Genomic DNA, 72089 nt, shown 5'->3' with positions numbered 1-72089 from the left:
TCATTCCTAGGGGAACCTGAGCTAGTGGTCATTGCTTCATGTGCCATAAAATATGGTTTCAAGAGTACTTGTTCTTAAGGTCTCCACTGTGTTAATAGTGTCTAATATTTCTTTTCTTTGTAACCTCTCTCCAGAAATCTCTCCTTCATGTCCTCTATTCCTGAAACATAAGTTTCTTGTTGTGGATTCAATCTAGATACCCTCATAAATTGTCCTTTAAGGACGTTTTGAAATACATGGCGGGATGCATACTTTGTCTATGTAATATATTGTTTCTTTGGCAATCTTTTCTATAAATAGTTGTGTTGATCATACCATTGGTCATTCTAAATACTTCCACATCCAAAATGGAAGATTGCTAACTGAGAAGTTGGCAGTAAATTTTAAGAAGTCCGTGGTATTGTCCAAGTAAGAAACAAAGTTTAATAGGAGGGTTCATCTCCAAGCCATATAAAAAAAAGGTCGTCCACAAAACGACAGTACATTGCAGCATGTTCTATAAATGATAGATTATTGAAGAGAAAAGTATCTTCCCATCTGGCCATGACTAGGTTGGCGTAGCTATTTGCACATGATGTGCCCATAGCCACGCCATCCTTCTGTAAGTAAATGACTTCTTCAAATGCAAAGACATTATTAGTTAATATAGTCTCTAATAGCAGGGTCACAAGGTCAATCTTTCTATCAGTGAAGTCTGAATGTGCTTTCAAATATTCAGTGATCAGTCTTATTCCTACGTCATTGGGGATCACTGTGAATAAGCTAACCACATCAAGTGTCACAAAGAAAAATGTTGGTTCGTATCCAATGAGTGAGTTTGAGAATATAGGTCTAAAAGAAATTGCTTACTATCTTTCAGGATCTTCTTATTACCATTAACTAACGGTCTAAGTACACTCTCTAGATAAATAGATAGGGGTTCTGTTACCCACCCTTGACCTGCAACAATAGGTCTAAATGGTGGGTCTCTGCTGTTCTTATGGACTTTAGGAAGTCCCTGTATGATCGGTATAGTGGGATTGTTCACCTTTAGGTATCCATACAGCTCTTGTGTTATGTCATGCGATAGTACCAGGTCATCTAGGGTATTGTAAACACTAAAGACCATGTTATTTAAATTAGCCTTAGTTACTTTTGTATATGTAGTTGTATCTTCAAGCATCTGAAACATTTTATTTGCATAGTAAGTATAGTCCATAATGACAACCGGTCCTCCTTTATCTGCTGGTCTTATTACAATAGACCTGTCATCTCTCAATGAATTCAAAGCTTGCCTTTGTTTATAGTTTAAATTACGGCCATGTTTGGATGGTTTATTCTCTTGATGACTTCTATATATTTCATCTTCCACTACATTCCCAAATACCTCTATAGTCGGGTTCAGTTGTGGAACATATGTACTATTTGGACGATGCTTACTCATAACTTGGCTACTATCTGAGTTGCCAAAATCCAACCTTAATTGTAAATTCCGAACATACATTTTTGTTTCTATAATAGTATCTACTAGATCGTTAGGTTTTGTAGGAATAAAACCTAGGCCTTTACTTAAGACCTGTATTTCATATTCATTCAGTGCCCTACCAGATAAATTCATGATTAACGATTTTGTCTCCCCACATTTTCTTGATTGTGGGGCCTAGTTGTTCCTGTTCATCTATTGAGCCTTTCCTTTTCTGTCTCCCCTGCTTGTGGACCTTCTTTTGTCCAAAAATGGTTCTGGGCTATGGGGAGGGGGCCGACATCTATTTGAATTGAAAATGGCACTGTTTGCTTTTGGTCTAACTACTGCTGCACCTGATCTCTGTCGCCTGTGATACAACCTGTCAAACTCTCACCTAACTCACCTTGGTTCTCTCTCCCATTACTTAGTATCTGTGAGGGGCTGTGAGTCTCTGTCTCTATATGATTAGATTCTGTCAACTGTGGATCAGGTCCTGTGCTGTTTCCAATAAGTGGAACTTCAGGACCATCACTCTGTTTATTACGTGGGGTGAGTGTGTTGGACAATCTATTTTCTGTGTTAATATTTTGTTGATAACTATCTGGTTTGTTAACAGGTGTGGTTAAGGTAGTATTCCTGAAACTTTTACCTGTTACACCTGATGGTCTCTGAGATCCATTTAAATCAGAATTGAAGTGTGAGTTCGGTGTCATTTCCTGGGCCAAGTGAAAACATTATTATTTCTAAAATCTCGTAAATCCCTGGTAATTTTACTTTTTCTGGTCTAACATCCGTTTCTCTAAAATAACACATCTTCTATAACTTTTCTTAGTTTACTCATACATATTTCATTATTACTAAATTTGCATTCAAAATCTTTAAACAAATTGTTAACAACCAATCTCAATCTCTCCTCTTCAGGTAGGTGAAATTCAATCAAAAGTTTCATATAGCTAAAACTCAACTCAAGGTTGAGTTGCTGCCAACGATATAGAAGGTCTGGCAGTGAAGTACCAGAGGTGGGCATTTTTAGTACTCTTAGCCCACGAGGTATGATTTGCTTATTTAAACATACTTCAAAATAATGTCTCTGAACTTGTAGTTTGATTAATTTAGTAAACACAGTCTCTAATTCATGTAAGTCTTTGGAAACATCCAAGTTAGTCATACCTAACTGAGTATCAGTTCCTCCATCTACGACTGGATTAAAGTCCATGAGTAGGTTTGTACTCCCAGAGACACAAGTCTTAAATCTGTCCAGGACACTTGAAGTAGGTTCTAACACTCTCGGTACATAAGGCAGTTCAATATTCACATTACTTTCATTCGCCATCCTCACTCTCTGCAGCTCTGACAAAAGTAAAAAGTAAATGCACAAATCCAAAACTCAGAGCTGCTGTTAGTTGAGGTAGGATACTCACGCTAAAACACTAGTAAAACTCAGTCCAAAAAGATGCGAGACTTTCCAATGAGCAATAAAATGAAAGTAGAAATTCAAACAAATAAATCCATGTAAGTTAGCAAATTGTTTATTCCAAACGAGTAAGCTTTGCCAAAGGCTTCTTCAGACTCTTTACACAAACTAAAACTTTGAACATCACTTTTAAAACCAACAAAAGCTTGTGATAGGATCTCTATAATCACATGTTTCCTTCATTTAAAAATACAGTAACCCATTAAACTCAGTTCCATGAATGTTACCTTGTTCAGCTAAGAAAAATACTGGTATATTAAAAGTAAGAACTGAATAGTTCAAAATAAACATACATAAAAACATACATAAAAACATACATAAAAATGCATTGGTGCCCAAGCATACATTATATTATATTAAACAATTGAGTATATCTCAGAGCCTTGTCATATTTACTTATCATCTCATGGTGCTTTAGAAACATCTCGTACTGAACTTTCAGGCAGTATATATCAAAAAGCCATTTCAGACTTGGTTAGTATAACCCAAACTGCTTGTAATGCACATATTTACAAAGTGTGACATTAGATATTTCCGTGTTTTACTGGAAGTTCATATTATCCAGAGTAGACTCAGAAACAGTCAACAATTACAGGTGGTTAAAACTTGTATCACATTAGTTAGGCTATTCTCAGATAAATCAAAAGTTAAAACAGTTTTTCAAAATTACTTATTTTCTTTAGACTCTGAAACGCTTGTAAACTTCACTGCACAACAAAGTATTCCTTGCGTATGTGCCTGGTTAATTCTTGAATGCAAAACAAAGAACGCTACTGTATGCATTACGCACTATAGCGTTCATAAAAATAAACATTGTGTCTATTTAAAAAGCCGATTAGGCTTACAACAGGCATAAGTACATGACGAGCTTTTCAATAGCTGTCCATTAGTTCATGCCTTAGTCTCTTCAATCTCCGTTATTAAACAGGGACATTTGACATTTCAGGATGTGAACGTAACTTACAAAAATGTGGGTGGAAGAATGCTTCAACAATAAACGAAGCAACAAAACGCCTATATGGAAACAGAGCAATATCTTAATAATTAACTTGACTCGTACAGATCCACAATGGTGGAAATAAGCACACTGACTTAAGCAACCATTAATTGCACTTTATAATTGTTACATCCTTGATACCCAAGTTTAAAATATAGACATTGTGAAATGTTAAAACTCTTATGTGGTGAAGCGGAAAATATAGGGAAGGAATACATGAGGGCGAAAGGGGAAAATGGGAAGTATTTTGGCACATATAATCTGTTAATCCCGAATGGCATCCTGAGGTGTCTTACATTAGTTTTTATAAACAGTACTTTTCAATACTAAATATATGTGTGCAAAGATTCATTTCTTATGACAAATGTTGAAAGTGTATGAAATGCCTACAATATGTCTGAGTATATAGATGGGTCATCTACACCATGGTCATAATGTTGTGAGGAAAATGTACCTAACTAATGTGGAATTTAGAACAGTTAGTGGGAGATCTCTTTACCTGCGTAATCTTCTACTTTTCAAAAATGGCTTTATTTGGATTTTATCGTTAAGGCCTGGTGGTTTATCGGACCTTAATCTTATGATCCATCTTGTTTCTTGTTCTAAAGTTCTGTTAATTAGATCACCACCTCTGAATCCTTCATACACACATTGAATGGCACAGAACTTAAAGGAATGACTGGTACCAGTTGAACTTTTATGTCTAGCCAATGCATTGGTTTCTGTACCTACTCTAAGGTGGTACGTGTGTTCCCTAATCCTCTCCTTAAATGATCTATTTGTTTTCCCTATGTAGTAACTATTACATCCTAAACATTTAGCCATATATATGACATAAAAGTTCAACTGGTACCAGTCATTCCTTTAAGTTCTGTGCCATTCAATGTGTGTATGAAGGATTCAGAGGTGGTGATCTAATTAACAGAACTTTAGAACAAGAAACAAGATGGATCATAAGATTAAGGTCCGATAAACCACCAGGCCTTAACGATAAAATCCAAATAAAGCCATTTTTGAAAAGTAGAAGATTACGCAGGTAAAGAGATCTCCCACTAACTGTTCTAAATTCCACATTAGTTAGGTACATTTTCCTCACAACATTATGACCATGGTGTAGATGACCCATCTATATACTCAGACATATTGTAGGCATTTCATACACTTTCAACATTTGTCATAAGAAATGAATCTTTGCACACATATATTTAGTATTGAAAAGTACTGTTTATAAAACTAATGTAAGACACCTCAGGATGCCATTCGGGATTAACAGATTATATGTGCCAAAATACTTCCCATTTTCCCTTTCCCCCTCATGTATTCCTTCCCTATATTTTCCGCTTCACCACATAAGAGTTTTAACATTTCACAATGTCTATATTTTAAACTTGGGTATCAAGGATGTAACAATTATAAAGTGCAATTAATGGTTGCTTAAGTCAGTGTGCTTATTTCCACCATTGTGGATCTGTACGAGAGTCAAGTTAATTATTAAGATATTGCTCTGTTTCCATATAGACGCTTTGTTGCTTCGCTTATTGTTGAAGCATTCTTCCACCCACATTTTTGTAAGTTACGCTCACATCCTGAAATGTCAAATGTCCCTGTTTAATAACGGAGATTGAAGAGACTAAGGCATGAACTAATGGACAGCTATTGAAAAGCTCGTCATGTACTTATGCCTGTTGTAAGCCTAATCGGCTTTTTAAATAGACACAATGTTTATTTTTATGAACGCTATGGTACGTAAACGCACAGTAGCGTTCTTTGTTTTGCATTCAAGAATTAACCAGGCACATACGCTAAGGAATACTTTGTTGTGCTGTGAATTTTAAAAGCGTTTCAGAGTCTACAGAAAATAAGTAATTTTGAAAAACTGTTTTTAACTTTTGATTTATACGAGAATAGCCTAACTAATGTGATACAAGTTTTAACCACCTGTAATTGTTGACTGTTTTACGAGTCTACTCTGGATAATATGAACTTCCAGTAAAACACGGAAATATCTAATGTCACACTTTGTAAATATGTGCATTACAAGCAGTTTGGGTTATACTAACCAAGTCTGAAATGGCTTTTTGATATATACTGCCTGAAAGTTCAGTACGAGATGTTTCTAAAGCACCATGAGATGATAAGTAAATATGACAAGGCTCTGAGATATACTCAATTGTTTAATATAATATAATGTATGCTTGGGCACCAATGCATTTTTATGTATGTTTTTTATGTATGTTTTTATGTATGTTTATTTTGAACTATTCAGTTCTTACTTTTAATATACCAGTATTTTTCTTAGCTGAACAAGGTAACATTCATGGAACTGAGTTTAATGGGTTACTGTATTTTTAAATGAAGGAAACATGTGATTATAGAGATCCTATCACAAGCTTTTGTTGGTTTTAAAAGTGATGTTCAAAGTTTTAGTTTGTGTAAAGAGTCTGAAGAAGCCTTTGGCTAAGCGCTTACTCGCTTGGAATAAACAATTTGCTAACTTACATGAATTTATTTGTTTGAATTTCTACTTTCATTTTATTGCTCATTGGAAAGTCACGCATCTTTTGGACTGAGTTTTACTAGTGTTTTAGCGTGAGTATCCTACCTCAACTAACAGCAGCTCTGAGTTTTGGATTTGTGCATTTACTTTTTACTTTTGTCAGAGCTGCAGAGAGTGAGGATGGCGAATGAAAGTAATGTGAATATTGAACTGCCTTATGTACCGAGAGTGTTAGAACCTACTTCAAGTGTCCTGGACAGATTTAAGACTTGTGTCTCTGGGAGTACAAACCTACTCATGGACTTTAATCCAGTCGTAGATGGAGGAACTGATACTCAGTTAGGTATGACTAACTTGGATGTTTCCAAAGACTTACATGAATTAGAGACTGTGTTTACTAAATTAATCAAACTACAAGTTCAGAGACATTATTTTGAAGTATGTTTAAATAAGCAAATCATACCTCGTGGGCTAAGAGTACTAAAATGCCCACCTCTGGTACTTCACTGCCAGACCTTCTATATCGTTGGCAGCAACTCAACCTTGAGTTGAGTTTTAGCTATATGAAACTTTTGATTGAATTTCACCTACCTGAAGAGGAGAGATTGAGATTGGTTGTTAACAATTTGTTTAAAGATTTTGAATGCAAATTTAGTAATAATGAAATATGTATGAGTAAACTAAGAAAAGTTATAGAAGATGTGTTATTTTTAGAGAAACGGATGTTAGACCAGGAAAAAGTAAAAATTACCAGGGATTTACGAGATTTTAGAAATAATAATGTTTTCACTTGGCCCAGGGAAATGACACCGAACTCACACTTCAATTCTGATTTAAATGGATCTCAGAGACCATCAGGTGTAACAGGTAAAAGTTTCAGGAATACTACCTTAACCACACCTGTTAACAAACCAGATAGTTATCAACAAAATATTAACACAGAAAATAGATTGTCCAACACACTCACCCCACGTAATAAACAGAGTGATGGTCCTGAAGTTCCACTTATTGGAAACAGCACAGGACCTGATCCACAGTTGACAGAATCTAATCATATAGAGACAGAGACTCACAGCCCCTCACAGATACTAAGTAATGGGAGAGAGAACCAAGGTGAGTTAGGTGAGAGTTTGACAGGTTGTATCACAGACGCACAGAGATCAGGTGCAGCAGTAGTTAGACCAAAAGCAAACAGTGCCATTTTCAATTCAAATAGATGTCCGGCCCCTCCCCATAGCCCAGAACCATTTTTGGACAAAAGAAGGTCCACAAGCAGGGGAGACAGAAAAGGAAAGGCTCAATAGACGAACAGGAACAACTAGGCCCCACAATCAAGAAAATGTGGGGAGACAAAATCGTTAATCATGAATTTATCTGGTAGGGCACTGAATGAATATGAAATACAGGTCTTAAGTAAAGGCCTAGGTTTTATTCCTACAAAACCTAACGATCTAGTAGATACTATTATAGAAACAAAATGTATGTTCGGAATTTACAATTAATGTTGGATTTTGGCAACTCAGATAGTAGCCAAGTTATGAGTAAGCATCGTCCAAATAGTACATATGTTCCACAACTGAACCCGACTATAGAGGTATTTGGGAATGTAGTGGAAGATGAAATATATAGAAGTCATCAAGAGAATAAACCATCCAAACATGGACGTAATTTAAACTATAAACAAAGGCAAGCTTTGAATTCATTGAGAGATGACAGGTCTATTGTAATAAGACCAGCAGATAAAGGAGGACCGGTTGTCATTATGGACTATACTTACTATGCAAATAAAATGTTTCAGATGCTTGAAGATACAACTACATATACAAAAGTAACTAAGGCTAATTTAAATAACATGGTCTTTAGTGTTTACAATACCCTAGATGACCTGGTACTATCGCATGACATAACACAAGAGCTGTATGGATACCTAAAGGTGAACAATCCCACTATACCGATCATACAGGGACTTCCTAAAGTCCATAAGAACAGCAGAGACCCACCATTTAGACCTATTGTTGCAGGTCAAGGGTGGGTAACAGAACCCCTATCTATTTATCTAGAGAGTGTACTTAGACCGTTAGTTAATGGTAATAAGAAGATCCTGAAAGATAGTAAGCAATTTCTTTTAGACCTATATTCTCAAACTCACTCATTGGATACGAACCAACATTTTTCTTTGTGACACTTGATGTGGTTAGCTTATTCACAGTGATCCCCAATGACGAGGAATAAGACTGATCACTGAATATTTGAAAGCACATTCAGACTTCACTGATAGAAAGATTGACCTTGTGACCCTGCTATTAGAGACTATATTAACTAATAATGTCTTTGCATTTGAAGAAGTCATTTACTTACAGAAGGATGGCGTGGCTATGGGCACACCATGTGCAAATAGCTACGCCAACCTAGTCATGGCCAGATGGGAAGATACTTTTCTCTTCAATAATCTATCATTTATAGAACATGCTGCAATGTACTGTCGTTTTGTGGACGACCTTTTTTTTATATGGCTTGGAGATGAACCCTCCCTATTAAACTTTGTTTCTTACTTGGACAATACCACGGACTTCTTAAAATTTACTGCCAACTTCTCAGTTAGCAATCTTCCATTTTTGGATGTGGAAGTATTTAGAATGACCAATGGTATGATCAACACAACTATTTATAGAAAAGATTGCCAAAGAAACAATATATTACATAGACAAAGTATGCATCCCGCCATGTATTTCAAAACGTCCTTAAAGGACAATTTATGAGGGTATCTAGATTGAATCCACAACAAGAAACTTATGTTTCAGGAATAGAGGACATGAAGGAGAGATTTCTGGAGAGAGGTTACAAAGAAAAGAAATATTAGACACTATTAACACAGTGGAGACCTTAAGAACAAGTACTGCGAAACCATATTTTATGGCACATGAAGCAATGACCACTAGCTCAGGTTCCCCTAGGAATGAAGTTAGAGCTAACCTTACTTTTAGTAAAATGAGCCTGCAAGTGAAAAGCATTATGAAGAAACACTGGGGTATTTTGAATTCAGATATAGAAGTTAGTGAGATTGCTGGCCCCACACCTCGTGATAGCTTATAAAAACCTTCCCAATCTGAAGAGTATCCTATGTAGACCAAGACATCCACTAGTTAACAGGTTGACAGTGAATAGAAACACAGTACCCTGTGGTCATTGCAATCAATGTATTTATATTAATAAAGAAACTAGTTTTGAGCACCCTACTACAGGACGCATTTACAATTTTAACACTAACACCAACTGTGAAAGTAAAAATGTCATATATATGGCTAAATGTTTAGGATGTAATAGTTACTACATAGGGAAAACAAATAGATCATTTAAGGAGAGGATTAGGGAACACACGCACCACCTTAGAGTAGGTACAGAAACCAATGCATTGGCTAGACATAAAAGTTCAACTGGTACCAGTCATTCCTTTAAGTTCTGTGCCATTCAATGTGTGTATGAAGGATTCAGAGGTGGTGATCTAATTAACAGAACTTTAGAACAAGAAACAAGATGGATCATAAGATTAAGGTCCGATAAACCACCAGGCCTTAACGATAAAATCCAAATAAAGCCATTTTTGAAAAGTAGAAGATTACGAGGTAAAGAGATCTCCCACTAACTGTTCTAAATTCCACATTAGTTAGGTACATTTTCCTCACAACATTATGACCATGGTGTAGATGACCCATCTATATACTCAGACATATTGTAGGCATTTCATACACTTTCAACATTTGTCATAAGAAATGAATCTTTGCACACATATATTTAGTATTGAAAAGTACTGTTTATAAAAACTAATGTAAGACACCTCAGGATGCCATTCGGGATTAACAGATTATATGTGCCAAAATACTTCCCATTTTCCCCTTTCCCTCATGTATTCCTTCCCTATATTTTCCGCTTCACCACATAAGAGTTTTAACATTTCACAATGTCTATATTTTAAACTTGGGTATCAAGGATGTAACAATTATAAAGTGCAATTAATGGTTGCTTAAGTCAGTGTGCTTATTTCCACCATTGTGGATCTGTACGAGAGTCAAGTTAATTATTAAGATATTGCTCTGTTTCCATATAGACGCTTTGTTGCTTCGCTTATTGTTGAAGCATTCTTCCACCCACATTTTTGTAAGTTACGCTCACATCCTGAAATGTCAAATGTCCCTGTTTAATAACGGAGATTGAAGAGACTAAGGCATGAACTAATGGACAGCTATTGAAAAGCTCGTCATGTACTTATGCCTGTTGTAAGCCTAATCGGCTTTTTAAATAGACACAATGTTTATTTTATGAACGCTATGGTACGTAAGCACAGTAGCGTTCTTTGTTTTGCATTCAAGAATTAACCAGGCACATACGCAAGGAATACTTTGTTGTGCTGTGAATTTTAAAAGCGTTTCAGAGTCTACAGAAAATAAGTAATTTTGAAAACTGTTTTTAACTTTTGATTTATACGAGAATAGCCTAACTAATGTGATACAAGTTTTTAACCACCTGTAATTGTTGACTGTTTTACGAGTCTACTCTGGATAATATGAACTTCCAGTAAAACACGGAAATATCTAATGTCACACTTTGTAAATATGTGCATTACAAGCAGTTTGGGTTATACTAACCAAGTCTGAAATGGCTTTTTGATATATACTGCCTGAAAGTTCAGTACGAGATGTTTCTAAAGCACCATGAGATGATAAGTAAATATGACAAGGCTCTGAGATATACTCAATTGTTTAATATAATATAATGTATGCTTGGGCACCAATGCATTTTTATGTATGTTTTTATGTATGTTTTTATGTATGTTTATTTTGAACTATTCAGTTCTTACTTTTAATATACCAGTATTTTTCTTAGCTGAACAAGGTAACATTCATGGAACTGAGTTTAATGGGTTACTGTATTTTTAAATGAAGGAAACATGTGATTATAGAGATCCTATCACAAGCTTTTGTTGGTTTTAAAAGTGATGTTCAAAGTTTTAGTTTGTGTAAAGAGTCTGAAGAAGCCTTTGGCGAAAGCGCTTACTCGTTTGGAATAAACAATTTGCTAACTTACATGGATTTATTTGTTTGAATTTCTACTTTCATTTTATTGCTCATTGGAAAGTCACGCATCTTTTTGGACTGAGTTTTACTAGTGTTTTAGCGTGAGTATCCTACCTCAACTAACAGCAGCTCTGAGTTTTGGATTTGTGCATTATCTTATATTTAGTCTATTCACACATATCCTTAGCTGTCATAGCAGAAGCCTTTTTAATTCATACCCCTAAAATACTTAATTTTATTCTGCCCCCATAAATATGGGTATTGCTAAACCAATTCAAGTGTGAGTACATAATTTACAGCTATAGCCTTTGTTTTGTCTTCATTGCTTTTATATCCTGAAAAGACTTGAAACTGTCTCAAAATATCCTACAACACTGAGGTGTCCTTTCCTGGTATCAGGTACAAAATAATATTGTCTGCATATAAAGTCAGCTTTTCTTGATTACCATACCAATTATAAACTTGAATTTCGGAGTCTCTTATTTTATTTGCCAATGGCTCTAAATATAAAGCAAATAAAAAAGGGGAAAAATGATACCCCTGGCTTTTTCCTCTGTTCAGATGTAACTTATCAAAGAGGAGCCCTCCGACTTTAATTCTTGCCTCAGATTCTTCATATATCCTCCGGATTAAGCTTACTATTATTATATCAAAGAATCTACATGTTTCCATTGCCCTACACATACAACCCCATCTATCTCTGTCAAATGTTTCTTAACCATATTTCTTTTTCTTTTATATAGACCCTATTTTAAACTCCACTTTCCTTTTATTCCACTCACTAGCTATATCTTCAGAAGACATATCTATCTTCCCTAATAACTCTCAAATAATTTCCACTATCACTTCCTTTAATTCCTCTCTTTTTAACAGGTAGGTTGACAAGCACCAGTGTCTCATTTTTCTTCATTATCCTGAATTTTATGTTAGTGTTTATCAGTGCATGATCTGAAATAGTTATTGGGTGCATGTCAAAGCATTCAATTAAATGCACATGTTCACATGTAATATAATTTATGTGTAGACTAGCTTAATTATTGTACCTTGAGGAATATTATATAAATTCCCTCAGAATACCTACTACTGAATTCATGTCTTCCATATCAAATTATTTAATAAATGTCTTTAGAAATCTACCCTCCTTTGTTATATTTCCATTCTAGGCCCCCTAGATAAATTTTCACTGTTGAAAATCAAGTTCCACTTCCCATCTATAAGTAGTATCCCCTACTGAAAGCTGATTTTTATCTCTCAAAAATTTCTTAAGCTCCATAATAGCAGTTTTAGGTGAAATAAATCATGATAATGATCTCTTATCAAGATCAGTGAATCAATCATAGAAAACCTCGTCAGCTGGTCTTCCCACCATCTCCCCCAAGAAACTATCATCTTAGGTGATTTTAATATTGACTGGCAATCCTGTTCTGGCAACAATCCAACCCATCATGTACACCTTCATGGCTTCACCCAACTAGTCCAGTCACCAACAAGGATAAATAAAAACTCCAGCAAGCACACTACCCTGGATTGGATACTAGTCAGTAAGAACCCCCAGTCATATATAACAGGCTGCTTATCAGATAGTCTCAGTGATCACTCCCCAACATTCCTACTCAAAAAATACCTATACCAAGCTAAACCTGTCATCTATCGTCAAATACGTAAAAAAATAAACTTTAACCCACTCACATTCATTTCATCCCTCAAAGAATGTAACTGGCATGCTCTAAAGTACCTCAGTCTAGATGACGCAGTTGAATTTTTTATTACTACCTTCCTGAACATCCTTAATTACCATGCCCCCATAAGATTTTCCAGAACCAAAGCACAACCCTCCCCATGGCTACAGAAAACCACTAAGTCAGAAATGAAAACAGGGATAAAGCCTGGGAGCACTGGCAAAACCAAAACCCCGCAGCTAGACAAACATTCCTAGAACTACGCAATAGAGTCAAAAAGCTAATAAAACAGGACAAATTCCAATACTACCAGTCTGCCCTAGACTCCTCACAACACAGCCCCAAACAATTCTGGTCCTTCATAAACTCCATCCTCCACCCAGGTAAAGTCAGTACCCTCCTCCTAACATCCCTCACTCCTCAGAAAATATTGCTACCTCATTCAACACACACTTCACCCAAACCATACTATCACTAGCTAAACAACACAAGCACCCCTCCCTCCAACCCACACCTTCAACTAGTAATCTCCCCACTGCCTTCTCTTTTTCTCCTGTACCTACCTCCAACATAAAAAAACTCTTAACTAAACTTAAACCCACCAAATTAGCAGCAGACAACCTCCCAAGTGAATACCTACAAATCGCAGCTGATTCTCTGGCCTACCCAGTATCCATCTTGATTAACCGATCTTTGTCAGAAAGTTACATTCCCACATTGTGGAAAGTCTCACATATAATTCCCCTCCACAAAGGCAGACCCTCTGCAGAACTAACCACCCCATAGCTATTCTCTCTCCACTCTCCAAAATACTAGAGAGATGCATACACTCTCAGGTCTCAGACTACCTCTTTACTAACAACCTCCTTTCCAGTACTCAGCATGGTTTCTGATGAAACCATAGCACCACCACTGCCTTACTCTCCTTTACTAACACTATCCTTCAGCATAAAAACAATGGCTATCTCTCCTCTGCTACTTTCCTAGACCTATCTAAAGCATTTGACATGGTCCCACACAAACAACTTATCTCTGTCCTCAATAACCTATCCTTCTCACAATCAGTCACCAACTGGTTTCAGAGTTACCTGTCTGACCGCCAACAATCCGTTGTATGGCAGAATGACATATCTCCCCAACTACCTGTCTCCATAGGGGTTCCCCAAGGATCCATCCTTGGACCCCTACTTTCCTCTGTTTACACCAATAATCTAGCCTCTGCCACCAAACATGGCACACTCATCCAATATGCAGATGACTCAACCATCATCTGCTCAGCCCAGTCCCTACCCAAACTGCAAAAAGTCACACAGGAAGCCTTTTCCTCTGTTGAAACATGGTTATCCGATGCCCAATTAATACTCAACCCAAACAAAACTAAACTACTCATCTTCCAACCCACCAAACATACTCAAAACAACTCTCACTTTAACATCACAGCAAAAGACAACACCACTATATACCCAACTGAACACACCAAATTGCTATGAGTGGAAATAGACAAACTAAAATTTGATATTCACGTATCCATGACCATAACAAAAGTCCACAAAAAACTAGGAGCATTATACAGAAATAAACAATTTCTCACCAAAGCAGCAAAGATTTCAATAGCAAATTCCCACCTTATCTCCACCCTACTATATGCCTCTCCAGTATATACCAACCTAAGGCAATGTGATCTAAACAAGCTAGAGACCTGCTACAACAAAATCGCCAAATTCGCCACAGGGGCATCCTACCGTAGTCACCACTGTCTCTCACTTGCTGAACTGGGCTGGCTTGAACTCCCTCACCTCCTTCAGTGGTATCAACTCTCACTTGCCCACAAACTAGTAAACCATCCACTAAATGTCCCATCCCTCCAGAATCTACTCCAACCCTATCGCACCACCAGACCACTAAGATCCAGCAACAAAAATCACTTGCAGATCACTAAAGCCAATAACTCTGCTGGTGAAGCACTATTCTCTTGCGCCATAGCCAAATTATGGAACTCACTTCCACCCACAATTACCTCCATACCATTATGCATCAACGTCAAAACTTTATTAAAAGCGCACCTAAAAACATGCTGGCTATGCCCTTGCAACTCCCACTCTAATATCATCCACCCCATCCAACTACTACCTTTCTTTCACCTCCACTAACTACCTTGATGATAACAAGCTCAGATGCTCATAAGCCTAGTACTTATTATACAGCAGGAACTTCTCATTGTTACATTTGTTAATGCCTGTTATGTACTTCACAGATAAAGATTCTAGTTGTCTACTGATGTACTATGTTCTTCATCTGTAAATATGTTGTAAGTAATTTATATGTTAAATTGTTAATCGCTATGTAATCCAATGTAACTACTGTCTGTTTATTTTACTGTGGAGCTTTTCTCCCCGGGCCTCCGCTGAAAATGGACCCACGTCCAGTCGGACACTCCCGGTCATCAAATTTAAATAAATAAATAAATAAATAAAAATAAAATACATGCCAGCATAATACTCCCCCTTGACAGTAGCTCCTTACTGACACAAATCTACCATTATTTTCTTTTTTTCCCTCTTCTATCACTATTTGGAGCTCTTCTGGCAATTAGTATAATTACTCCCCTTTTCTTTTGTCCCTGATACTCTACTATCTAATCCTAAAATCTTTTTTTATCAAATTCACAAACTCATTTCTTTACATATTTGTCTCCTGCAGCATTGCTATTTGCATTCAGCATTTCTTAATATAATTAAATACTCTTGGCTTTTTGTCTATACCTGTGAGGCCATTTGCATTCCAAAATATCATGGATAGTGTAGTCATTATGATAAGAAGTTATTATTCCCAGATCCAAGATGGTGGAAGTCTGGCAAACACTCTACTCGGACTGCACCTCTCCTTTCAAGTTAAATTTATAAAAATTGACATACCAAAACTTGTCAATGACTTCTATTTCATCAATATCAAGATCTGTGAATCAAATCAATTCTTAATGATTGTGAGATAAAAGAGTTCTGTTCAGTTATTACTCTACAAATGTCTAAGTGAGTAAATCTATAAATCCACATTTATGGGGGGGGGGCTATAAAACTACTGCCAGAATAATGGAAGAGACCAGGCTAAATTCAACAAAAAGTCAAAAGAATCAGAAAATATTGACCTACAAATGAATAAGACTAAATTATCTCAATTATTCCTCTCCTGAAACAGAAACAACTGTTAAGACAGAAAACCTTAAAACAACAAGAAAGTCATAAACAATCTACAAAATCAAAAACAGAACAGACTTTTGATATAGACAATCTGAAAGCAGCTCTACTGCCATTACAAACATCCATCCAAAACTTCTCAGAGCAATTAACGAACTTTGGATCCAAGATTGAGCATATTGCTTCACGACTAAATGAGATAGATACCAGATTGCTAAATAATGATCTTAGCATTAAGCAATGTCAGGAAGCTCTGCTTGAAAAAGATAACGTTATTAAGGATTTATAGGAAAAAGTCACTGACCTGGAAGCAAGAAGCCATAGGAATAATCTACTAATCAGAGGCATACTTGAAAAATGCGAACAAGGCCAGCTAATGAATACAATATGACAGATTTTAAAAATGCTACTAGAATCAACCATAATAAAATAATAGAAATAGAAAGAGCACACAGAGCTTTACATAAGTCGCAAAGAATAGACAAACCTAGACAAGTCTAAGTGAAACTGCTAAATTTCCAAGATGAGTGAAACATGCTATAGCAAGCTAAACAAACAAAAAAATACATTCTCTGGAATGGGCAGAAAATTATTTTATTTGCACAAGATCTATCTTTGCAAATTAAACTCAAGAGACAATAGCTTTCTCCTTTTTGTGCATACCTAATGCAGAGGAAAATCAAATTCTAAATGAAGTACCCAAATACACTCATTTTACACTACAATGATTGCAAATACCAAGCATCCTCGACCAAGGAATCAAAACAAATTTTCTCCATGACTTCACTGAAATACCAGAGTATGGTCAGTAAATCAAACAAAATACACTTAGAGGATTCTGATGTTAAATAAATAAATATGTCTTTAAAAAAATTTAAAAAATCAGTTGGAAATATATCTTACGTTCCAACATTCTCTCTAGAGGATGTTCCTCTGTGACCTTAAGAAACTAGCAAAACCTTCTGGTTTGCAGCACATCAACATTCTGGTTGCTATTCAGACCCTTTAAACTGATCCCTGAGTGAATGGATTGATGAGTCAATTTATAGGAAGTCTATAACAAACTGTTGAACTGCATGGGAGCTTGCAAAAGAGATCCATTAGCTACATAAATTAACCTAGCTATGTGTGTATTTAAAACCAAAATAAAAATGAAATGGGAACTATAGTTGTATTTTCGCAGAGATATTATAAGTCAATTAATGCACTGATTGCTGAACCTGTCTTATATAGCTCGTCTATGCTACATTGAATGGAGGACTACTAAGTGATCTCGGTCCTAGCTAATGGTATAATTTTCACTCGACCTGGTTGTATATAAAGACTAGTGTATTATCTATTATATGTTGGTGCCAGTGCTAATATCTATATGGTATTTTACATGTCATCCTTTCATGGCATAAATTATACAAACAGTTTAAATGTTGAAAATAAATAAAACTAACATGCTTATAGAAATAACTTTACTACCAAAACTGACTTCAAAGTTTTAATGTTTAAATCCTTTTTGCATACTTGGAATGACAATTGTGAATTCATGCTGGAAAAAGGAAGTAAGGCAAGAATCCAGTGAAAAATGAAATTCTAAAAGGCAATTAAAACTGTGCAAGGATATTATGTTAAGCTCAGTCTACAGAGCTATGTATTTGTAATGTGATATGCTGCAATTTTGTCATTTTATTAAGTTAGCATGAGAGAAAGCTAAGTGAAAAGTAATGTGAAAACTTTTATGGGCAAGGATAGTAGATGTAAATAAGTTAGTTATTTTATATTAAGCTTATCATTTAGAATAACTTTACTTGTCTGAACTCCAACATTCAGTTTGCTGCCTCATGGTTAACTTGAATCTGCAAGCTTTGCTTATTGTTTGTCAAATATCCCTGGCATCAGTTGTAGTTTGCAATATCTTCTATATTTGAGTGTTTCTATGTGATGTTCTTGTTGAACAGAAGTAGTGCAGTCTGTAAGAAGATGCTGAAGAGATTGTAAAGGTAAATTCCCTTTCCTCAAACACTGGATAAAACTACCCTTACATTATCAACTAGATGTTATGTTATGAGCACTGTATTTGATGTTACAAAACATTATATTTAAAACTTTCAATAACACCCATTTTGAATAATTTTAAATATATAACAATGTACTACACATACAGCTCTGCTGGCATAAAGAGAAGCACAGTTTTATATTGTTTCAGGTGGATTAATATGGCATAAAGTATAAAATGAGCTCCATGTTATTTTCTTATCATGTGTAATACTTTGGTATATAACTTAACAACACCACTGCTATAAATTTATCTTTGGTTAATTTAAATGTAAATTGGGGCATAAAGTCTAACAAATAACCGGCGATATTTAAACTTCCTTTATAGGAGCAGGAAATGTTGACAGGGTGATAGCACTCTTGAGTCTTAGAATTAATAAGGTCGAATTTTATAGTGTTTTGTATGTATTTTCATATTACAATCTGTCAATTCAGAGATAAAATGATAAGTAAAATTAAGGATATAATGGGAAAATATTTCTTCTCTGAGCTAGATTTCTATTCTCTTTCAGTTGAGAAGGTACAATGGATAGGCATGGGGTTAGTACTGAAAGGGCTTGGTGCTACGATTACAATAAGCAAAGCACATCTATGGCATAAATCTTTCATAAAGACAAGAAATAGTCACTCAAATAAGTTAACCATTATCATATACCTAACAATTTTTAAGTTTTGTGGTCTATAGACTCATGGAATGTAAAGGGACTCCAACACAAACAGAAAAGAAAACTTTTTATGCATATAGTATTCAAATCCAAGACAGATTTAGAATGTATTCAAGAAACACACATACCACCAGATCAGTGGGTAAAAGAAAGAAACAAAAAATGGATAAAAACAATAATAGCACCTGACAGAGAAACAAACAGCAAAGGTGTGGCAATTATAGTCAATGAATCATTTAATGGGCACATAACTTAGTAGTGAATCTGATATTAAAGGTAGATGGTGCTACTTTCAACTCCAAAATCTGGGTTGTCAAAACCAATATTGTTTTTAAATATTTACGGCCCAACCATAAATCACCAGGACTTTATACTAGAAATGTGTAACATTTTGCTCAAATTTTCAGGTCACTTATTTATAATAGGAGGAGATTAGAATTTAGTGTCAAACTCAAAATCAGATAGTACGGGTAAAGCTAAAGTAAATAACATTCAAGCATCTTTAGCCTTAAGAGACCTGATTTCAAATGTTAACCTCTTTGACCCTCACTGTTTTAGAGATGTTAATGGTTATAAAAATAAATATGCATACTACTCACAGTGTTAAAAGTCTTGGCCAAGAAATGACTTTTTCTTAATAGCAGAATCTTTCATAAATTTGGAAGTTAAATATCCCATAGAACCAAGATTTTTTCAGACCACAAACATTAATATTAAAATCAACTGTTCAAAGTTGGTAAATTCTGACTTAAGGAGAACTAATTGGTCCCTAAATCCAAACTTACTTAAAAAAAAGATCTACAACAAGAAATAAAAAATATCTTGGAAGAATTAAATGTAAATTTGCACAAAACAAATATACCCTATGATATTCAATGGAAGCCTAGTAAAGCTAGAATTAGGGGAATTTTGATTCAGAAAGCATCATTTTATAAAAAAGTAAAAAGAAAATGAAAGGAAATTAATGGATAGAATTTAAAAGGTAGAAAAGCAAATTCAAACCCAAAACCCAAATAGCCCAGGTCTTGAAACACTCCTAAACATTCTACAAAAAAGAGCTATACCATTTACATGCACATCAGAATTCACTGGATGAAAGGAAGATGTTAGCTAGATATTCAGAATGGGCACAGACACCATGCAAAATGTGAGCAAAGATAATAAACGTCACTCAGAAAATTCCTATGATCCCTGAAATAATCTATCTAGATAAATCATATATTGGGACAACAAACATAATTGAGATATTTGAAAATATTTACACCCAAATATATGGCCCACAAGATTTAACAGCCTCACAATCAGAATATGGAACAATTCTAAATGACATTACCTTTCCTAAAATCAGTGATGAACAACAGGAAACACTGGAAGTGCTGTTTACAGCTCAACTGTCCGATCTTGTAGTCCAGGCAGGTATGACCCTAGCCCTGAGTAGCATCCTGCCATCACCCAGAATGATACCACAGTACAAGGACAAAATGATTGACTTCAACAATTGGCTAAGCTTCTCGTATCATTCTAAGGGGATCCAGTATCTGTCTGCCTGGGATGACATGATCGACAAACCACGATGCTTTGCCAGAGATGGCCTGCACCTGTTGCCCCTGGGATTCTGGATACTGGTTAAGGCTCTAGCCACCCCTATAGTGCCTTTTTTAGGCAAGGTTCAAATGAAAAATTCACCACCCTAACAGGTACAGGCAAGAAGAATCTGAGGGTATTGCTACTCAATGCTAGAAGTCTAAACCTCAAAATGCACTATCTCGAGGCACTCCTTAAAATGGAGAACATCGACATCTGTGCAGTGACAGGGACCTGGTTCAAGGCTCCAGAGAGTACCCCTGCATTACCAGGCTATAATTCATACCACATCTTTCGGCCACCTAACCTGGACCGAAACACTAAAGGTAGAGGCGTGTCCATATTCATTAAGGATATCCACACCTCCAGGCTAGTTGCTCAGCATAATGCATCCGAGATTATCCAAGTGCAACTAACTCTGGGCAAGACCACAATCCAAACTGTAGCTTTCTACAGATCCCCCACCATGTCCCAGGATTCCCACTCCTAATTTCTTAATACACTGGAAAATATTAGGGTACAACCTAACACCCTAATAATGGGCGATTTCAACTACCCTACCATTAACTGGGAAAACGACTCATATACCAACTCTTGTGCTCAACGTTTTCTGGAATTCATAAATTCCAATGCCATGGATCAACTTATCCACACCCCCACCAGGGGCAGCAATATCCTAGACCTGGTTATTACCAACATGGGCAACGGGTGCTCCACACCAGAGGTCAATTCCTCTTTGGTCAGATCTGACCATAAGCTAATCACCCTAGACATCCACATCCCTCCTCCACCCCCATTAGTGAAACCACAGTAAAAAAATTCTCCAAAACCAACTTCACGCTTCTTAAGACAGAAGTGGCAAACTTCACGACACCCATGCTGACGGACAATAGAGATATGACTGCTGAATCCTACACAAATGCACTTTATAAGCACTTACATGAGTGCATGGATCGTGCAATCCCTAACAGAACCAAGATTCTATCCTCCAAAAAAAGGAAGCCAATCTGGTGGTCCCCTGCCATAAACAAACTCTACAACAGAAGAAAGAAACTGTTGCAAAAAAGAGTAAAATCCCATGATTGGAGAAACTCCCTGGTCAGCTTCATTATGAAGTTGAGATCCCTCATAAAATCCTCCAAAGCTAGTTATGAAAACAAAATCGCCACTGACTCTAAAGACAACCACAAAGCATTCTATAGCTATGTCAAGAATCTCAATGGCAACACTCAGATCTGCTCTGAGTTACAGCACAATGGCACTAAATATACAGAACCAATGGATATTGTCAACATCCTGGCAGATAGGTTCAGTGCTAACTTTACCCCTCTGTCATCCCCTAAAGGGCCCATCTCTATACCAGAAGAATGCAAAGTTCCTGTACTCACGGCTGCAGAGGTAAAAAACACACTATCCAAAGTTAAGAACACAGCATCCATGGGACCTGACAACATCCCAGGCTGTGTTCTACATGAACAACAGAACGAACTGGCACCCCACCTAAGTACCATGTTCAATCATAGCCTCACCTCAGGCTATGTGCCCACTGAATGGCACACAGTGACAGTTATCCCACTCTACAAAGGGGGAGCCACCACAGACCCTGGAAACTACCGCACCATTAGCCTAACGAGCCTGGTCTGCAAGGCTATGGAGCATATCATCATGGAACTTGTAAACAATGACATTGGTAATCTCCAAACTCAGGACCCCACCCAGTTCAGGTTTGTAAAAGGCAGATCATGTCTCCTAAACCTGATAGACTTCTTTGAAGCAGTCACAAAAGCCGTAGATGAGGGTAAAGTGGTTCACACAGCCTATCTAGATCTCGCCAAGGCTTTTGACACCATCCCCCACTCTGGAATTATAGATAAACTCACTAAACTAGGTATAAATCCCTATGTCACAAGATGGGTTGCCAACTGGCTCACTCGAAGAACCCACACTGTGAAAGTAGCAGACTCCAAATCCAGCTTCAGACCAGTGACAAGTGGAGTACCACAGGGTTCAGTCCTGGGTCCTATCCTGTTTGGTATCTACTTCTCTGAAGTACAGGCACACACAGATGGTCTTTGGCTAATGAAGTTCGCAGATGACTGCAAACTAGGAGCTATAATCAAAACTCCAAAAGATTTGGACATCCTACAAAAGGGCCTTGCTGAGACAGATGCCTGGTGTCAAAGCCATGGCCTCAAGCTCAATGCCAAAAAGTGCATTGTCATTCCTTTTGGTAAAAACTCAGTACCCATGAACTACCACATAGGTGGTAGTCTACTTAACACCGAAAGTGTGATAAGAGACCTTGGGACACAGGTGGACAGTAGTCTCACCTTTGATAATCACATCGCCACAGTAGTCAGGAAATCCTTCTATGTGGGACACCTCATCACAAAAGGTTTCTCATCCAGGAAAAAAGAGGTCATTGTTCCCCTCTACTCATCACTCATTAGACCCATTATAGAGTACAATGCCCCTTTTGGTATGTACCTCACAAGACATCTACAACAACTGGAAAGGCCACAGAAATACCTCACAAAGAGGATTACTGGCCTCAAAGAGATGCCCTATGCAGACCGTCTCAAAAAACTACAGCTTTACTCCATTGCATATCGCCTACTCGGAGGCGATCTCTGCCTAACACACAAAGCTATGTCAAACCCAGAGTGTTTAGACATGCTCCACTTAAAGAAATCCCAATCCCTATGAGCTACATGCTCTAGGGACCTAAACCGCATCACCACAATAAACAGAACATGCTGGAGGGATAGATTCCTGTCCCAGAGACTTCCCATACTCTGGAACAAACTACCAATCCATATCAAACAAAGCTCCTCATTAGCACTCTTCAAGAAAAATCTTGATGATTGGATGGGAGATAGGAAATTTACCCCGGGGATCACTTCTGTGGCTCTGCTCAACAGTGACAAAGGAAAATAATTTTCTTGGGTGGTAAAAGCCAGGGTACCTTTGGCTAGGCTTATATAGGCCCTAGGGTCAATAGCCTAGTACCTACCTATGAACAATATTGATGGTAATAAACACATTAAAGAACAGTAAATCTCCAGGTCCAGTTTAATTTCTGATATTTACAAATTATTTCATCAAACATTAGTCAAAATCCTACTGGAAGTTTATACTTATATAAGAGAACACAGTATTACTGATTTATACTTAACTCGAAAACAATTTTTATTTTAAGAAATGACTCGGATAAGAAAAATACGCTAAATTACAGACCAATAACCCTGATCAACCTAGATATTAAAATATACACATCATTACTCATGGAAAGATTGAAAAAGATTTTACCCTATTTAATATCACCTGAACAATTAGGATTTATGACTAACAGACAAACATGAGACAACACCCTTATACTTGACATTGCATTTCATCTTTCCAAGCAAGTAAAAAACGTATATATGCTGTAGTACTTGATGTGAATAAAGCATTTGACAGGGTGAACTTATTATTTTATTTAGGGTGTTATCCCATTATAACATACCACAAGAATATGTTAAAATGATGTGTTTACTATATAAAAGCTCTTATACAACTTTAAATATAAATAAGACAAATTCAAAACCAGTAAAATTTTAAAGGGAATCCAACAAGGATGCCCTCATCCCTATACCTATTTAATTTCTATAAAGAACCCTTTTTCTTATACTTAAATCAAAAAACTTACCATCATATACCAAAAATAATGAATACAAATTTATCCTTATCTGCATTTGCAGATGATCTGAATATATATCTACAACTTCCAAATACAGACCTAAATAAAAGTTTTCAAAATTAAATAAATTCTCGTCAATATCCAATTACCAAATACACATGGCTGAATCTCTTACCTTCCCAATAAACCCACTTAATCACATGGAAATTACTTCCCACAATTGGATATAAAAATAAGCTATAGCTTAAAATATCTAGGCATAAACTTTGATAACAGTTATAACTCATTAACACAAGTGAGCTTGTTTAAAGCATGGGCAAATATACAAAAAAGACATACAAAGATGGAGTAAAATCAATTTACCCTGTCTCTCGAAGGTTGCAATTATAGAAATGAATGTACTTCCCAAATTGTTATATCAGTTTAATGCATCAAATGTAATACTTCCTAAAAATAATTTTAAATCTATCACAGCAACTCTATTAAACAATCTTTGGATCCCTAAGACTATCAGAATTAACTATCACAAAGTAATGTGTCCTAAAATAATGGAGGAATGGGGCTTCCTGACTTTGAGCTATATTATAGTATTATTTGCTCTAACAAGATTTTGCAAATTGCTGAATTTGACCCTAGTAGGAACGGATGCCCCCCAATTTGGATTATCTATGGTGTGACTATACTCAGCAATTTAAGATAAATCATAAAGCACTCCCTTTCATTAAACAAGCAAATCTCAAACACATGAAAATGCATGCTTTGCTGACTGAAAAGCAGAATAATTATATTCCTAAAACCTTTGAGTTCATTAAAACTTTCTGACTCTCTAATACTTTTCTAACCTTTAGACATCAATCCAAACATTACTTTGAATAAGGACATAATAAATTTAGATAACTATCCTATGACCAAGAACTGGAAGCTGTGGGATATATTCAAATATACAGGGAAGTCCATTGGAGAAATTATAACTCTAAATAACCTTAATAAAAACCATACAATAATAATAATAATAATAATAATAATAATAATAATAAAAGTAATAATAATAATAATACAACAATTAAGAGAACTTTTATCATCCTTAGCTGTAAACCTGGATATTAGCAAAGGTGAAGCTAGTCTATCTGATATGTTATGGAAACTACTACCATTAAAGAAGATGCTGTCAAATTTATGTAAATTGATAACTAATATAAAGTATCAGTCTTCCTTGGTATACTCAAAATACTGGTCTCTCAGAACTGAAAAATTTTCTATGAAGCAAAAACTTCAAGTTGTTAAAAATACTATCAGACTTACAGCTGATAAGAAACTAATTTATACTCATATAATGATAAATAACAATGCTTATTTAACCCCAAGCAAGTTAAATCATGTCAAACCTGAGATTCTCTTGAATTGTTCATCCTGTTTTGCTCCAAATGCTGCCATACTTCATATTTTTGGAGTTGTAAATGTGGATACAAATTGTTGTGTGTCCTTAGAGTGAGATTAGAAAAAATAAGCTACAAGAAAACAACTCTCTCTTGGGAATTTGCAATACTTAACATTAACAGAAGTACACTCCCAAAGCAAAAATGACATATACTAGTCACACTTTCTGCCCTAGTCAGATTATATATCACACAAAACTGGCTAGACCATACACAAATATCTTGGACTGGATTTAAAAATATGGCAACTAAATACATCTCTTCACATAAATTAATCACAACCAACTATGAAAAAGGTTATATTATCTAAATTATTGGAGTCTCCTTCTTGAACACATTCTGGGAGATTAGGACATACAGTATTGAGGCTGCTTATCTGCTCTCGAGTAAAACATTATCCAGCTAAGCATACACAATGTAAATATGTTTTTGACAAGTTTTGTCAAAATGAGACTGAAAATCAACACTCATTGGTATATTATAACTATTAATTAAAACTTTCATGGCACCTTATGTATATACTGTATATAAAGTTATGGTTTGTTTAGTTCTTCGTGATCATATATTCAATATGTCTTAGTTTGTGCCATTTGCTTAACCTCTAGTGTCAATTTCTGAATCTGTAATGTTTTGTAATTTCCTGACCATATGTTATGTTTATGCAAAACTTTGTAGTGTCACGTTACTCTTGGACATCAGAGTTAATATAAATAAAAATCTTATTGGAAAAAAAGAAGGTATTATTCCCATTTATATATATGAAAGATTTTTTAATATGTATTTCCAACTTTTGTGTTACATGCATCCACTAATGTTTGGTGGTTAATCTTTTATACTTTAGTTTCTTACCATCTCCATTTGAGCCAATGTCACATTTTCAATTATTTTTGTTTTAATGGAAATTCTCAAAAAATGAAAACACACACCCCAGAACACCCCCATAGCATATCAACTTAAAACAGACAAACACAAAAAAACACTATGTACATCTTCAACTGATGAAGTTTTAACCTCTTGGAACAATTGTACTGAATCAAAAGCTGCACCCACAGGCATTACCTAATCTAAAATTAAAGTTATTCATTTTAAAGCATATGTTACAACCTGTGCTCCCACTTATACTATTTGCTATTTATTCTTTTCTTACCTCTATTCCTCTACTAGTTGTGAAAAACTGATTGTAAGCCTTCAAAAATATTAAATTTTAACCTTAAGCTATCTTTAAATAAAGCTAAATTATACACTGCTCTAGTAAATACAATGAAGAATTAACCTTCCTGAGAAGTTATTTCCTATTCACTTCCAGTAATTTATTTCTTACTGAGCAGTTTGTTTATATATCTTTTAATTTTACATTTCTTTCAGCAAACAATATTCAGGACTCTCAAGATTTATTGCCTGCACCTGTAATCAACTTGTCCCCATGGAAACAAAAGAACAGAATATACAACTGTCCTCAACTGCAAACTTATGCAATAACTCATGACTGTGGGTGGGTATCACAGGATTAACCCATGGTTGGCATAGTTTAACCAGGAGGGAAGAAGGTGTTGTGAAAAAATCAGTGCTTGTAACGAGTCAGCAGGCATATCTTGGCAAAGACAAGTGTGAATAATGATTGAAGAAAATGTTATATTGGCCTAAAATATAAGAGCAAATGTGAAAATGTATTCCCTGTGCTATTTGCACTTCAGTTCATAATCAAGGCTGAAAGGATATGAATTCTCATAAATATTCCAGGTCTCCCATAGCATAAAGTAGGAAATTACTTGTTTCAGTACAATGATAATCCATTTCTAGTGCATACAGACCATTATTTTAACTAATGTGACTTCATATAGCTGAAAGAAAAAGATTGTCATATTGTTACTAATATCCTGAAAAAACTTTTCTTGAGACATCAGGTCAAATTCCATAACATTTACAGAATCTGGTGTGTTGCACCAATATCAGTGGCAGCTTTATGGATAATGTAATATGTAACTGTGTCACAGTGAACTCTAAATATCTCAGCACACAATGGAGTATCTCAGTATTAATAGTGCACTTAATATTACTCGCAAGTAATCAGTAAGTAATTAAAAATCTCTGTCAAAGTGTGATGTACGTTAACACATTTACTAAAAGAATCTCACAATCTAAACAATCTGACAGCCATAAATAAATATCTATGGCATCCAGATCTATGCATGTCATAGTACCACTGTACTCAGCCCTCATCAGACCAACAAATGAGTACAATGCAGCCTTTGGCATGTACCTTGCCAGGTACCTGCATTAGTTGGAGCATCCTCAGAGGTTTCTCAATAACAAAATACAGGATATAACCAGCATGTCATAAGTAGACCGATTAAAAGCCCTATCACTGGATTCAGTTTCCTACTGATTACTGAGGTATTATCTATGTCTGATCTATAAGGCAGCCTCTGACCCAACCCTGATGGAAAAGCTGCATATTTGCAAAACTAACTGCATGAGAGTTACCAGCTCCAAAGATCTAAACCTGATCTCTGGCATGAATAGATCATGCTGGGAGACAGATGCAAGTCCCAGAGATTGTCATTCCTCTGGAATAGACTTCCTGTTCACATGAAGCAGAGCCCTTCCCCTGACCATCTTCAAGAGCAATCTGGACAAATGGATGAGAAATCACAAATTCACTCCCGGTGGCTCCCATGTCCCTTACGGACAGAAGCTGTCTAATAATAATAATCAAAATCCCACTTGTTGACCTTGTTAACTTTCCCCTAAGGATAGAAAATTGTGTAAAATAAGGCTTGTAAGAGCTCTGGAGCTGTTAGACTAGTAATCTTCTATGAACCTATGAACTTATAAAAAAATCTCTGCAGTAAGCTTAAAGACAAATGAGGTTTGGCAACAAACCAAGTTGTCCTGGGAAATCTTCAGAAAGGGGTTTAGATAAATGTACTAGTTGGAATTAGAGGGTTGGGGAATGGAAAAGGTTAAATGGAACGAGGGATGTTTGGGAGGAAATGAGGTAAGTGTTGGGAGGGGCTTAATATATTTAGGCAAGTGTAGATGGGTAAGTAATCACATTTTGGCGTGAACTTGCTACTGGCAGGTTTATGTCCTTGATGACCATAGGTACCTTGCAGGACAGGTAGGCTTTGGGCTAATAACATTGAGCAAGGAGAAAAGGGGTAAGGGTGGTAGCTAGGGAAGACTAGGGTGGTTTAGTGCCGGTTACCCTAATTTATAAAACAGCAATGATTACACTTTGCTGGCTGCTACAGGAGTTGTGCTTTGGGAGTTTGGATTGTTAATAGGCAGGTGCCGTATTTCCATTGCTCTATTCGTTGCTTGGGAAGGTTACAGTTAAATTGCAGTTTTTAATTTATTTTGCTACCTTATCAGTTGATTTGAAAAGCTGTTTTTTTTTTTTTTTTTTTACCTAGATATAAGTGTTGGTGGCATATAGTTGAGAGGGTGTTGCTGGGGGAAGAGTTTTGAGTAAGTAGTTTGTGGTAAGGTGCATTGGTGGTGGCGGGATGGTGATTCACAGTTCTTTGTCAGGCTGTGAGGATTTTTCATAGGTTCTGAGTAAGGGATAGTGGTGGTTCCCCAACGCATGCGTGGTTTGTCACTGGAGTGGGGTCTTGCCTTGATGGTAGAGCTTTTCACTCAAAGGGAAGACATTACAATTCATGTAAAACCATATGAATCGCAGAAGGAGTCATTACTGGGCACATTGCAGGTGCTGTGAAGAGCACTTTGGCGAACATCAAGGAATGAAACAGTGCTAATTTCATGAACCTTAACCATACTTTGACTTAGGAATGGGGTCCATTCCCATCATGGTATTGGACACCCAAAAGACTTGGGGAAATTTAAAAAAATAAAAAAGACAGGTTGGAGGGAGTGGGTGTCTTGGCTGCCCAGAGTTTCACGGTATGTACCCATTTTATTCCACACATCATTGGTCCCTGTCCTGTCAAATGCAGGAGGAAGAAAGATTACCCTGGCGTTTGGGTTTGTTTCCTTTGTAGGTACACTTTCTACAGAGCTCTTACTGTGGGAGGGCTCATTAATGAGGTTGTATGGGGAAACGGTAATTGCAGTGGAGGATGTTAACTCGAATTGGTGGAGAGCACAGAAGCTCCCAGAGTCAGAAAACATATTAATGATCTAAAATAGAGGTTGAAGTCCTGGCATCTTTTCAGTTCAAACTCCATTGAGTAATGCCAGCATGATATTATTGTTACGGTGCAATCATATTTGTCTAACTTATGGGCCCTCAGTTCAGTTGTTTATATTTTACATAGCTTGAACAGAATGCATTGTGGTAATTTAGTACCTCATTTTACTGAGTTGTTTTGTTGCATTTAGTTTCAAAAAGACCTGAAAATGTACCCATTTAAGTTAATCGTATTAATGTTGATAAAAATTATAAACTGAGCTCCTGGTATCTACCTAGCCTTTTAGTCTTTCTTTCTTTCTGACTGCAGTCTCGTCTTCTAAATTCTTCATCTGCTATCAGTAAGGATTCAGTCACACAGACTATCTTCTTCCAAAAATTATGCCTGAGCATGTCCAAGACTGTGATGTACAGAAGTTCTATAGGCCCTCAGCATACCCGTTAGCTGTTCTCCATTAATAGTTTCAGTCTTGGTAAGCCTTAGAGCCACGCTGATATTCTACTCCCTCACATCACTGGATATAGTTGGGTTAGTTTTGTGGAAGATTGCCAAGCTGTCTTGCTGTAGGCTGTGATTTGTACAGGGTGCACTGCCTTAGCAAGGGACTCTGAACCTCACCCCAACCTACCCATGTGGGGGGTGTGGATTTTGCTGGTGCTTTGCTTGATGACATTTTAAAGCACTGTTGGTCTCTGCTTGTGTTGGTTTTGGTTGGGTGTTGCTTTCCTGGCTGGTGGGATGCCCGAGGGTGGTTGCCGTTGGTTGGGTGTGCCTGAGGAGATGGGAGGCTTGGATGCTGGCTGCTTCTTGGAGAGTTTGTGGACAGAGTGTGCAGTTAGTTCATGCCAAATGTGATTACTTACTTATCTACACTTCCCTAAACCCCTTAAGCCCCTCCCAACACTTACCTCATTTCCTCCCAAACATCCCTCCTTCCATTTAACCCTTTCCATTCCCCAACCCTCTAATTCCAACTAGTATATTTATCTAAACCCCTTTCTGAAGATGTCCCAGGACAACTTGGTTTGTTGCCAAACCTCATTTGTCACAGCTAACATTAACTAACAGTGGGTGCAGGACTTGTCTGGGGAACACAAGTAACGGATGCACCCAAGGAAATTGGGAGATAGAAAAGAAGATGTGGAGTATGGGTGTAGATGAAGGACACACAAGATGTATGTTGGGATAGGAAAATTAGACGGAAAGTCAGAGTGGCATGAGCAATGTCTTTTGGGTGGGAATAGGCCCCCCTTTATTTGTTTTTTGTTTTTGCCACATGTGCTTGTGTTTTTTTTTTCAATATATTTATTTAAGACATTATCAGAAAAACATACTTATAAAGAGTATCAATTAGATATACAACAATTAGAAAACATATTTCCATAACACTAACTATATACAAAAAATGCTGAATGCCTGTATATATTTTCAAGCCAGCAAAATACATAACAGGGAATTTAAAGCAGTAAAAACAATCAAGTAAGATACAGGGTAATCTTATGATATTTAGTAATGTTAGCTCTCAAAGCTAGTTTTAAACATGTACATACAAGTAAAAATATATGAAATTAATTATGCAATAACATCATAAAGGTTTTCCCAATATTTTTAGTAAGCCAATTTATTTTGATTGGGTATTATTAATTAATGTGCTAATATATATGTTATTACTGTTTGCTTAAATCCATCCCATGTCATTTTTGATCTATCAAGCCAGTTTTGGTAATATAAAATTTAATCGGTGAGAAAGTGGTAATTAATACATGTATATCAAGTTGTAGTAAGCCAGAAGCGGGTATATGCAGTAGCGCAAATTCCCAAGATTAGGCAGATCTCTCATAACCCATTTTCTCTAACTTGACTTTAAGGGAACCATAGGCACCAGAAGCTGTTGAAGACTGGAGGGGGGGGGGGGTAGAGGGTGAGAGGAGCACTTAGTGATCTAAAAAGGTCAATTTTTTATAACTATTTACTACCGCAACATAGGTTCACCTAGAGGACATTAAGCTTACCAATTCCTATTTGGTGCTTGAATTAACATTGTCTGATTGGTCTTACCTATCCCATGGCTGATAATTGTATATTAGCCCTAGTGAGAATAACTGTGATCATACCATAGATAATTTGAGGGGACCCATGTAAGGGATGCAGCATTTAGGAACTGCCTCTAGCCATTAGTTAAATGAGGGGGCAATCCTGGAGTACATTTTCTATTAACCATCCTCAGATCTAAGTTGCATATGAATATGGACAGATGAGCTTTGATTTATTTTTATGGATAGTCTGTTCTGGAACAGTAGTAGTCTCTGTTATTTATATCCATCTCTCCACAACATTCAGTTTAGATACCTGGACTGAGTATTTCTGATGCCATTTGACTTGCTGATGTTCAGTAGGACCATCTGTATTAGGTCGGAGGATGCCTTGTATGCCAGACATGTCACCTCTAAGCACTCTGTAGGATACTGAGTATAGTAATAAATCTTTGAGGCGGTCCATGCAAGACCTATTGTTTAGGACTTGTATCCTTTTAGCAAGGTATCTCTGAGGGTATTAAAACTGTTGCATGGGGCTGGACAGATACATGCCAAAGTGGGCATTATACAAAATGATTGACCTAATGAGAGCTTTGTAAAGGGTTCATAGATTCATAGGTAGGTAGTAGGCTATCGGCCCGAAAGCATTTATAAGCCTAGCCGGAACTGTGTTGGCTTTCGCCGCCCCCTTAGATTAGTTCCCTGTGCCTCTGTCCAGCAGAGCCTTTGAAGTGATTCCAGGGATAAACTTTCTATTTCCCATCCACTCGTCGAGGTTTCTCTTGAAGAGTGTTAGCAAGGAGCTCTGCCTAATGTAGATTAGAATCTTGTTCCAGAGCATGGGAAGTCTCTGGGACAGGAATCTATCCCTCCAGCATGTCCTATTTAATGTTGTGGTGAGGTTTAGATCCCTAGAGTGTGTTGCTCAAGGGGATATGGTTTTCTTTAGGTGGAGCATGTCCATCAATTCTGGGTTAGACATGGCCTTGTAGGTCAGGCATAGAGCACCTTTGAGTAGGCGGTATGCAACCAAGTACAGCTGAAGTTTCTTCAGTCGAGCTGCATAGGGCATCTATTTGAGGCCAGTGATCCTCTTGGTGAGGTACTTCTGTGGTATTTCCAGCTGTTGCAGGTGTCTTGTAAGGTACATCCCAAATGGGGCATTGTACTCTATGATGGGTCTGATGAGTGATGCGTAGAGGGGCACAATGACCTCTTTTGATCTGGATGCAAACCCTTTTGTGATTAGGTGGGACACATGGAAGGATTTTCTAACCATTATCAAAGGAGAGATTACTATCTACTTGGGTCCACAGATCCCTTATTACGTCTTCCGTATTTAGGGGGGCTACCACCTATGTGGTAGTTTGTGGGTACTTTGTTTTTCCCAAAGGGGATGACTATGCACTTTTTGGCATTTAGCTTGAGGCCATGGTTTTGACACCAGGTATCTGTCTTAGTGAGACCCTTTTGAAGGATGTCTGTGTCTGCCGGAGAGTCAATTATAGCCCCTAGTTTGCAGTCATCTGCGAACTTGGTCAGCCATAGACCTCCTGTGCTTGTCTGTACCTCTGAGAAGTATATGCCGAACAGGAGGGGTCCTAGGACTGAGCCCTGGGGAATGCCACTTGTAACCGGTTTAGAGTCGGACCTAGCTCCCGCAACTCTTACCATGTGAGTTCTGTCTGTGAGCCAGTTGACAACCCATCTCGTGACATAGGGGGTTATGTTCAGGCTGGTGAGCTTGTCTTTAATACCAGAATGAAGAATGGTGTTGAAGGCCTTTGTGAGGTCTAGGTAGGCTGTGCTGACAACCTTTCCCTCGTCTATAGCATTGGTAACTGTCTCAAAGAAGTCCACCAGGTTTAGGAGGCATGATCTTCCCTTAACAAAGCTGAATGTGGTAGGGGCCAGTGTTTGGAGGTTCCCAATGTCTCTGTTAAGGAGATCCATGATGATGCACTCCATAGCCTTGCAGACCAAGCTAGTCAGGCTTATAGGGCAGTAGTTCCTGTTGTGCCTGTTGTGGCTCCACCTTTGTGAAGAGGAATAACTGTTGCTGTGTGCCACTCTATAGGCATGTAACCTGTGGAGAGGCTGAGTTTGAACAGTTTGTTTAGGTGAGGGGTTAGTTCATGTTTGAGCTTGTGTAGGATGCAGCCTGGGACACTGGGAAGTCCGGGTGACAACAACATCTCAAGATCTAGTCACAATCAATTTGTTTATAAGCTGTGCAATATAGAAAGGCTGTCTTATAACTCTGGGCACATGTTGGTCAAAGGTTAGGTCACTGTACACACAAGATCCCAAATGCCAAACAACTGTGTCAGTTCTCAAAGGATATTGTCATGATTTTGATACCAGTTATTGTTTGGGACAAACCTTCCTGCATGATGGTTAAGTCATTTGGGGATTCAATAACTGCTCCTAGCTTGCAGTCATTTCAAACGTAGCCAGCAAAAACCATTTGGTATTTTCTTTTACTTTTGATATGTATACGCCAAACAGAGAAAGTCTCAGCACTGAACCCTGGGAGACTCCTCTGGTGACTGATCTCTTCTCCTATTTTGATCTCCTGCATCCTGTGAGCAACTTGGCAATCCATCTAGTGATGTAAGTGTTTGCTCCTACATTATTCATCTTTTGTACTCCACCTGAGTAGGGGATTGTGTCAAAAGGCTTGGCCAGGTCAAGGTAATGTGGTGTGAACTGTTTTACCTTCATACATCGCTTTGGTAACAAGAGTAAAGCTTAAAAATTTCCCTTGATTTTGAGCCTTTCACACTTTTCTCTGGGCTGTTTTCAAACACATTTTTAGGGCCATGCATACATGTATGCATTCTTTGATTCACTTTCCTGATTGTATTGAATTATATTCCTTGTATAATACAGCACCAGCTGTTAGAATGTGTTTTAAATTTGTAGTTTTGAACAGTCTTCTAGTAAGCAATGAAACAAAATATATGAACCAATAATGACAAATATACCCATTTCAGAAAATTTCAACCAGAAAAGGCCACTCAAACGTCTGTCATTACAATCCACCAATTTCAGTAAATATGCAAAATCTCTGCAGAAGTAAGTCATCTAAATAATTCCACATTTAAGTGATCTCTAACTAATGAAGAAGTTGCTTCTAGGAAACAACTTTATATTTCATTGTTTCATCTACAAATAAAGTGGGTGCTGCCCTTGAAGAATAAATTTCCTATGTTACATTAAAAATGATAAGCTAGTAATATTGCAATAGGGAATGGATGGCAAACTGATAACAGGTTCATAGTTACTGAGTAACTTCTCCAAAGGAGGACATTCACAGGACTGCAGCATCCACTCCCTTTAAAGTACAACACAGTACAGTATCAGTGATCCATCTGCATACTGTGGGAGTAGAACCAACAGCCTTCTGCATCAAAAGTAAGGCTACTACCTGTTGTGCTACTAACAATACAAACAGACTTGGAATAAGCAGCACTAAACTTCTCTTCCCTTGAAGTTCTCAGCTCCTTGTAATTTTTTTTATTTATTTAACATTGGTTTACTGGGAAAGTCCGACTTGGAACAAAGACAACTTTCAGCAGATGCCTGTGGAGAAATGTTCCATATACATGTATTTGTAACATGGGAGGAAACCAGAGAACTCCCACACAAACACAGGGAGGACATACAGGCTCAGCACAGAAGGCACCCTAGCCAACAATCAAACCAGACAACCTCTTGCTGTGAAGCAACAACACTACTACTGCACCATACACTTAACACAACTAAATCTCTCAATTTCACAGCAGAAGAAATGTGGAAAAAGACAAACTGTATTGGGGGGGGGGGGCAAAGGGCCAAAGCCAGGAACACATTTTAAATATTGCTTGTATAATCTTAGAAAGTTTCTGAAATAGTGTTTTGTGTTACCATGTGTTTCCAAAGGCTATCATTATTTAGTGAATTCTGTTCTCACTGATTTGCCACAAAACCACAAATGTCAACTCCCTGAATCACAAGTGGTGGTGTGGGTAGAGAATACAGGCCCTTGTACCTAAGGTTCAGAGTTTGAATCTGGGTAATTCTAACCACACACACACTTAAAATACAAACAGAGTTTCCTTACTGCATTCACCACTTAAAATACCAGATTACCATTGGTGTACACACACTTAAAATACAAACAGAGCTTCCTTACTGCATTCACCACTTAAAATACCAACTTACCGTGGGTGTTGACTCTGGCAGCAGTTGTGAATTCCATGCACTTTTGTGTTTAAACTACGTTAGCGTGTGGTGCACACAGGAGTCCTCCACTGGGTCTTGTTAAAGAAAAACTCCCTCTGTTGGGGTCCTTCTTAAAGAAAAACTCCATGTTGTTACAGGTCTTGCAGCTGCAAAAGTGTGTGTGGGGGGGCACTCCCTCCCCCTAGCCTTATGGTTCCAGCACCTATGAAAGGAGCAACAAAGCTTATAAGAGCATTTGCAACTCCAAAAAATATGAAGTATATCACTTGTTTCATAATTACATACAGAGCTGTTAGAAGGTAATGTAAAGAAGAATGTATTTAATCAGGAATCATATAATCATTATTTGTTAACATTAACTGAGTCTATAAAAGTTTTTTTGAAAGCTAGAAATTTTAAAGATGGCTGATATTTTTGATTATGTGTAACTGAGGGATTTAAGCTGGTTCAATATTTAGAATAAATAACTGAGTTATGATATTTAATAGATAACACTAATTTATATACAATGGATATTTTATTTCTGGAAGTAAATTCAGTCCATAATAGTTTACAAAAGCTTATATTGTGTTTGTTAATTTTTGGGATGTCTAATAACTTTGAAATGAGCCCTGGGATTAAAGAAAATCTGTCTAGGCTCCGCACAAAGCCTACACAGAGTTTACAGGTTTGCACGGCTGTGTGTGGTGAGCGGTAGTGCGCGGTGCATATTAATTGTGCATGGCACATCTAAGCTAGGTTTCATTCCCGGCAACAGTGTTGCTGGCCAGGAGGAAACTGTGTAAGCAAACATGGATATCAATTCTGTGTAAAGCAAAGCACCTATGGTCCATGGATTTGTGTGGAATGCCACAGTGATCACTAGGACTTCACAGATAGGTGTCAATCTGTTAGTGCAACACATCTGCACAAAGGCAAGCATAATGAGGGGATAAATAACCAGAAATAGGTACATATTTGACATTCATGTTGCATAGAAATATATTAGAATGAAACTCTGTCAATCTCTTAGAGAAAGAAATCTGCACAAAGCCATGAATAATACTGAACAGATTTTTAGTATTGGTCTTCCAAACTTAGAAAGTTGAGGGAATAATAGGTTGTAAAGTACCATGGACTTTCTGAAGAGCATGAAGTTTGAAACTCAAATGTCTGTCATCAGTTTGTGACTTCTTTCTGTAATAACATGCCAAAGATTTGCCAGAAAACCAATATGTTATGAGGAAAAGATCAAAAATATGAGATTAAAAGTGTACATTCTGCACAAATCAGGACAGTTGAGAGGTATGACTCAAATGTATGTAATATCGGCTCACATCAGACCTGAGAACATCCCAGTGATATGGCAGAAAACCACAAATTTGATAATGAAAACATCTGGACATCCTTGAAATATCTGGACATTCGAGAGGTATGAATGTGAAGTATATGCTCCAAACACAGTACAGGACCGTGTACCTACAGTGCAGAGTACTGTGATATCCCTTCCATGTCATTGTGTACTGAAGTTGTGTAAATGATCTGTAAAGGGAGATGGACTGCTATGTAAAATGAACACTCAGGGGAAGTTAATGCATTAAATAGGGTCACACATGAATTGTAGGAATGAACGCAGGGAAAGAAGACAGGTGAAACTGCCTAATGTGCAGCAGAGGAGGGCATTTCAATGAAAGATGGTTGTAGCAGCAGCACCAGTCACATATCTATATGGTACAGTGGGGACTGTATAGTGAAAATGTGTTGTATGTGACTGTCACACAAGGTGACATAACAATGGGGATGATGTCTGTGTGAGATAAGCATCCTTACATGAATAATGCAGCTTACATTTGTCAGGGATCTGACATAAATTGAGGTAGGGTACATATTGTGAAGCTGTGCAAACAGATATGCCTGAATATGAGTGCACTTTCAGCAAATGTCTCCAGCAAAGTAGGTACAGGTAAAGGCTCATGGAAATCATTACAAGAACCTGCCACAATCATGGACAATAGAATAATACCACCAGTAATTCCATGCTTCTGACATAACATATGTGATTTACAGTGATAAGAGATAAGTCTGCACACAAACACACACACACACACACACACACACACACACACACACACACACACACACACACACACACACACACACACCTGAACAACTATTATGATAAATCCACACTCTATGAGGGTAACCACATACACTGTCCTGGCACTGTAGCATCTGCTGGCTGTATGCAACAGTACTGGCAATACAAGCTAGTTCACCCATGTGCATGGCATATTCACATTGTCATGAATGGTATACATGCCATTAATGTTGTCAAACACCTATGTCAAAGTCAAAGTAAACTTCATTGTGCAAGCTGAACAAAATCATGTTGATTTAATCCCTGTGCAAGACATAACAATGAGCACATAGTTTGAGTGACAGACTAATGCACATACAGTTGTTGTTGTGTCTTTCACCTTTTCCCGGTTAGGGGTCGCCACAGCGGAACTCCGGTCCGCTAATGATTGGCAGTTGATTTTTACGTGCTGAGTTGCCAGCCCTAATGCACAACCTTCAACAAAGGTACGCCCATTCACGCATGTCTCCACGCAGAAGACGCTCTAGCTGAGAGTCGAACCGGACAGCGTCTTACTGTGAGGCGACAACGCTACCGCAGCACCAGATCTGCGGTACTAATGCACATACAGTAATAATTAAAATATTAATAACACAAATTACAATTGGACAGGAAGTCATTAGACAATATTATACTAGTAGGTATTAGAAAGGCTATGACTTCATATTGTGATTGCTTTACAAATGGACAGGAAAGGGCCTAGCAGACAGCCCTGCTGTATGGCCTTGATCACTGGACCTGTGATATAGGTCATGTCACACATTTCAACATAGAGAGATGCCAGGTATGTAATACACTGGTCTACCCATTTGTTGATACAGCTGTTTATTGCCACATATGACACTGTTGAGTGAATAGCTCAGTGTGGATTTGTGTCAAATGCCTTGAACTGGTCAAGTTCCATAAGATGATACTGTAGTCATTATGCACACCCTCGATGACCTCTTTGAGGACATCTATCAGATGTAATAAACATGATGTATCAATAACACCTCACACAGGTCTGTTGCACACAGTCAGCATATGACTATTGTACATGTAGAAGAGATCAATGATCACGATGGTCCACCTCACAGTTGAGGAGAGTCAGGATGTGTCGATCCATGCATACATCAGGTGCTGTCCTCTCTACTCAGATGGATGCATGTTGATATATTCCTTTCTATGATAATATAGCCCATGTGGAGGGTGTGTTGAAGTGTGTACTCAACTGTATCAGGAAGGTGTATGTGCTGAGTCATGCCACAGGTGATCTGTGATGTTGTCACAGCCATTGCTTTCATTTTATAGGCCTGTATAAAGGTAAGACAGTGCATATTGCCTGTGTTGATCTGGCCTAGGGTTTTGACACAATCCACCATGCAGGTATCATTTATAAACCCACCCACCTGGGGAGTAACCCTTACATCAGTAGATGGATAACCAATTGGATCACCAACAGAACATATACTGTAAAAGCTGGTAAATCAACCTGTACCAGTAGAGCTGTCAACTACTGGCAAATCCCGGGGATCTGTGCTTGGCCTTTCACTGTTTGGACTCTATTTTTCAACAGTTCAGGCAAAAGTATATGGACTTTGCCTTACCAAATTTGCTGATCCTTGCATATTGAGTACAACTATTGAGTAGACCAATGATGATAATATAGTACAGAAGGAGCTAACACAGACAAATGAATGGGACAAAGGCACACAATCTAAAAACTAAATACAGAAATATGTCTTTTTTATGTTTTCCTTTTTGTTAATCACAGCATTGACAACAGTCCTGGTATGCTAACATCTAGTGATTCTAGCACTGGGAACACATGCAGATAGCAGTCTGAACTTCTATAACCAAGTGTCTGCACTGGTATTGAAAGCCTATGTTGTGCACATCATACATTCTACCACCATATGCGGACCTTAGGATTGTATGACAGCGCTGTAGTCAAACCTCATCAGAATAATAATGCTCTGTTTAGCATGTACCTCACCAGACAAATGCAGCAGCAGCTAGAGAGACCACAGGACATTCTCAGCAAGATAATACAGAGCCTACAAATCATGCCATGATATATGTGGATAGACGTAAAGCCATTTCACTGTACTCTGTCTGGCGTAGGATGAGGTCTATGATCCTACCCTGGTGGGGGTACTGCATATCCAAACTTCTGATATAGTTAATGACATCAGCATGTTTGTTGTTGGGAATATGGTAATAACAGTGTCCCACATACTGGTGTAAAAGGCTCTCAGTAATGTCAGACAAGAGCACACACACACACACACACACACACACACACACACACACACACGCACACACACACAGAGTCAACTGCAGTGAGGATAGAATCCCTACCTCTCAAAGCGCACAGACTACAGAACACAGTACTTTACTCAAGTGTGACGGTACAAGTCTGATTTTTACACAACTGAAGGTGAACTTACTGTATAGTAGATTACATCAGCAGGCCATATGGAGGACAAGATGTTGGGTGGGTTGCATGAAATAGATCTGTAAGCATTTGCAAGAATCAAAATTCTGTCAATCCATGTTATTGGAGCAGTAACTTTGATATACATACTTCTGCTCTTCTGTTTAGAGACAAACACATACAAACACCCAGTTGACTGCAATGAGAACAGAACCCCTACCTCTCTAAGTACACAGACTACAGAACACAGTATTTTACGCAAGTGCAAAGGCACTAGTCTGACTTTTACAAAACTGCAGGTGAACACATAGTAAATGACATCAACAGACCATGTGGGGGACATGATGTTGGGTGGGCTGCATGAAATGGATGTGTAGACATCTGCAAGAATCAAAATACTGTCAATCTATTGTATTGGAGCAATAAATGTGGGATATAAATGTGGGATATGCACTTCTGCTTTTCTGTCTACAGAGACACACACAGACACACCCAGTTGATTACAGTGCGAATAGAACCCCTACCTAAGCACACAGACTACAGAACACAGCACAACAGCATAAGTCTGACTTTTCTAAGAGTGCAGGTGAACTTATAGTAGATGACCTCAGCATATCATGTGGGAGACAAAATGTTGGGAGGCCTGCATAGGCTCATAGCTTCATATGTCCATAGGAGGCTACGAGCGTAATGGCATTATGGTGTTTAGAAGCCTAGCTGTATAAAAACATAAGTACCCTTATTGAGCATAGCTGGATGGTTGTTTTTAGCAGAGTGATTTTTTTTGAGCAGCAACAAATGGCCCTGCCATGATGGACATAAGTCACCTAACCAGTAGTCAAAGTTGTGCTTGAACAGGGTCATTGAGTAGCACTACTTTACATGCAGTGGGAACCTATTACAGAGGAGTGTGAGTTGTTGGGGGATATATCTGCATCCCCAGCATGTTCTGTTTATGTCACAGGCAAGGTTGAGAAGACTGGGACAAGTTATTCTTATCCCATTTGATTTGCAGATGGCCAGCATTTCCAGTAGTGCAGGGTCTATGACTGCTTTGTAAGGCAGCATATGTCACCCTCAGCAGCCTTCATGATACTGAGTACAGTGATCGGTCTTTCAGTCTTTCTATATATGTCATGTTTGGTGGCCCTGCAGTCTTCCAGGCAGAAACCTGTGTTTTCTCCAATCAATGTAGGTGTTTGGTGAAGTACAGGCAGAAGGGAGCATTGTACTTAATTAGTGATATGATAAGCGTAGACTACAGCAGAGGTATGACCACCCTGGTCTTGGATGGGATATCCAAATGTATGATGTGCATAAGGTAGAATGTATGTGCCATTACTATGGACACATAGTGGTGAACATATAGATTGCTATTAACATGTGTTCCCAAGTCTCACAAAACTGTGTTTGAGCTTAGAGGGGTGCCATGCATAACATATTTAGCAGGGGTACTTCATTGCCAAAGAGGACAATGCACTATTGTATACTTTAATGTTCAGTCCATGAGTTTGGCACCAGTCATTTGTGTGTGGCAGTCCCTTCCATAATATGCTGCCATCATTGGAGGACTCAATATTAGTGCATCCACTTACCAGTCACCTGGAAACATGGTAAACCACAGGCTGTCTACCGTAGTCTGCATTTCAGGGAAGAAATTTGCAAACAGTTGAGGGCCTAATGGAAAGTGGCTAGTGAGGTGCAGGCCCAACTTTGAGAGTGTGTGTTATGTCAGTGAGCCAATTGCTTATCCCTCTACTACTGTATGGCTTAATTCCCACATGGGAGATCTTCATTATGACACATAAATGGGGATAGTGTCAAACGACTTGCATTATTCAGCATAGGCAGTATGTTCTATTATCCCTCATAAAGTTCTTTGGGGTCAGTATCCAAGAAGTCCACAAGGTTCAATAAGCAAGAGCTACCAATCTACAAATACAAAATGTGTGGTGTCAAGTTTGTTAAAGGTCACCTCTGTCCCTGTGGATATGGTCCATTCTGGTTCCTTCCCAAGCCTTGCAGATAAGGCTTTTTAGGCATATGGGCCAATAGTTGTAGTTCTGCATGTTATCAGTTTGATGTGCATTGCATAGCATACAACATTTGATATTACATTTTGTAGTGTGGTTGGCATATGTATAGAAAAATTACTGAGACCCCAGGGTTACAGTGCTTGGGGTGGGTGTGCCAACACATGGATGTTTGCAAATATGTGACATACTGATAGACAGGGCCCTCAGTTTGCAATGTTTCCACATGCAATTTCATGTGATACACAAGAAATGAACAGAAGACAGCAGTTATTCAGCATAATATGTACATTTCCATAGCATGGCGAGCAGCAGGTTTGCGCAGTGGTTAGCAAAGTGCATATGCATGCGAGAGGCACATGTTTGTGTGTAGCTAAGCAGTGCGCAAACACAAACCGCATTGCTAAAGTCTGACAGTTAGTACTGAGTCTATCAAATACACCTGCTTCTTAACTAACTCTGTGGCAGCACATGTTAATGCATTGATGCATTCCTTTTTTGGGGGCTAGATGATACTGGGTTTGAATGCAGGTGTATGTAATACTTTAAAATACTTTTCATTATAGAGTGATAATATATGGGATGTGTTGCTGTGTGTTGGCACAGTGCAGTGGTGTTAAGTGGCATTGCATGGGGGTAACTGCACACCTCCACACAAACATGGACCCAAAAAGTGAAGGGATCCATTGCTTCCCAGCAACTTATGAGTGGTGTGTGTGATTCTATTTTTTGTCCAGATTAAAAGTATAAAAATGAGGTAGCTAGAAAAGTGGTGAAATGGAGAGCAACTGGGGGAAGAACAAAGGGAAATCAGGACAGGAATGTGCAGGAGGGAGTTAGGAATGATGGGTCTATATTACATTATAGAAAAATGTGTTCATCAAACATGTATTCGTAGACCAATAAACAGCGAAAACACTAATCACCGAATGGCCACTTCAGCAACTTTTTCCCAGGGGAAAAAATCTCTTGGCCAAACACAAATAAACTTTCAAACCCTACCCCCCCCCAATGTGGGGGGCTGTGCCCCCACATCCTCCCTAACCAACTATACCAACTCTGAGATCACACTACAGTGGGAAAAAGGGCAAATCCCCAATGACAGTCTAGTGTTTTCCCCTTGGGGAAAATAATTCTCTGAAGTGGCCATTTGGAGATTAGTGTTTTTGCTGTTTATTGGTCAATGAAAATGTGTTCGATGAACACAATTTTCGATAACGTAATATAGGCCCAGAAAGAACCATAGCTATCCATTTATTTAACAGTGTAAACTGAACATATGTGCAAAATATTAATTGGATTTGGAATGTCACTTCCAGAGAGAGGAGTGAGCACAACACAATCATGTTGTATGGCCAAATGGACCAAATTAAGTGTGGCAAAAAGACGTGTGCAAAATGGAGAGCTTTGTATGGGACATTTTTTTTTATTTTTGTGGGATATGTGCCCAATTATTTTTTATTTGAGAGGCAGAGAAATGTTGGGGAAGGAAAGTAGGTATGTCTAGGTCAGGTAAGTTGAGAAGGTGAGGAAGCAATTGCAGACAGACAAGACAAATAAGACAAGAGACAGGGATGATGATGGACACAAAAGTATGGGGGACACCATGATTCGGGTGATTGTGGGGACATCCCAAACCCACGATCATCAAGCTGGGTGACAGTGACAATTGAGTCCTCACCAAATGGGCTGTTGTCCCTGTCACCCTGCCACCTCATTCCGCCGCTGGCTGGAATGCTTGATGTCTCCTTGTCCTCCTCATCCTAGTGATATATAAAATGAGGGAGAGCAGCTTCTCCAGCCAGTGTAGGAGTGCACCAATGGTGCTGTGCACAACCCTACTCTCCATCCTTGGCAACTCTATACAGGTGATAAAATCACCACCTCTGCCACTGCTGTCAGAAGGTAACAGTGGACAAGCCTCTGGGGCAGGACTACCTGAGGGTGCAGGTAGTGCATGGGCAGCAGAGATAGTGCTGCCAGGTTGGCTCGCAGATGTGTTGAGCATCATTGGTGGAGCCCTTGAAGGGGGGATTGTGTGGGACAGGCCTATCCCACTGTGCTGTGGAGCATTTAGTGATGTGGTACACATGTATGAAATGGACACATTTTGACAACGCATAATAAAATTTAAAAAAAGAAAAAAGAAAATGATATAAAAATTAATATTTACAATAAAATAAAAATAAAATAAAAATATTCATAGAATAAAAAATGAAACTTTTTTTATAAATAATATGAAATAAAATAAAAATAAAATAAGAAAGATAGATAAGGGTTAGGGTGAGAGGAAAAAAAAAAGATTAGTACCATCATATGTGACATACATAGCATTAATACAATTATTTGACACTGTTATCTTAACTTTTACATTTAAGGCTATCACCTCCTAACAGATGCACACTATGCTACAGATTGCAGCAAGTAATACTTGACATGTGCGTAAATTGCACATATGCATGTTCCAATTATACAGATTACAGTTTACAGCAGGGCATTTGTGCCACTGGTATAGAAGTTTTAATTTAATTTAAATATTATTGAAGAATTAACAGCAATGTATAGTTGGGAAGCATGTTATTTGAACAACCTCTGAATAAAATATAGTATTGTACTCTTGGTTTGTGTTACAAACTAATCCATGCATACTTGCTTTTACAGTTGAGATATGCAAGCTCAATTTGATACAACTCCATAAAATACCAAAAATGCTTTCTGTAACTTTTAATGCTACAATAACAGTACTCTTCTGCTGCTTTCATACCACATGCTTCCCTCATTCTCACCAATCTAGCCTCATGCGTTTGGATATTGCACTCACAAGCACTGGTATCTGTGAAAAAAAACAGAACAGACCAGAAGACCATCATGGATAACAGTCTTGCCTATATTCAGCTTTCTAAGACTTAAAGTAGTCTATGTAGATGATAATTACACAAGTCCGGGATGTCCTCAGTTCTAAATTCTTTAATGCAATGGTAAAGTGTATCCCTCTTCCTCCTTTGTAGGTTATTATAATGATACCTACATTACTCTCCAGTGCAAGGGATACCAGTGGCACTGGATACAGCCTGGGCTATACTATCCCAAACCTCAGGCTTATACTGGGAGCCAGAATAATCCCCTTGCCGAAGCCTTTGGCTGTGGTTCTTAATTAGAAGTCCAGTAAAACTCCAGGACTCCTGTACACCCCACCTCTGTGCCCTAAACCTAGCATCTTCCCCACAAATGCCTTCCATGTCTGCAATGGATCTAAAGCAATGGAGACTGATGCTTTCCCACCAGTTTCAGTTATAACATTAACTGAAGTGCACATGCTGTTTGAAACTGTAACCCTGAGCAATGCGTTCATACAATGGTAAGCGTAGAGCAGCAGTGAGGCCTTACATAATTGCAATTAAAATTCCAAGGTTACTGGATGTACATTCAGACAATTTCAGTCCAGATAGCAGAATTATACTTACAGGAATATAGTACACAGCATGCCCACAGTCATATATCTAAAACTAAATGTGATAATACATACGTACATACATACATACATAAATAAATACATAAATAAATAAATAAATAGATAGATAAATAAATAAATAAATATCACAATGCTACTGTCTCAGGCCTCATAAATATAATTAATATCAGTTCTACTATCTCAAGTGTTATAAGTGAAAGTAACTATAATGGGAAGTGAAACAACAGTAAAAATGGATGGAATATCCTGTATATGAACTCAGGAACATGTGTATGGCAGTCCTACACTTAAACCTGTTGTCACAAAAAGGTTGAAATAACACTTGCCTAACTTTCAGTTCATTGCTATAGACTGCAATGTCACAACAGTGAAAAAATGGTTGCACACCCTGTACTAGAACCCAGAACCATCTGTACTCCAGCCCTACACTTACACCTGCTGCCACTTGACTAGTTACATGACATTTCATATTTTACTAATTATTCTTAAGGTCTCACTGTTAACTGCCGCTCAGTGCCACTTAGTGGGTTTGTGCAATTCCCAATAGCATTAATTGAATGTATCGAGTTTCTATTTTTGGCTGTCTGGGTCCTGTCTGCTTCCTTGGGGTCCAATTGTCCAGTTGCACACTGCCATGCTTTATGCAAATGAGATAAGCACAGTAATCTGAGACATGCAGCGTTTAAGCCATTATATACCACTGGCCTTAAAATGTGTGAGGATATTAAATGGAAATAATATCATATACAGTTGCCAACAAACAAAGGCCAGGATGGATGTTACGGAACACGATCTGTGAATTGTGTGCTGCTTACTTACATTTCCAACCTTACATCTAACACTTTGTAGACCTAATCTTAGGTTCATAGGTTCATAGGTTCATACTAGGCTATCTGCCCGAGGGCATTTACAAGCCTAGCCCATTGTTTTGTGGCTTACGCCACCCCTTTAGTATGGGGAACTATACCCATTATTTTGCTGTGCCTCTGTCGAGCAGTGACACTGAGGTAATCCCTGGGGTATATCTGCGATCTCCCATCCATTGGTCAAGATTTCTCTTGAACAAGGCCAGCGAGGTGCTCTGCCTCACATGTACCGGGATTTTGTTCCACAGCATAGGGAGTCTTTGGGTGATGAATCTATCCCTCCAGCACGTCCTATTAATAGCCGTGTCGAGGTTTAAGTCTCCGCCCTTGTGGCTCTGATGGATCTAGATTTTTGAGGTGAAGCATATTCATCAAATCTGGGTTTGACATGGCCTTGTATGTTAGGCAAAGGTCACCTCTGAGCAGCGTAAGCGACTGAATAGAGCTGGAGTTCTTTCAGTCGGGCAGCATAGGACAGATTTTTGAGACCCTTTATCCTTTTGGTGAGGAACTTTGTGGCCTCTCCAGCTGCTGCAAGTGTCGGGTCAGATACATTCGAATGGGGCATTGTACTCAATCATTGGTCTGATGAGTGATGAGTAAAGGGAGACTATGACCTCCCTTGATCTAGATGAGAATCCCTTCATGATAAGGTGGGCAATGTAGAAGGTCTTCCTGACTACTTTAGCTACATGGGTGTCGAATGACAGACTACTATCAACCTGGGTCCCCATGTCCCTGATAACTTCTTCTGTGCTCAGTGGATTGCCACCTATTTGGTAGCTAGGGGTAACCTTGTTTTTCCGAAGGGTATGACTATGCATTTTTTGGCATTTAACTTTAGGCCGTGGCTCTGGCACCAGTTATCCGTTTCTGTGAGACCCTTCTGAAGGGTATCTGTGTCAGATGTGTTTTCTACTATGGCGCCCAGTTTGCAGTCATCTGCAAACTTTGTCAGCCATAACCCTCCTGTGTTTGCTTGTACTCCGGAAAAGTAGATGCCAAACAAGAGTGGGCCCAGGACTGAGCCCTGTGGGACACCACTTGTGACAGGCTTTGAGTCTGACATGGCGCCAGCAACTCTGACCCTGTGGGTTCTGTCACTCAGCCAGTTTGCAACCCATCTTGTGATGTATGGGTTAACATTTAAGCTGATGAGTTTTTCAATGATACCCGAGTGGGGTATTGTATCAAGGCCTTAGCCAGATCGAGGTAGGCTGTATGGACTGCCTTTCCCTCATCAATGGCTTTGGTGACTGTTTCAAACAGTCAACCAAGTTTAAAAGGCATGATCTGCCTTTGACAAAGCCAAACTGGGTTGGATCCAAAGTCTGCAAATTCCCTATGTCTTTATTTATGAGGTCCATTATGATCCTCTCAATGGCTTTGCAGATAAGGCTTGTCAAGCTAATGGGCCGGTAATTTCCAGGGTCGGTGGAGGCACCGCCTTTGTGAAGTGGGACCACAGTTGCAGTGCGCCACTCCCTGGGTACGTATCCAGAGGTAAGACTTTGATTAAACAGCTGTCCTAGCTGTGGGTTTAATTCCTCATTGAGTTCGTGGAGCACACAGCCGGGGACACCATCAGGTCCCATGGATGCTGTGTTTTTTGCTTTGGAGAGAGCAGTTCTCACTTGGGCGCTGGAGATGTTTGGGGGCTGCAATCGTTTGGTATAGATATCTCTCCCTTTGGGGGGGGGAGTTTGCACTGAACCTGTCAGCCAGTATGTTGGCAATGTCTGTAGGATCAGTAATCTTCACATCATTTTGAACTAGTTCTGAGCATATCTGGGAGTTTCCTCCTAGGTTTCTAACATAGCTAAAGAAGGCCTTATGATTGTCTTTTGAGTCTTTAGCTATTTTTCTCTCGAAATTTGCTTTGGATGATTTTATGAGAGCTCTTAGTTTTTACTTATAGTGATCAAGGGTGTCTTACCTTTAAGGATTTTGCTCTATCTTGTAGTAGCTTCCTCCTTTTGTTGTAGAGTTTGTTTATGGCTGGGGTCCACCAGACTGGACGCTTGCCTTTGGTACAAAGAGTCTTTGTTTTGCTTGGGATTGCCTTATCCATGCAGTCCTGCAGGTGCTGGTAGAAGGCATTTGTAAGTGATTCAGCGGCTTGAGTACTGTTTTCCGCCGGTTCAGGGGCCTTAAAGGAGACCACACTAGTCTTTAGAAGTGTGAAGTCAGCTTTTGAGAAGTTCTTTACTGTGGTCTTTTTTATTTCAGGTGGGGTGGGATGAGGACCTCCAGCGAGATTAGTTTGTGATCTGATCTCACCAGTGAGGGGTATACTTCCGGTGTTGAACATTGTGCTCCCATGTTCGTGATGATGAGATCAAGTATGTTATCTCCTCTTGTGGGATGGTGACTAGTTGTTCCATGGCATTTGAGTTTATGAATTCCAGGAACTTTTGGGCTAGGGTGTTTGGGCTTGAGTAGTGTTCCCAGTCTATATTAGGGTAATTGAAGTCACCTAGTATGATGGTGTTTGGTGATACATTTATCCCCTCTAGTGTTTTCAGGAAGGCCATGTGAGGTTCCTGAGTTTGTGAGGGTGGCCTGTAACATGCTACAATTTGCAGAGCAGTCTTGCCTACGGTTAATTGCACCTGGATGGTCTCCGATGCATCATGCGTTGCCACCAGTCTTGAGGTGTGGGTGTCCTTGATGAATATGGATACCCCCCCTCCTTTCTTAGTATTGTCCAGATTTTGGGGCCGGAACGCATGATATGAGGTAAAACCTGATAGCGCTGGGGTGCTCTCAGGAGCCTTGAACCAGGTTTCTGTCACAGCACAGACATCGATGTTCTCCATACTGAGAAGGGCTTCGAGTGCGTGCATTTTGAGATTTAGACTTCTGGCATTGAGCAGCATTACCCTTAGTTTTTTTCCTTTTTTGTGTTCTAGGGTGGTAGGTTTAGAATTTGAGCCTTGCCTAAAAAGGCACTATGGGGTGGCAAGAGCCTTTGCCAATATCCTGAATCCCAGGGGTGACAGGTGCAAGCCGTCCCTTGCGAAGCAGCGTGGCTTGTCCAGCATGTCATCCCAGGCAGACAGATACTGGATCCCCTTTGAATGACACCAGTGTTTAAGCCAATTGTTAAAGCTGATCATCTTATCTCTGTATTGTGGCATCATTCTTGGTGAAGGTAGGATACTGCTCAAGGTCAGGGTCATACCTGCCTGGGCTACATAATCAGAGAGCTCCTCAATGTCTCTTTTCATGTAGTCCAAGGAGGTACGTCTCAGGTCTGACACACCCAGTGGAAGTAAGGCAGCCTGCAGTGCTGTTGTGTTTTCCTTCTCCCAACCACTAATCATTTACGGTTGCAATCCATTAAAACCAAACAGTGAGGGAGTGCCTGCACTATGTTTACATCTCCTATACAGATCCAAGTATTTGGGATTCAGCAATTCTAATGAGTTCACATCTTGCATCTTCACTGTGCTAAAAGCTCTGAATCCACACCACATAAAAAAGGCAGTCATGGAGCTAGGTAAACTGATGGTGAGGAGACTTGTTTATATTGGGAAGACTGTACATATCCTATTTCTTTAGGATATATCTGTACAGAGCAGTACTGAACTTCAGAAAGTATGCTTCCATTTTGTCATCTGCATACTGCATATGATGGAATGCATTTAAGAAAAATCTGAAGCAAAGGCTTTTACACTTTTATTTGTATGCTTTAGTTAGAAGTGCATTGATGCCATGGGCATGTTTATCAAGCCATTTCAGAAGTATACATGATTGCCAATACATGAATATGGAATGCTGTGTGATAAATATGTATAAATGAGTCAGACACAGTTAACTTTGATAGCACCTTTAGCATTTAAAAGATAGTTTGGTAGCAAAATGTGTCATTTTCCTGTTCTTTTTCAGAGAAGGCAAAGGCAAGTTACTGTTATGGCACAAACAAGGATAGACTGCTCTTTTGTGGAAGGGAAGCAAAGGTGAGTTACTGTTAGGGCACAAACAAGGATATGTTTCTCTTGTTACTCTCCTTGTTTTGCATCCTGCCATTGTTCATATTTCACATCTGTGGACTGTTGTATGTTTCCCCATGGGTAATACTGAGTGACTGCCTTTTCTTTTTTATCTGGAAACAATTATTGTGTAGTCATGTGATACTTACATGTATTATACTTCTGTTGTCTTTTAGGACACCTAGGAGTATGCCACCCAGGTGTGTCAATCCTCGGAGACCCCCTTTCACCGATGCTGAAAATCATGTGATAGTGGATGCCTTTAGGCAGCATAGTGCTTTTCTGTTGGAAAGGGGATGTGGAGATATGACATATAGGATGCAATTTGGCAACGTATAGTCGATGATCTGAATGTCATGGGTGGCCATGGCAGGACATGCAAGCTACTGTGCCACAGGGCCACTGACATGATCACATCTACATGGAGGAGAGCAGCTGCATTGGACCATGATCAGAATGTTACTGGGACACGGCCTGCTAGGGAATCACCACTAACACTCAATGAAGATTCCCTGGCCATTATCATGGATCCAGACAGCTTCCAATAGAGTGCAATACAGCATGTCCTGGATGTTGGAGCAACAGTTTCAGAGACAGCAGGCACATCCCAGGAGGAGCTTCCAGGTACACTTTGGTATGTCAACAGTTGAATACTGTTGTGTAGTAAAACAGTTTAAATGAATAAGTTCCTTCTGTTTCACATGTATTTTTTCAGAGGGGGGGTTGAAGATTGCTACAGTTATTAGTTTAGGTTGGAGTTGACAGCCACGTTCTTGTTGTAAGTATAGTTAATGAACTTATAAAGGGGTAAAAGTTTTACGCCCTGTGTTATTGTTAATTGTGATGATGTTGCCCTTACCTCTTGCTTAACTTCTTCCAGGACCACCTGGATTGCAGAGGAGTATCTCATGTGCAGATGGAAAGCCAAACATTTTTATGTCATTATGGCTGAGCAATTTAAAGAGATATTTTAGTGTGTGCTGTTGATGTCAGGCCTGTTGTGTGCATTGCTGTACTGTGTGTAATAGTGGTGGCACTGTTACTTTGTAAGTATATACTGCACTATAGTAGTGTAGGTATTAATTATTTCCTGTGTTTGTTGCTTTTTCTAACAGGTGATCATGACAGTGAAAGTGTAGGCCCTCTGCCACCTGATGCCAGTGTATCAGCGGACGCTAATGATGATGGTGGCCAAACTAAGGCATGGTTGGGGGATGCAGAGGTTCAATCTGACACTGATGTTGACATGCAGCCATCTCCTGTAATTCAATTGGACTCAACCAGTAGGCCTATTCCTACCCATTCCAGTGATCTCTCAGATATTGGATAGGTGGATGGTTAGACCATTTATCAGGGAAGTGTAGCTACTGTGGTTTCAGTGTCTGTTGACTCTTGCTGCAGCCAAAGTGTGTGTGAGGTGCCATGCAGGAAGGCTGATATTGGTGCTTGGAGGGAAGACTTGCTCTCCCTCCTCCACCTGGTGCAGGTGTCTCTTCCCATGCCACTCAATGTATATTTACGGCCATCATGGAGGTACAGACATGTTTCCATAGGTGCTCCGACAAATGCTCAGAGTTGTAGATGTGACACAGGCTGACATGTATGACTGCCTCCACTGTATTGCCCATTCAATAGATTGGGTGCATGATACGGAATGAGGGGTGTTTGTGATGGAGCAAGGGGTGTCTGTCATGGAACAAGCATTGTCTATGAGTGCTGGAACATCTGTTGGGAGGGCAGTGGTATCCTTGTGGGTGTAGGTCAGTCACATCATCTGCTGTCAGCCAGCATGGCCATGCCCTATCACGCTTCCATTGTGGCAGTACTTCCACTGCTCAGTCAGTGAGTGCAATGCCCACACCCAGACATGGCAGGCCAGGGGGGCATGGTCCTGGCTGTCATAGTGAAGGAAACTCATCCAGTAGACATCAGTCACATTCAGGTAGCAACAGTGCATTTCACTGTGGGCGTGGATGTTCCAGTGTAACTCCAGGCAGAGCCAGTTCTCATGGTCAGGGATGAAGGGATGACAACAATGAATTGCTACCTCTACCATGCACAGCTCACACCTGTTCAATATACTAAGACATAGAGCCAGCACAAAGCCTGGCTGTATTCATGCAGAGAATCACATACCCATTTCATCTGGAGGACCCCTGCAGAGACACACAACAGTTACTCATCTCACTGGCCATTTGTTGGTTTATATAATAACACAATGAAAAAAATGCAACTTAACTAAAAGTAATAAAAACTAAAAAGTGATAGAAAAACACTTTAACTCATTAACCCTGAATACTGTCTCACAGTGCCTCTGTGCTTGCATCCAAGTGCACTGTGAGACGGTAGTAATTGTATACAGTTACACCTGAGTCCCTTCCACAAGCACATCTAACTTTACAGCCATATTGTAGTTTCACTGTTAAAAAATAAGTTGAAAAAGAACCTGAACTATTTCAGGTACTTTCTCAACTTATTTTTTAGTGTGGAGCTACATGCTGTTTAAATTAGACTTTTCAGAGAAAATCGACCGTAATACAAATGACCGCAGTAAGGCAATTCTCCATGCAGTGCAAGTGGTGCTAGCCAATTGGATTATTCCATTTCAAGCCGCCACTTGCACCTGTAGTAATATTGTAAGCTGAAAGCAACTGATTAAGCCCCTAGACTGCCTGGTGCTGCGTTCTCTTTATATTTTCATCTGGATTTCTTTTGATGTTCTGCATTGCACATCAAGCATTTGGAATGTGGCTGCTAATGCCCTGGACTGTGTTTTCAATTATAGTTGAGAGAAGGTACATTTGGTGACTGCCTGGAGATGAGTGTGTAAAAGAAAAAAAAACAATCTCACAACAGCTGCAGTGCTCAGAGACCCTGAGGTCATTTTTTTTTTTATTTATAACAGGCTTTGATTTAATCCCACCAACGCATTACAATTGAGAGATGTACCTATGGATGTCGGCAGGCATATGCTATGTACTTGTACACTATAGCGTACATGTGAACAGCTGGGCTGGTTGTGGTAGCAAATGAAATTACAGTAAAAAAAAAACTGAAAAATTAAAGCTAAAGTTCTTCTCAGTCCTCCCTTTCAAACACACATTGCGACTGATATAGTAGCCCTCTTGAATGCACTTATAAATCAATATTAACTTTTTGAATTTCCATTTCCGGTTCTATCGCAGTCGCATCTGTTGGAATGAAATGCTGGTAATCTTCATTAATTAGTAATGGGCTACATTTGTTAGGTCAGGTTTGTGTGTAATTGTTTTACCTGTGTTTTGTTGCTGTGTTCCTGTGTAAGCAATATTTCTAAATGCAAGTGGCTTGGTGATAACTCATGGCATATTTCTGTATCTTAAGTTGTGCATCTTTAGATATTTTCAGTACTTAATTTATAGTCCACAGAGGCTCTTATGTATTTACATTTCTAATGAAACACCTGATGTATTTATGAGACGTGACTGACTACCAAGAAGAATTTGACAGCTGTTTACCAAAATTAATAACTTTGTTTTTTGTTTAATTTTAATCTGCTCTCATTCAGACATTATGTTAATTTATTGAAGCCCACTTCAAGGTTTTGAGTAAATCAGTTCAGGTTTTCTGATTTATACATAAGTGCCAAGTCGCTGGTGCACTAGATCAACATTGCATCTTCTACTTGCTCATACTTTGTTAGGAAATGAATAAGATAGGTGACTCTATAATCAGGCACACTGATGTTCCACTCTCCAGGCTAAACAAGGAGAAAGTTACTGTCAGCTGCCTGTTGGGTGCCAGGTTCTGCCACATATTGCATGCACTCAGGTCACTCCACAACAAGTACAAATATGACTCTGTCATTGTCCATGTTGGTGTGAATGGCCTGAAACATACCTCCCTAGACTACATGAAGAGAGACATGGAGGAGCTCTCCAATCTTATAGCCCAGGTAGGTATGACCCTAGCCCTGAGAAGCATCCTGCCATCACCCAGAATAATACCACAGTACAAGGACAAAATGATTGACTTCAACAATTGGCTAAGCTTCTGGTGTTATTCCAAGGGGATCCAGTATCTGTCTACCTGGGATGACATGATCAACAGACCACGATGCTTTGTCAGAGATGGCCTACACCTGTTGTCCTTGGGATTCCGGATACTAGCTAAGGCTCTTGCCACCCCTATAGAGCCTTTTTTAGGCAAGGTTCAAATGACAAATTCACAACCGTAACAGGTACAAGCAAGCAAAATCTGAGGGTAATGCTACTCAATGCCAGAAGTCTAAACCTCAAAATGCATTCACTCGAGGCAGTCCTTAAAATGGAGAACATTGACATCTGGACAGTGACAGAGACCTGGTTCAAGGCTCCAGAGAGCACCTCTGCATTACCAGGCTATAATTCATACCACACCTTTCGGCCACCTAACCTGGACCGAAACACTAAAGATGGAGGTGTGTCCATATTCATTAAGGATACCCACACCTCCAGGCTAGTTGCTCAACTAAGACCGCAATCCAAATTGTAACTTGCTACCGATCCCCCACCATGCCTCAGGATTCCCACTCCTCATTTCTTGATAAACTGGAAAATAATAGGGTACAACCCAACACCCTAATAATGGGTATTTTCAACTACCCCACCATTAACTGGGAAAACTACTCATGCACCAACTCTTTTGCTCAATGATTTCTGGAATTCATAAATTCCAATGCCTTGGATCAACTTATCCACATCCCCACCAGGGGCAGCAATATCTTAGACCTAGTCATTACCAACATGGGTGACCAGTGTTCCACACCAGAGGTCAATTCTTCGTTGGTCAGATCCAACCGCAAGCTAATCACACTAGACATCCACATCCCGCCCCCACCCCCATTAGGGAAACCACCGTAAAAGATTTCTCCAAAGCTAATGTCATGCTTCTTAAGACAGAAGTGGCAAACGTCACGACACCCATGCAGATGGGCAATAGAGGTATGACTGCTGAATCCTACAAAAATGCACTTTATAAGCACTTACACGAGTGCATGGATCATGCTATCCCTAACAGAACCAAGATGCTATCCTCCAAAAAAATGACGCCAATCTGGTGGTCCCCTGCCATAAACAAACTCTACAACAGAAGAAAGAAACTGTTGCAAAAAAATAGTAAAATCCTATGACTGGGGGAACTTCCAGGTCAGCCTCAGTAAGAAGCTGAGATCCCTCATAAAATCCTCCAAAGCTAGTTATGAAAACAAAATTGCCACTGATTTTAAAGACAACCGTAAAGCATTCTATAGGTATGTCAAGAATCTCAATGGCAACACCCAGATTTGCTCTGAGTTACAGCACAATGGCACTAAATATACAGAACCAACTGATATTGCCAACATCCTGGCAGATAGATTCAGTGCAACTTTACCCCCCTCTCACCCCCTAAAGGATCCATCTCTATACCGGAAGAATGCAAAGTTCCTGTAATCATGGCTGCACAGGTAAAAACCACTCTCTCCAAAGCCAAGAACACAGCATCCATGGGACCTGACAACATCACAGGCTACATTCTACACGAACTACAGAATGAACTGGCACCCCACCTAAGCACCATGTTCAATCATAGCCTCACCTCAGGCTTTGTGCTCACTGAATGGCACACAGTGACATTTATACCACTCCACAAAGGGGGAGGCACCACGGACCCTGAGAACTACCACCCCATTAGCCTAACGAGCCTGGTCTGCAAGGCCATGGAACTTATAAACAAAGACATTGGTAATCTCCAAACTCTGGACTCCATCCAATTCTGGTTTGTAAAAGTCATATCATGTCTCCTGAACTTGATAGACTTCTTTGAAGCAGTCACCAAAGCCGTAGACAAGGGTAAGGTGGTTCACTTAGCCTATCTAGATCTTGCCAAGGCTTTTGACACCATCCTCCACTCTGGAATTATAGATAAACTTACTAAACTAGGTATAAATCCCTATGTCATAAGATGGGTTGCCAACTGGCTCACTGGCAGAACCCACACTGTGAAGGTAGCAGACTCCAAATCCGACTTCAGACCAGTGACAACTGGAGTATCACATGGTTCAGTCCTGGGTCCTCTCTTGTTTGGTGTCTGCTTTTCTGAAGTACAGGCTAACATAGAAGGTCTTTGTCTAACGAAGTTTGCAGATGACTGCAAACTAGGAGCCATAATCGAAACTCCTAATGATGTGGACATCCGACAAAAGGGCCTCAATGAGACAGATGCCTGGTGTCAAAGCCATGGCCTCAAGCTCAATGCCAAAAAGTGCATTGTCATCCCCTTTCATAAAAACTCTGTACCCATGAGCTACTACATAGGTGGTAGTCTACTCAACAATGAAAATATGATAAGTGACCTTGGGACACAGGTGGACAGTAGTCTTTCCTGTGATAATCACATCACCACAGTAGTCAGGAGATCCTTCTACCTGGCACACCTCATCACAAATGTTTCTCTTCCAGGAAGAAAGAAGTCATTGTTCCCCTCTACTGGTCACTCATTAGACCCATTATAGAGTACAATGCCTCTTTTGGTATGTACCTCACAAGACATGTACAACAACTGGAAAGGCTACAAAAATACCTCACAAAGAGGATTACTGGCCTCAAACAGATGCCCTATGCAGACCGTCTCAAAAAACTCCAGCTTTACTCCATCGCATACCGCCTACTCAGAGGTGATCTCTGCTTAACATACAAAGCTATGTCAAACCCAAAGCTGTTGGACATGCTCAACTTAAAGAAATCCCAATCCCTCCAAGCTACATGCTCTAGGGATATAAATCTTGTCACCACAATAAACAGAACATGCTGGAGGGATAGATTCCTGTCCCAGAGACTTCTCATACTCTGGAACAAACTACCTATCTATATCAAACAAATCCCCTCATTAGCACTCTTCAAGAAAAATCTTGATGGTTGGATGGGAAATAGGAAATTCACCCCAGGGATCACCTCTGTGGCTCTGCTCAACAGGGACACAGGAAAATAATTTTCTTGGGTGGCGAAAGCCAGGGTACCTTTTTGGCTAGGCTTATATAGACCCTAGATCCAATAGCCTAGTACCTACCTATGAACCTATGAGAGGCGGTACTGTAGCGAGGAATGGTAAAGAGGGGCCATTGCTCCAGGAGAAAGCTAGAAAGGAGCACATTCCACAGTGACTGATCGATGTGAGTGCAGTACTGGGATTTAATGGCTGACATTGTGGCTCCTTATGTGAAAAACGTTAGTACCGTGCATTAGTAACTGTAATGTAGAGCTTGTGTAGCCTGTTTGCTATAGTTCAGAGTCTATGAAGACTTTTTTTTTTTTTTGGAGCCTACTTTGGAAAAATTTTTATTTAACTCTCAACTTTAATTTGGCGGTGCCAGTCTGGGCACTGATAAAAGAAAATGCTTTAGGATAGACATTTGTGCTGTCTTGGCATTGATCAGCTTGAGCTCAGCGTAATGCTGTTAACATGTAAAAGCCTCATTTCAGTAGGTGAGATCATTTGTGAACCAAACCTGATATTATTAGTCTAGTCACTCCTCTGTTAGATGGTAAAGTAGTAGCGTGAGTTCCATAGCATCAAACATCTTCAGGTAGTCTACATTTATTACTGTTGCACAGTACTCTTTGCTTGTTTATGTGGAAAAAGGGGATCCAGTATCTGTCTGCCTGGGATGACATGGTTGACAGGCCTTGATGCTTTGCAAGGTACCCCTAACACCCTGATTCTTGGTGACTTCACCTAACCCACCATAGACTGGATGAACTATTCCTGCCCTAAAGCACTCATCCAATGATTCCTTGATTTCATCAATTTTAAAACACTAGACCAGCTTGTCTCATCCCCCACAAGGGGAGATAGCATTCTAGACTTGGTTCTCACCAACATGGGTGACCGCTGCACTACCCCCATAGTAAGTTCTTCCCTGAAGAGATCAGACCATTAGTATGTCTCATTCAAAATCTCTATCCCATCCAACCCTCCCCCCAGCTGTAACCAGACTAAAATATCCTCATAAAGTGACACAAACTTCTAAGGGAGGCTATCAGTAGCTTCACACCATCAGAGGATGCAGATATGCTGTCTACTGGAAAAAGGCACAAATTCCCAATTGGACAAACTCCCTCCTTAGCCTCAACAAGCAAATTAAATCAGTAGTGATTGACTACAACTCCCCATTTAGTATGTACCTCTCCAAACACCTGCACCAACAGGAAAGGCCACAGAAATACCCACAAAGAGAATCCATGGCCTCTAACACCTGTCCTACATGGACAGGCTCAAATCACTATCACTCTACTTGGTATCATACAGATTGTTCAGAGGTGATCTGCTCTACTAGAGATGATCCATTTGCATAAGCCTCTATCAAAAGGCTTAAATCTAATATGTGACAAACAAAACCTGCTAGAGAGACATGTTTGTCTCCCAGAGGCTGCCCTGTCTCTGCAATAGACTCCCCATACACATCAAACAAAGTACATCACTGACCCTTTTCAAGCACAACCTTGATGAGTGGAAGGGTACTACCTCTAAGGGGCTATCCAGCTTTCTGGGCCAAAAATGCCTATAGAATGATGCAACTGGAGAAAAGTAGTATACTTTGGGTTTATGATATCTCACAAGCTATGGGAGGCCAGAGATTTATGATCTCTTATCAGTTATCAGTTTTCAAAGGATAGCTGGACTCAGTAGAATTTATGTGGAAACCCTAGTGGATTTTTTTGGAAAGGTCATTAAAAAAAAAATGTGGGCAAGATGGCACACACCACCTACCTCAACCTAGCCAAAGCTTTTGACACAATTTTCCTAATGACTTAGCCATCTTGCAGGAAGGTTTCTCCCAAATAAATTGTGCCAAAATCATGGACTGAAACAAATGCCAAAAAATGCATTATTGCATCATTTGCGAAGTTATCCACCCCCAGGGAAATACCACATTAACACTATGCCCCTAAGAGTTGACCCAGTTGTTCAGGGTTGGGAACCTATATGGACAGTGATCTAACTTTGACCCAACATGTGCCACTGTTGTAAGAAAGTCCTTTTATATTGCACAGCTTATAAAAAAGGTATTGTCAGAGCTATAACTAGAACTAGGTTATAAATCTGAAAGTATCAAATGGATAAGTTAACTATGATATGCCAAAACATGTTTGGGTGAGAGCAGTGGCTTAGTGAGATATGCTATTACTGATTTTACACCACCTGTGGCATTGATCAACCAGATATTTTGGACAATTGTTTGCCTTTGTCACTTATGTGTCTAATTCTAATCTGATTCCAATCAGAGGGGTGGTTCAGTGAGATAAAAGTTATTACTTTTGCACTAATTCTTACATGGATCTACCAGATAGTTTAGATATTTGTTACTTTGTGTGTCTGATTTTAATCAGTTGATGGCTCGGTGAGATAAATGTTATTACTTGTATACTAATTCTGGCATGGAACAACCATATACTTTACACAATATTTTTTCCTCTGTTAGTCATGTGTAAAATTTAGGCAAGAGGAAGAGCTAAATAATATGCAAGTAATATACAACTTTCACTGAATTATTCTGGTCTTTTTCTGACAGATGGTAATGACTCAGTCTTACATTACACCTGCACCAAGATTGTAATTAATGTTTGCTGGAAAGGTTATGTGCAGCAATTATCACCTTTGTATGAGCATGCAGAACCTTGCAGTAATGAAATGCAAGTCATTATCACATTATTAATTTACAATATGTGCAGTTACAGTACAACACTGAGTTATTATCACTTGTCAGGTAAAACCATCAGCAGTTGCCACTGTTATTCACATGACTAAAAGTCATTAGCACCTTGCAAACACAGGTATGGGACACTGCAGATGCCATTGAAGCCTACTGATAATTGGCATATTTTGTTGTATGAGTCTGCTAGGGTACTTGTCAACATGCTGAGTAAAACACATGTACAGATATCACAGTTTGTTTAGGGCTTGGGTTCTGAGAGTTATGACTTTTGTTTCATTTTTTGGTAAATAACTTTGCTAGGAAAGTTGCCAATCTGGTAAGTAATACCTCTTTTTGAACGCAGTTCCAGTATGTACAACATGGTAAATGAACCGTGTCTGTATGCTGTATGCATGTACAGATATCACAGTTTGTTTAGGACTCAGGTTATGGGAATTATGATTTTTTTCATATTTTGGTAAATAACTTTGCTAGGGAGCATGTAAATGTGCCAAGTGATACCTCCTTTTGAAGAGAGTGTTAGTCCTTACAGCATGATAAAAGAACTGTGTCTGTATGCTGTGCAGATGTACAGATATAACAGTTTTATAGGACTAAGGTTATGAAAATTATAAATTGTACTCATATTTTGGTAAATAACTTTGCAAGGGAGCATGTCAATCTGTTAAGTAATACCTCATTTTGAAGACATTATTAACAGTTACAACATGGTAAAATAAATTTGTCTGTATGCTATGCACATGTGCAGATATCAACGTTTGTTTAGCAGCTGGTTTATGGAAATTATGATTTTTTTTATATTTTGGTAAATAACTTTGCAAGGGAGCATGTCAATGTCCCAAGTGATACCTCATTTTGAAGATAGTATTACTCCTTTCAACATGGTAAAAGAACTGTGTCTGCATGCTGTACACATGTACAAATATCACCGTTTGTTTAGTCTAGTAGGATTATGAAAATTATACATTTCCAGTATTTCTCATTAGTATGTCCATATCTTTGCAAGGGAGCATGGTGATGACACAAATGATGCACCATTTTGAATGCTGACATTGAGCCACACAACTTGTACACTGATATGTAGTCTCTGTCTGTTACAGGTGATGAGATATTATGCTTTGTTTATTTATCAATAATGAGAAATATAATATTAATCATATTTCTGTGAATATCTCCATAAAGGAGCATCATAAAGTAATGGTTAAAGTATCATTTTAAAGCCAACATTCATACAAACTAATTACAAATTGTCTGGGTCTACATGGCACATTCACCAAGATATTGTGCTTTGTTTTACTAAAAAGGTAAAAAATATGCACACTATCAACATTCCTTGGCAAATATTTAATAACGACTTAGATATGCACTATCAACATTTACACTGTTGGAAAGCCATTGTCTGCTGAACAACTTTTGTATATACATTTTTAGTTTAACTCTCATGGTTACTGAGTTATGAACATTTGTTTTCTGTATGGTATTACAAATGGATTATCTAAAAATGAGCTCAGGCTGCACTGTTTTTCCTATGGTGGAAGTAAGCTGGCAGCATTTTCTGAGCTGTTCCTGGGTGAAGGAGTTAAAATAAAACACCTTCAGTAAGCGCTTTCATCTCTTACAATCCAATGTGACTGCTTCAGTCTGAATGTAATTCATACAAGATTGTATATGTATACTATTTAAAAGGATCACATGACCCTAAACTAATTAATGCCTTAACCCTTTATGCTTTAAATACGTAATACAATCTTCACAATTATTTATGCCAGGAGAATAACAAGCATATAGTCTCACTTGCCAAGAATATTCCAACCAGCCCAGCTTTTCTTCGGGATTTAATAAACATTCAGCATTGTTTAGAGCATCTAGCACTAAAAACTTAAATTCAGTTTTACAAATAGCATTCTTATAATGCTGCCTAAGGCATTCCTCTCATCACTTATAAGAACAGCATATTTGTGTTCATAGATCCTTTTATTCAATTCACAAGTTGTTCTGCCTATGTAAAAAGACATACAGGAAACACAGAAAACAAGGTAAATCACACATTTGTACTTAAAAGAACACATGCCATTTACACTTACTTTTATTTATAACAAGATCTGTGGCTTCAGTGTATAAATAATTGCACGCATTACAATTAAAGCATTTAAACATACCCCTTTTGTCCTTTTTGTTTCTAGGTATATTTAATTTAGCCTGGAGATTATTTTTAAAGCTCTTAGCCCTTTTTTGTGTAAATAAAGGCCTCTCCCCTACCACACTTAAAATCTCAGTACTACCTCCGAAAAGTTTCCAGTTTTTTGTTAAAATGTCTTTTATAGAAGCCTAATCTAAACTATTTATAATATGCATCATGATTCCTTTTACTTTTATATAATTCTTATTAGTGTTTAAATTAATCTCTTTTCTCTGTGAAATTGTATTAGAACATGAAGCAGAAATCAGTGTCTTTGGATATCCCCTGTTTACTAACTTTTCACAGAAGTTTAAACCTTCCTCAAGAAAATCTTCTTCTCTTACAGGTAAATTACCAATTCTTAAACGTTGTCCTTTCACAATATTTTCTTTTGTCTTCTTAGGATACATACTATTATAATGTAAATATGCATTATTATGTATTTTTTCTTATAAATCTTGGTAACTAACTTACCTTCATCCATAAAGACAATGACATCCAACAATTGATACAAATAGGACTATATTGAGAAGTAAATTTAAGCTATGAGCATTCATTATTTATGTACGTTGCAAATTCCCTCAAAGATTCTTCAGTCCCTCTCCAAATCAAAAACATATCATCTATAAAACAAAAAAAGTGTAATAACATTCTTCATATAGACACTTTATAAGATGTTAACTGTCTCCCACCCATACATAAATAAATTAGCATAACTAGGGGGCATCGCTGCCCCCATTGCAATGCCATTGTTGTTCAAAAATAATTTAGATCTCAATAATTCTAATCTTACTGTTTCCATGCCTTCAGCATTCAGTATGACAGTATATAACAATTTTATATCTAAAGTAACTAAGTCACTTTTTGAAACAGTAATTCTATTTAACTTACTAATGAAATAAAACGTATCTTTGATACAAGTTTTATTGTTCACCAAACTTTTTGTAAATGCTTGTCTACAAAAATGGCTATACTTTTTGTCTTACTATTAACACTGGCGGCAATAGGTCTTAACGGAGAATTGTTTAAATATTTGTGGATTTTGGGTATACCAAACATTTGCCTAATCTTAGGCTTGTCAACCATGAAATACTTTCTAGTGGCTTCATTAATTCTGCCACTACAGAATATTTCCTCAATCAAAGAATTAAAAAGAGAATAAGACCTTTTAATTTCTGTAAAAGTGACTTTTCTATAAAAAATTGACATTAGACAACATCTCAGTCATCTTAAAAATCATACATATTTCTTTGTAAGACCACCAATGCACCTCCTTTATCAGATTTTAATATCAAAAGTTTGTCATTGTTTACCAAATTAAAAAATGCTTTCCTTTCTGTTGAAGATAAATTGTAACATTTGTAACAAGGCTTGTCATCCAATAAATCAATTAATTGCAGCTCACATACATTATATTTAAAAACATTTCCAAATCCTTTTTTTAAAAGGGGGTTAAAGGTAGTGGGTCCAAAAAACTCCTGAGTTTTGATATTTCACTGTTAAACAAAAGTTTGAAATTGAGCTGCCGCAGATAGTCTCTAAGACTATTGATAACTTCCATTTTGTCTGCCCATTTGGCTGGTACATAGTTCCATCCCTTACTCAAAACTAAACATTCTTTTTCAGACAAAATTTAATTAGATAAATTGACAACTTTAAAACAAACAGTACCTAAGTCTCTGGGCATGGCTGTTCTTCTTCCAATTTCTTGTCGACTGCCCCTTATTTTTGAATCCATTTTTGTTGTTGCAGTCACCTGTGCCCAAGTCTTGTTTGCATTGTCTGTTTGCTGGTACAAATAAACAGGTTGAAATGTCATTGCCTTCTGAAACTACTGTTGATCCTAGTTTCTTGTGTAATTCATATTAGGTCTAACATTTGCTTTAGCATTAGCATTAGTAGAAGAAGGGGTATTTGAGACTGTATTAGTGTGAGGCAATGCTTTCATTTGGTTTTGTTGCTTTTGATATAAATGCTCTGACTTTCTTAATGCATTTACTTCACTACTGATATTTTCAGCACTTTTTGCATTGACAGCAATCATTTCATCATTCTGAAGCAGCTCACTATAAGCAAAAGCCACTCCGTCTTCATAATCTGAATAATCACATTCAAATGTCTTAGTTTTCCTTTTTAATAATATGCTATTCAATTTGATAAGACAATCCTAAATAAAAAAAAAACAGTACATTCTGATCTCTATGACCTCCTGATGGGTGGTCAGATTAGTTGTGAGCTTTATGAATACTTTTTCATAGAATTTCCTACAACTCCTATAATTAAAGGACTACCAAAGATTCATAAAGGCATTATTCCTGTACCGATGAGACCTATAGTCTCTAGTGAATGTTGGGTAACCTCCACTATTTCTTCTTTTGTAGAGAGTCTCCTTAGACCCCTGGTAGACAGCATCCCTAACATCCTTAGAGATTCTTACCAACTAATAGATTCCTTAAAAGATTTAGAGTTTGATAAGAAGGATACACAGCAGTTATTAGTTACTATGGATGTTAAAAATCCCTTTACTTGTATTCCAAATGATTTGGGGCTTCAAGCTATCAATGAGGTACTAGTCAGTTTATCTGACTACAGTAACAACCGACAAATTTTAATTAATTACCTGTTAGAATTGATACTTAACAATAATGTCTTTCTTTACCAAAAACAACTCTATTTGCAGAAATGGGGGGTTGCCATGGGCACCCCCTGTGCAAATAGTTATGCCAATCTTGTGGTTTACAATTGGGAACAGGAACATCTATTTAAACATGCAGAGTTCAAGAGAATTAAGGTCTACAAGAGGTTTGTGGATGACGTTTTTTTTGTTTGGGAAGGCACAGAGACCGAGTGCACAAAATTTATTAGTGAGTTAGAAACCACCTCTTCTTTTTTGAGGTTTACAGTGGAGACATATTATAATCTGGTACACTATTTAGATTTACAGTTAGAGTTTAATGGTAACAAGATTGTTACCTCGCTACATAGGAAACCTACTTGGCGAAATACGTTGCTTCGTTTTGAAAGCATGCATCCCAGATTTACTTTCAAGGGAATAATATCTAGTCAAATGCATAGAATATTCAAGATATGTAGAGATAGTAATACTTTGCAAACAGAACTTAATACACTTGAAGCCTTATTTAGAGAAAGAGGCTATCCCACCAAATTGATAGCAGAATGTAAACGTGAAGTTTCAAGCAAGTTACATATCAATTACGGTTCAGCTGCTAGTGAACAAAGGACTGGTTTCAAGCAGCATTTTAGGACTAATGAGAGATTTACTGACAGGTTGAGCTATGTCACTAGGTTCACTAGCGATATTTTTAATTTGAATAAAATCATCTCCAGAAACTGGAATGTTTTAATAACAGATCCCTTTACTAAAACTATAGTGGGTGAATACCCTAGGTTTAGTTATAGAACATCTCATAACTTAAAGGAGCTTCTGTGCTCAGAAAAGACTATACAGCACAAAAAAAGAAGAGAGTGACAAACAAGGTACTTTTCCTTGTGGTCGATGTTCCATGTGTCCCTAAATATCCAGGAACATCAGTTTTTTACATCCAGAAGGTCTTTTTACCTTCATTCCTAGGTTTTTCAGTGATTATAATACTAGTAACTTGGTCTATTTAGCCACTTGTGACCACTGTGATGTATTTTATGTAGGGTTAACCAAAAGGCGGCTTCGTGATAGGATTTACAATCACTGTTATGATATTAAGAAGGGACACGAATGCAATGCTCTAGCTAAACACATCATTGAACATAATACTCACACCTTTAGTTTTAAAGTTTTGGAGAAAATAGTTCTAAACCCTAGAGATGGAGACAGCAATAACCAGCTAGCTGTTAAAGAACTTAAGTGGATTTTTACCTTGAAAGCTCACATACATCCAGGGATTAATCAATCTGTATCGGTCAAACCCATTTTGAATAATAGGAAATTATAATAAAGTGGTGGGCTTAACATCTATAATTCATATGTTGACTGGGTGTTTAGATTCCATTTCCTGGACTTATCACTTTGTTAAACTAGTCTGACCTACTAGATAAGTATTCAGTTTTCTTTAAATATAGTATACATACGATACGGAATTATTCTCTATAACAGGCTTTTTTTCTCTTCTCTTGTTATATATCATGTACATAGTCATATAACTGGTTAGTAACTGGGTTTTGTTTTTCCTTTTTCATCCATAATATATATTACATTATGTCATAATTCATTCTTTTTTTATGATTTATCGATATATTAACATACATTTTTATAATGGCATGTTAATTCATGTAATGAAATATATACTTAACATTTTTGTTTAAGATACATATGTAGTTCAATTGATTGTTATTATATATATATATATATACAAGCATATTGGATTGGCATATACATATATACATTTTATATTTTTTATATATTTTTTATTTCATGTATATTTCAGTATATACACATATCCAGGTACATATACTTCTTTATACTCACATTTCTTTACATTTTACATTTTTTTTCTTTCACATATACCCTGTTCATAAATAATTCACCTATATGCACTAGTAATAATTTAGTTAACAGCTCATAGACATATATATATATATTATTTTTTAATTTATAATAGACTCTTTATATATATTTTTCACATACATTTTTACTGAGTTTAATTGATTAGCATAATATATTTTTTCATATAAGTGCTCTCTGAGGTAATATTTCCACTCTTGTTTTACTATCCTAACTAGAGTGTTCCTTGGGATATATTGTCATATATAAAAATTTTGGTTTCAGAAATTTTTTTGTTATTTTTTGATATTTCATTTTTATAGGTAGTTGGAAGGTAAATATTATGATGTTCAATCGTCATATAATTTTATAATTTTTTTTATTTTTTCACTTTTCTAACTTTGACACTAGCGATATGAACTTTATCGCTTTCTTGGCTTTTTTACATCTTGCTGTCAGTACAGTTTGGGTTCAGTATGGTCCGGTGAGTGAAGCACCAGCATTATTATGCTCAGATATATTAAACTGTTGCTTTCTATATATTTTGATTTATGAGTTTTACAAATGTAACAGGTATTTCTAATATAAATTCTGAATACTATTGCTTATTAAACATTTTCACACATGGGATGTTGAATTTAGGCATTCTACAGCACGATTATGTAGAATGCATTATTTAAGAATGCATGAACACTACAGCCTTTGTTTAGTATGTAACATGTTTGAATTTCAAGCATGTTTTAATATAACTTCAGACTTAATATTGCTTTATATCTAATAAATGCACTTATTTTGTATATGCATACTGTTACATCGTTTTATTGATATGCGTTGTTTCATTGTTGATACGCAATGTTCTTAAGGTAGATGAATACAGGCATTTTGTTTCAAAAGATGTTCACCTTAGAAGGCGTATTGTTTGATTCGTTAGACTTTTTAAAACTATACCTGCATATACTGTTTGTTAATGAATCAATTATTCTTACATGTTCTATTTTTTATATATAGAGCATGATCATTTAGGTTCATGTTGGTTTTTTTATAAATAATATTGTTGTTTAATGTTTTGTTTCCAAATAGACTTGGATATTATGTTCGTACCTTTTTAATTTTGGAAGACGCATTTTTGAGCTGTCTTCTTAATACATTCTATATTTCAATAGTTGATGATGAATGTCTTAATTGCGTACATCTTAACTGTCTACATTTTAAAGTGGCAAGTTTTACATTATGAATCACTGACTATTTGAAGATGAGATTCGGGTATTGTTTTGTATATATTAAATTTATATTTGGGTTCATTGTTGAGCCGATTTTTATATACTACATTTGTCTCATTATCAATACTGCAGTGGATGCTTAGTTAGTTGTTTTATTAGAGTTTTAATCATTGCATCAGCCTAGATTTGTCTAACCTTTAAAACAGGTTTTTGCAACCCTATGTCAGTTTATTATTTATGTATTGGGGTTTACATTAGTAGTATTTATATGCGCTTTTAGCATTTTTTAGATTTAGTTTGGTATGATGTTATAAATATATGAATTGTTATTAGATCTAAGCTATTTGTTCATTTGGATTTGTGCTTTGTTTAGCCTTCACCAGCAGGTCTGTTGGTTTGATCCAAACTTCCACTGCTACTTCAAAGAACAGCTGTTGTTAATTATATTATTAACTAATGATTACTTTGTTTTTTTGGCTTGCGCGCCAAAAATTTCTGTATATAAGAAGGCAAGTTTTTAATGTTAAATACACCTGAAGAAGCGTAGTCCAACTACGTGAAAGCGCTTGTGTGTTCTTATGGCTCAATAAAAGATTTTATATTTATTCAAGTTTTCCATGTGGTGACTCCTGTTGGAATCTGATATCATCACAATCCTAAATAAGACATACCCCTAGATTCATGAAGCTCCATGCAAGAATAAGGCTATTCTTGCATGGAGTGGTTTGTGTCCATTTAGGATAGCAGCACACCTTGCATATGCAAGAGGGAGCACTGCTATCGAAACTAAATAGACACAAACCAGGAACAAGCACAGGGGGTGTGTGTCAGCAGTGCCTGCACCTGAAACACGCCCCCTTCACTCTGAAAGTGCCGTACAGCACTTTCTGACACAGATGAGTGTCAAACTATATAATATTAGAGCCTGGCTCTAATATTATATAGTAAATGAGAGTCTGCAGACACTGACATGTAAATAGCTAACATTTCAGTGTCTGAGGACACTGAAAAAAAAACACACACACAAATACCTAGAAGGCAGCAACATTCAAGTGCACACCCCCAAATGTATACAATCTTGCCCTACATACATGGAAGCAGTAGGTCAAGAGGAAAGGAATAAAAAATAAAAAAATGTAATAATATTTTTTTCTTGAAATAAATCCAAAGTTTAAGTGCCACGCAGCTTGTTTGAGAGGTGCACCTCTATGCTTAGCCTGGCTGAAATCCTGAAAATGATAGACAAGTGCTACTTTGATAGCAAACATTATCAAGCTGCTGTAGCATAGTGGTACTGCCATAGTATAGCATGTAAAACATGGTTGGTTCGAATTCCCCTTCTGGCAAATTATTTAATAAACTTTTAAGGAATGTGAATTATATATGTCAATCATATGGCTCATGTACAGCACAGTAGGGGTGGGAATATGCAAAATATAAATGTAAAAAAAAAATTTATAAATGTAATGAAAAAATAGATTTAAGCAATGCATTGCTAGTGTAAGCATTGCTTACCTGCTTTCAACTCTGCTTAACTGGTGTAAGTATTGCTATGTAGATTTGCGTGGAGCTAAGCATAGTGCAGCATATTAAAACCAGCCAATCAAGTAAAAGTGTGGGAAAACTGCCCTATTTAAACCACACATGTGGGAATACAGCCATAACCATTTGGGATTGCACACAGCAGGACCAAAATGGCTGGCATTGGAGAAGGTGTGTGCTTCTGAGCACAATGTTGGGGCATCCAGGAGTCCAAGGTCATGGTTGGGCTCCTAGTTAATAAACCATGATGGGAGGTTGCTGCAGGGCCAGCACCAGAGCTTGCAGTAGAAAGCGGAGGCCTGGGACCAGCTTGCACGTGATCTCACCAGTGCCACTGGCATACCCTGGACTGGTGAGCAGGTACATCATCACTATAATGACTTGAAGTGGAGGAGGGGTGCACTTTTGGACCAATGGATCTAAGAAGCCCAATTGCAGGATGTCCCACCTGTCTGTAAGTATGCAGTGTTATGCATCTCTAGCTAAGTATTGAAAAAGTTCAACTTGTGACTGTGCAGGTGTGATTAATGTGTTATTTCTCCCCATACAGCTGCTGCAGAGAGGTCCCAGAATGTGCAGGTTCATACCCAGTGACTGGCTTGGCTGCAACGGCAGTATGGTGAGTACAGAATACCCTTACTATTAGTAGTAAGAAATCAAAATTATAGTAATGGTAGTACTGCCTGTATATATAATTGTGCTGTAAAAGTCAGGAATAAATGTATGTGTCAGGCTGCCAGTGTTAAAATGGAGTATTCCTAGCTGCTCTGTAATACAAATATCAATAGAAAACAAAGTACAATATGCAGGAGAGGAATATTAGAATATGTATGAGTGTGTCTGAGTGAACCTGCCAAGAAAGTGCCATGTCAAAGCTACTGTAACTGTTAGAAATGAAAAGCATTCCCCTGTGCAGATCATGCAGGAATAGTAATTGTAGAGTTCTGAGTTGTACACAGATATGTATGTCAAAACTAATAAAGGTGATCCCAAACACTGGTGTGTGTCATCTCACTTGTACCTGATAAATAGAAATGCATATGTCCTGCAGAATGCATTAACTGAGGTGAACTGATTTAGCGCTGCTTGTCTGCATACTTTAAAATGGGCATGTCAAATAAATGAAAAAAAAGAAACAGTACATATTCCCATCAGAATGTGTTTTACTTGTTTGTTTGCCAGCATTGTCCTGTGTTAACCTTTCAATTTCAGCTGTATGTAGCTGAGAATGTACTGAGAAATGTATAAGGCTAACAGGTGCAGACCTCAAACCTACACTGTGTACTCAGGAATTTAAATTGCAGTATGTAGTTGTAAAACAGTCAAATGTGCAATCTAGCTAATGTGCATATGTTTCACAAACAGTGACACCAATGTCTGTTGTGTATGCATAATTTGTACTGAAAATGGGAAACAAATAATGCAACATGTCATAATAAAAGTACTGTGCACAAAAATATTTACTAGATAGAAGTGTCACAAGCAACACTCAACACCTCCCCAGTAGCTCAGTCCGATAAGGACTAGACCTATAGTCCAATTTTGCACACACAGCACAGTTCGAATCAAGGGACCACCACTAACATCTGAGTCTGGTTCTACAGTTTTAAACTGCAATCTGAATACAAAAAATAATGTACTGCAACACATACATTTTTCATACAGGGCACACAGGTAAAGAAATCTGAATAGAAATATTAGTATGATGTGTATAACTATGAAAGGTGTACAATTGCTGTGTTGATCAGCCCCAGTCCTACCAATAGATGCACGCTAGATAGCCACACTCTGCAGTCTGGCCCAGACAAGCCCCTCAAGTGTCATGCTTTCACGGATAGTTTCCCCAGTTGCCA

This window comes from Protopterus annectens, chromosome 1.part2 (genome assembly GCF_019279795.1).
Source record: "Protopterus annectens isolate FY-2018-M chromosome 1.part2, PAN1.0, whole genome shotgun sequence".
Taxonomy (NCBI): domain Eukaryota; kingdom Metazoa; phylum Chordata; order Ceratodontiformes; family Protopteridae; genus Protopterus; species Protopterus annectens.
This window is presented reverse-complemented; position numbering follows the sequence as displayed.